This window comes from Phascolarctos cinereus, unplaced genomic scaffold, assembly GCF_003287225.1.
Source record: "Phascolarctos cinereus isolate Bilbo 61053 unplaced genomic scaffold, phaCin_HiC Scaffold_3;HRSCAF=262, whole genome shotgun sequence".
In the NCBI taxonomy this organism is placed as follows: Eukaryota; Metazoa; Chordata; class Mammalia; order Diprotodontia; family Phascolarctidae; genus Phascolarctos; species Phascolarctos cinereus.
This window is the reverse complement of record NW_027555736.1, coordinates 24,659,640-24,731,728: the sequence shown is the minus strand read 5'-3', so window position 1 is coordinate 24,731,728 and position 72,089 is coordinate 24,659,640. Positions and strand designations below refer to the sequence as shown.

General features: G+C 44.8%; 1 long non-coding RNA gene across 3 annotated transcripts; it reads right to left on the bottom strand.

The window, feature by feature from the left end:
• Positions 1 to 36,382: 36,382 nt before the first annotated feature.
• On the bottom strand, positions 36,383 to 52,957 carry LOC110216426 (uncharacterized). Of its 3 annotated transcripts, XR_002326758.2 has the most exons (8): positions 52,553 to 52,957; positions 50,494 to 52,125; positions 46,679 to 46,847; positions 46,417 to 46,524; positions 42,206 to 42,344; positions 41,716 to 41,876; positions 37,665 to 37,741; positions 36,383 to 37,407 (listed from the first exon to the last, which is right to left on the bottom strand). It is a non-coding gene; the product is annotated as an uncharacterized LOC110216426 (long non-coding RNA). The 3 variants fall into 3 exon arrangements; XR_013485153.1 differs by lacking the exon at positions 46,679 to 46,847 and having other exon boundaries at positions 52,553 to 52,956; XR_002326759.2 differs by lacking the exons at positions 46,679 to 46,847; positions 50,494 to 52,125 and having other exon boundaries at positions 52,553 to 52,950.
• Between the last annotated feature and the right edge of the window lie 19,132 nt (positions 52,958 to 72,089).

Genomic DNA, 72,089 nt, shown 5'->3' with positions numbered 1-72,089 from the left:
GTGCCAGGCACTGGGAATACAAACACAAAAATGATAGCCCTTGAGGAGCTTATATTGATGTGTAAGCTTCAAACTATTAAGAGCTCATATATTTTGCGTGACTTCACTGTATAATGGGAATCACATTGTTTGCCTTCTTGATGGGTGATGGTGGGGGAGTCTGGAGGCCAGTAAAAGAATTTGGAATTCAAAATTTTTAAATGAATATTAAAAATTTAAGAAAAAGCTTCAAACTGCACTAAAGCTTTGGAGACACCTTGTATATCTATTTTATTTATCTATATGTATATGTATGGGTTGGGACTGAGCCTATAATTTCATTGATATAAGGAGTTCCCATATGAGGAAGCCCCTTCTATCAATGCAAGATGGCTTCTGCTCTGAAACCTGGAACCTATACTCTTAGTCCCCTGGGGCACTGAGAAGGAAGTGACTTGCTTAGGGTCACATAGCCAGTGTGTGTCAAAGGACTCCAAGCCTCATTGACTCTAAGGGCAGTCTTCTCTCTGCTGTTTTGCTATCTCTCTAGCTTTCTCCTCCTCCTCCTTCTCCCCCTCCCCCTCCCCCTTTTCCTCAAGCTCTTCTTCTCTTTCTCTCTTTCTGATCTTTCAGTCTCTTTCTTTGTCTCTCTCTTCCATCCTCCATCTCAACATAGATCCATGATAGAATAGACTATATTGCATTTTTTACAAGTCAGAAGTTTGTGGTAACCCTATATCGAGCAAGTCTATTGGTGCGATTTTTCCAACAACACGTGTTCACACCGTGTCTCTGTGTCACATTTTGGTAATTCTAGCAGTATCTCAAGCTTTTTCATTATGATTATATCTGTTATGGTGCTCTGTTATTAGTGATCTTTGATGTTACTATTGTAATTGTTTACCGTGTCCATGTAAGATGGCCAATCGATAAATGTTGTGTGTGTTCTGACTGTTCCACCAACTGGCTGAAGCTCCATTTCTTGCCCTCTCCTCTGGCCACCCTATTCCTTGAGACACAACGATATTGAAGCTAGGCCAGTTAATAACTCTATAATAATCTCTAAGTGTTAAGTAAAAGAATAGGTGGACAAACTTCATCATTGTCTTATTTTAAGAAATTGCCACAGCCACCCCAGCCTTCAGCAGCCATCACCCTGATCAGAGGCTAGACCTTCCGCTGTTAAAAAGATTACAACTTGCTGAAGGCTCAGATAATGGTTAGCATCGTTAGCAATACAGTATTTTTAAGTTAAGGCGTGTACATTTTTTTAGACATGATAGTATTGCACCCTTAATAGACACAGCATAGCATAAACGTGACTTTTATATGCACTGGGAGACCAAGACATCTGTGTGACTCTATTTGCAATATTTACTTTATCGTGGTGGCCTGGAGCCAAACCCATGATATGTCCGAGGTACGACTGTGTTGTGTTCTAGCATGTATCGATGTGTTCTCATCCACTCTGGCTTCAGCCGTATGATTCAAAGATGACTGCCTCCATTAAGAAAGAGAGATTTTTAGGAGAACTGGTAGCAAAGGGCTACTCCTCAGAAGTAGTAGCTGCTGTTTGGGGGCAGCTAGGTGGTGACGTGGACAGAGAGCCAGCCCTAGAGTCAGGAGAACCCAAATTCAAATCTGGCTTCAGACACTTCACTAGCTTCATGAGCCCTGGGCAAGTTACTCAAGACTGCCTCAGTTTCCTTCTCTGTAAAATTATCTGGAGAAGGAAATGGCAAACCCTTCCAGTATTTTTGCCAAGAAAACCCCAAATGGGGTCACAGAGAGTCAGATGTGGCTGAAACAACTCAACATCAACAAGAAGAAGAAATGTTAGAAATGGATGTGTTGGAAGGGTAGAAGGTGAAGGGAGGGAAAAACACCAAGTCAAAGAAAACTCATAGTAGACATTTACATGGAATTTTAGGGAGAGAAAGGAGGAGGGAGGGGTGTGAGAATACAGTTTGGGCCGACTCCCAGCCCCACCAAACATCTAAATCATTTCTCAATATTCATAATTCCCTCACAAAGCAATCAGGGTTTCCCAAATGAGGCATTTCTGGTTCTGCTGCTGAGGGTGAACAGTCATAAGGTGTAAGTCTGTGCACAGGCCTCAGCTTCAAGAAAAGTTGTTCGGAGGATAAAAAGTGGACCTCGTGGGCACAGCCGGGCATCTTCCTTCTCATGGGCAAACACAAACTAGATGTCTGAGATGCTTGAAGCCCTTTTCTAAACAACAGGACCACAGTCATCAGGATGAAGAAGCTTAGATTACAATTTGGAAGATGGCTTAGTGATCAACTGCCAGGTTTCTTAACATGAGGTCCATGAACTGGATTTTGATAAATATTTCATTAAAATGAAAATTTCCTTTCTAAGCCTATTTATTTTACGGTGGGCATTTAAAAACCTTATTCTGAGAAAGAATCTATAAGCTCTACCAGACTGGCAAAGTGGCTCAAGATAAAAAAAAAAAAGGCTAAAACCCTGGATCTAATCCAACCTCATCTTTCTGAGCATGAGGAAACTGAGGCTGGGAGAGATTAAAAGGCTTTCCCCAGTCACATAGAGCTGGGATTCCAGACGCTTTTGTATTTTCATCAGACTGCCTCACCCCCAGGAGCCTCATAAGCATTTTCCTAAATGATAGTTTCCCCTTTAGTGGCTGATAAGAGAGATGATTCCCAGATAAGAGAGAGGACCAAGCATGTCACGTGTCAGGATTCCAGAGCCAAGGCCTAGGATTCCCTAAGCTTCCCATCCCCTTCCCCTTCCCTCCCACCCCCTGTGCTGGTGACTCAGATGTCTTGTCTGGCCTCTCCTTTCTCAGTCCGAGGCTGCAGAGGTTTGGTATTGGGAGAGGAGAGGAAGCTTTGCGAGGGCGGAGGAAGCTGTGGTCCCTGAAAGCCTCCTGCTGCTTACGGTGGCTGAGGCCTGGCAGCTGCCACTCTTCGGAGCTGGGGCGATCCCAGGGTGATTTGCAATTCAGAGTCCCAGCCAGTCACTCCGTGACAGGCAGAATTCACACAGGATCCCAATCAAGAGCAGCTGGGACCTGACAAGTGAATTGGCAGCATTGACAGGTGGTGACGGGGACGGCCCCTCACACAGGGAAAGAGGAGCCACGGCCCTGGAGAACAAGGGGCAGCAGTGTAAGTAGGGAAGACTATGTGGGCTGGCAGAACTCCTGGTCTCCCCAGTCTTTGTTGTTCGTGGCATTGCCGGACTAAGTGACCCCACTTCCGAGAGATCAGTTTTGAGAGCTGGAAGGGACCTTAAAGGTCATCTCCTCCAATGCATTCATTTTACAGATGAGGAAACAGAGGTCCAGGGATCTATCTACAGTCACACAGCTGATTAGCAATGGCGTCAGCATTTGAACCCAGGTCCTTAGCCTCCAAATCCAGTATTTTTTCCTCATATCTCATTGCCTCTCCCAATCAAAATCCACTCTCAATTCTATACTAAGGTATTAAAAAAGGAGCACATGATAAAGTAAATGGAGCAGCAGATTTGAAGGGGAGGCCTGAGTCTGAATTATTATTTTTTTTCTAATTTAAAATCTTTTTCTCAGGGAAGCAATAGAGGTTGAGTAATTTGCCCAGGGTCACACAGCTAGTAAATGTCTGAGGGCAGATTTGAACTCAGTCCTCCTGACTCCACGGCCAGCACTCTACCCACTGTACCACCTAGCTGCCACCTGAGTTTGAATTCAAACTCTGTTAGTTACTACCTGTGTGGCCTTGGGCAAGTTTCTTAGACTCTTTGGGCCTCACTTTCCACATCCATATAAAGAAGAGTTTGGAACAGATCATCTCTAATTTACTTTACAATTCCAAATCCTATGGTTACAGGATGGTGAGTCTATAAAGGACTGGCAATCTCAGGGGATTTTAGCAGGAAAAAAGTCTTAGGATTCAGTAGAAGGTCAGCCCTCAGTTAGCCTGGAGGGGGTGCTGGTGGTGGTGGTATTTGCATATCCCTGAAATCACATCTTGTAGGTTGTTACCTATCTTGCCCATGGGTAAGGCCAGTCCTGTCCATAGGAGCTAGACAGTTAACAAAGTAAAACCTTCTCCAAGAATTCCTTCCTGATCTCCTTTAGTGACAAAGTCTTTGCTCTAATATCATCTCCAATTCATCTTGTCTATATGTTTTTCCTTCTGTTAGAATGTAAATTCCTTGAGAACAGGGACTATTTTTGCCTTTTTTTAAAAGAAGTATCTCCAGCACTTAGCACAGTGGCTGGCACATAGCAGCTGCCTAATCAATGCTTGTTGACTTGACTAAAACCACCCAAATAGATTGACATGGCCAGTGGCCAGGAAGAAATGTATCTCTGGGTAAATAGGGTTTTAGGAGAAGAAATAATCCTTCTCCCCTCTCTACTGCACATCTTAAGACTAAAACTGGATTTTCTAACGGTGACATAGCTTAGCCCTGGAAGGCTAGTGGGTACTTTCGTTCACTTACCCACTTATCTATCCATCCATCCAACCAGCTGGCACTTACTGTTTTGTGAGATGAAAAGGAGAGAGTCTACCTGGCCAGATGAAGGAAATGCATGATGGAATGATAGGTCTGTCTCAGTAATGGCACAGAGGCCAACTACAGTAGTTAATAGTGACGTCTATTGGAAATCTTATTCCTCAAAAAATCAGAACTGATGAATTCGTACCTTGTCTACCGATCATTTCTTTTTTAAAGTTATTGACAATTTTTAACTTTATTTCACTTTCATTTCTGAATGTATCCCTCCCCCACTTCCCTCCTCAGAGAACCATCCCTTGAAACTTTCCTGAATTGCATCTCTCAGAATGCAGAGAGAGTAAGGGGAAGGATTGCAACCCTGGGCCTAATTTTATTTTCAGTCATAGAATTCACAGAATTTTAGATTTGGAAGGGACCTAGTGACCATAAAGTTCCAGCAGAACCTGAAATGGAACCCTTGCTCTAACATCCCCCACCTGTGACTGAAGGGCTCCAGTGAGGGAAGCTCACTACTTCCTACCATAGATAACCCACTCCAAGTTGGAACAAATCCTAATTGTTAGAAAGGGCTTCTTTTTTTCTGACACTAAGCCTTTTTTTTCTTTCCAGCTCAAACCCATTTTTCTTGGCTCTGCTCTCTGAGGCCAAAGAGAACAAGTCTAATCTCTTTTCCATGATGGCCCTTCCAGTGCTTGAAGAGAGAGTTCTCCGTCCCCACCGAGTCTTCTTTTCTCCCGGGTGAACATTCTTTGCTTCTTCAACCTACATGCAGATGACATGGTCTCAAAGTTGGACTGTTTCAGCCTGGATGTCTTCAGAGGTATACCACAGGGCTTGGTCCATAAACCTGCAAAATTCAACACTTTTATCTGCATGATGACATAGATGGTCTGCATATGAATTCATAGAGAAGAGCTCACTAAGCTAGAGAAAGCTAGAGAGTATAGTTAATTCATTGGATAGCAGTTCAAATGGTTTGAATGGGCTGGAATGATGGATGGACTCTAACAAGTTTAAATTTAATAGAGTGCATGGTAAGGAGTGGGCAGTGGCCTGTGTGACAAAGACTTCGAGTTTTTAAAGGGTTACACACTCGGTATTTGTTGGTCATGTGATGTGGTAGAGTGGACTTCAGACATCTGAAAGGGGGCTAGGTAAAAAAAAGGGATTAGCTTCTTTAATGTGTTTTCAGAAACCAGAATCAGAAAAAATAGGAAGGAACCATAATGAGGCAGGTATGACTAGGTAGCATGCTGGCAAGAGTGTGCTGGACTTGGGGTGTTTGAATCCTACCTCAACCATTGACTAGCTAGATAACCCTGGACAAGCCGCTCAACCCCTCTCCTGGGGTAATAATAGCACCTGTCTCACAGGGTTGCTGTAAGGATCAAATGGTTTGATATAAGTAAAGCACTTTGCAAGCTTTAAAGTGTTACATATAAATGCTAGCTGCAATTATCATTAAAAGCACTTAACAGTTAACGCCTAACAGTTAGAATGCTCCAAAAAACTGGAACGAGCTGCTTCATAAGGTAATGAGTTCCCTGAGATAGCAGGTATTCAGGCCCAGGTGGGATGATCACTTGTCAGGAATGTGGTACAGCTGAGATGGCAAACACTCTGAGCTAGCACCTGATTCTGCCGCCAGAATCAGAATGAAAAGTATAATTGGGAAATATTTAATCAAATAAATAAAAATACAACAGAACCTTGATATGTAGTGTTCTAAGTAAATATACGGCCTGCAAGGATCTCTTATATATGTTTTGGTAGTTCCCCCTTTTTCTATTGGAGTTTGACCTTCCTGTTGTAGAGATACTCCTGGACTGGGCAAGGGATTGAGTTTGATCTCTCCAAATCTCAAATTCTATCATGCTAGGGTTTGGCAATCTATTTGAAGGGTTAAGGGAGAGCATACAAATATAAAAAATGCCCCCACTGCAGTGACAAACAATCTATCTGGCCTGGTAGTCTATCTCTGACAATGGTACCAGAGGGACCATCTCTTAACATGAAGGAGGGGCAGCTAGGTGGTGCAGTGGATAGAGCACTGGCCCTGAAGTCATGAGGATCTAAGTTCAAATCCAGCCTCAGACCCAACACATGACACTTACTAGCTGTGTGACCCTGGGCAAGTCATTTAACCCCAATTGCCGAGAAAAGGAGAAGAGAGACATCACAGTGCATCAATAACACCTTAATGAGAATTCGTTTAAAATCTTCTTTTTCTGTGTCAAGTCTAGTCTAGACTGAGGTTAGGGTATGTCCGAAGGGTAGAGAAAGGTGAGTTTCAGGGCTGATAACAAACTTCCCCTGCACTGCAGCTTTGGCAAAGCCAGACCCACCCCATTCCTGATTGGCCGAGTCTATGTAGCAGGACTCCGATGGTCTGAGATTGTCAGAGGCTCTGGAGTGACCAGATGTAGCCAGCAGCAGGTCTTCTGCGAGCGAGGACCTCATCCTTTTTTTTTCCACAGAAGAAGAAATCAGAAGGAACATGTTGTGTATACAGTGGAAATGATGCCATACCAACTCCAACAGTGTGGCACAGTGGGAAAAGATCTGGACTTGAAATCCAAGAAGATTAGCTGAGATTCTGATTCTATTCTATTCTGATTCTTATTGCCTCTCTGACCACGGATGGGTCACCGACCCTGTCTGGGCCTCAGTTTCTTCATCTGTCAAGGCAGCGGGTAGGGTAGGATGGTCTCTCACGCTTTGAATCTATCAACCCTGACTGTCTCCTCATCTGAATAATTTTATAAATTCTCTACGGAAAGTACTTAGTTGCTATAGTGATGAGTATGCCATAAATATGAACGGAATAGAACCAAATAAGAGAGCTGCCTCCATTAACAAAGAGACTCATTAAGTGTCTTGATCGTCATGGAAAATGATGGGTCATAATCTTGCATTTTAATCCACAGTAATGCTTGTTAGGATGTTCAGATGCACAATCACCCCCTAGCTAGTTCCCTAGCTGTGCATTGCACCCCATCTCCCATCTCTGTGCCTTTGAACAAGCCTTTTTCCGTACATGCAATGCACTCCTTTTACAGATTTTCCCTTAAAAGGACAGCCCTGCAGCCACCTCCAACCTTTCCTTATCTCTCCAGTAATTTGCATTCCTTTGTATTTGCTTCTCTGGTTGTAAGCCTCCATAGAATGTAAGCTCCTTGAGGGCAAAGACTCTACCATTTTTGCCCTTATCTCTTCATTATCTAGCCCAGGGCCTGTCACATAGTAGGTGCTTAATATTAAGTTTGTCTCACATGAAAAGGTGGCCCTTCTCCTTGCCAGGGCAAACCCCTCTCTATGTACAAGTAACCCCCATTCCATCCTGTCCTCTCCAGCAGATAGACCCTCTGTCATCCCCACTCCCTCATCTTTCTTCAATCTTCAATCTCTCCTTGTCTACTGGCTGCTCCTCTTCTACCTACAAACATACTCATGTCTCCCTCTTAAAACTCTGTCTCGATCCGTGTAGACTCGGGCTATATCTTGTCTCCCTTTTGTGGCTATGCTCCTTGAGCAGGCTTTCTGTAATCAGTATGTCCACTTTTTTCCCCTCACTCATGGAGAAGCTTACCAGCGAAAGGTTTACCAGCAGGTGGTGACTTGGTTTAGGCCTCAGCAATTCATGATGCCATTTGCTAAAGGCATGGAGGGAGCCACAGTCTGTACTGATGACAGCAATACCCTCACCAACAAAACCTGGCATCTGAGAAAGGTCTATACACCAGCTCAACCAAGAGATTGGTGGGATTTTCGTGTTTTTCATCCCATGTTTAGCACATGGTATATATATTCTTTTTCTAGGTCTTTGAGGGAACCTGAATCATTGATGAGAGAGGGCATGGCCTCACAAGTATGGAAAATCAGGAAGATCTGGCTTTGAGCCTTAGCCCTGATGAATGATAATAACCATGAATGCCCGACCTTGGCCAAATCACTTCACCAAGCCGCCAGGACCCACAGGCAGCTCTCTAAGACTCTAAATTACTGATGAGTTGGTGACCTGCATCAGGAGAAGGGCGATTCCACACTAGGGATTCTCTACTCTGATGATGTTACATACGTCTGTGTAGATTACTCCCAGTTGGGAGACCCCTTCCACTGATGTAGGTGTCCCCTCATCGTCCACTCATCTGCAATTGAGTCTTAAAGAACTGCCTTGGGGCCCTGAGTGGCTCAGCAATCTGCCCAGGGTCACAGACGATGCATCAGAATAAGTATAAAATATGTGTGTATAAACACACATATAATAATAACTAACACCTCTATGTCTCTTACTGTGTGCTGGGCATTGTGAGATGCGTGTATATATGTATATGTATACACACACATACATATACACACACACACATATACATCTAGATAGGTAGATACAGAGATAGATGATAGATTAGAAAGACAGACAGACAGATGGACAGATTAATCAAAGGTAATTCACAAGATCTGCCAGGTAAGACACACAGACATACTGTCTAGATCAGTGGTTTTCCACATGGGATATGAGAGGCAATCCATTGGGATATAAGAAGAAAATATCAGAGCTGCAGATAGCAGTAGAGCTCTGTTAGTGCTTATTAACACAGCCTGCCCCTACTGCTCTCCTTCACCCACCACCCTGCCCCCAGCCCGCATGCCCAAGGTGGCTTGCTGTCAGGGTTCCTACCAGGCAGTCAGCTCCCCCCACCAAACACTCGAGTCCCTTCCTGAGTTCTAGGCAGAAAGATGGGCAAATAAGCAAGCAGGTAGTTATCCCCAAGTCTCCCTGACTTCCTCTACCTACTCCCATTGCAACAGTAGTATAATGCAGTCAATCAGTAAGCATTTATGAAGCATCTACTGTATACCAGGCATTGTGCTAATCACTGGGGATACAAAGAAAGGGTCTCAAGGAACTCACTGCACCCACCCCAAGGAAACAAAGAGGTGGGCCAACAAGGAGAGTCCAAGATGAGGAGGTGCAGCAGCAGCACCTGGAATGGGAACAGCGACAGCAACAGCAAGAGAAGAGAGATAGCGACCAGTTGGGAAGGGCTTTAAAAGCTGGTGAGAGATACCTTGCCCTTTCTCTGCAACTGACAATATCAGAGAGTTTCACAGAACTTGAGAGGTTGTGTGACTTGTCCAGGGTCACACAGCCAGTATATTCTTGAGGTTAGACTAGAATCCAGGTTCAAGAGCTGTGAGGACAAAGTAAATTTTCAAATGTAAAGCGCTTTGCAAAAATTAAAGCATTATCTACATGTTAGTTATCCTCATTCTCATCATCCTCATCCTCATTGTTTTTGCATTATCCCCAGTAGAATACAAGGTCTCTGAGGGCAGGGACTGTATCTTGTTTTGCCGAGGGACACAGTGGTGGAATGAAGACAAATTCCTATGTGGGTGACACAGGGTGAGTGCTTAATAAACGTTTATTGGATTGGATTTATTTAGTACGCAGAGCCCTGGATTTGGAGCTTAGAGGTCTGAGTTCAAATCCTGGCTCTGCTGCTTGCTACCTATGTCACCTCTCCCTCTGAGAATGAGATGATTAGGCTAGATGACCTCGGAGGTCATTTCTCCCCAAAGCCCGGGTCCTTAAAGTGACCATTGTCAATTTCAGATCCATACGTAGATAACAAAGGCGTAAGAACTCCCTGAGATAGATGGTCTTTCATGGCCATAGTGGGAACAGCTCTGAGAGGCTTCTGTGGCCCTTGCTCAGCCCCCTCTTTATTTCCTAAAGAATTAAAGCTTTGGAAACAAAGCCATAGCCTGTACATGGGGGAGGGGGAGGGTCCCCCGTGAAACGACAAAGCACTTACTGTTCCTCAAGGCTCAAAGTGGCCGGAAGTTAGGTTTGCACTAAGGCCTTTTGAAATTTCAGTACCGAAAAAAAAATCATCCCTGAATGACAGAGCCATGGTTGAAAAGTCTGAAAAACAAAACCCAACACCCCACCCTGACTGCGATGCGATGGACATGAGAGAGAGAAATTTCTTGACATCTTATGGTTTGAGTTTTTTTCTTAAGCACTAGAGGACAACAGTACCTCCTTGAATTACAGAGTCTCAGTGTTGGAAGGGTCCTCAGAGATCTGAACAAGAATCTCTCCACCTGAAGTTTCCCCCAACAGTGGTAATCACAATGTTGCCAGTAAACCTCCAGGGAGGGGAGGCCACTGAGATGTCCCCAGAGCAGCAGCCCAGTACCACTAGTGGACAGCTCCAGTGGATTGGAGGTTTCTCCTGATGTTGAACTAAATTTGTCTCTCTGTAACTACCATGTGTTGCTTTTAGGTCTGCCCTCTGGGGCCAAGCAGGGGTCAAAACCATCTTCCACATGGCAGATGGGAGGTCTTTAAACACTTGAATACAGCTATCATGTCCACCTCACTCCCCACACCCCAAGTCTTCTCTATTTCAGGCTAAACATCCTTCAACCTCCTCCTATGATCTAGAGGCCCTTCACCATTTCTGGTAGCAGCAATATGTACTGGCAACCACTATGTGGACTAGGCTTCCCTAAAAGATGAGGAGGCTATCTATCCTCCCTTCTTGACCTAGGGAAACTAAGGCTCGAGCCATCGGCAGGGCCTCTTGTAAGGGCATAAAAGAGGCCTACCCATAAGGAGTAAGTGTCCCTCACTTGACCAATACCTATTGCCTTGGAAATCACCACACCCTGCCCTTCTGACCTGTTTCTATATGGAGATAGTTGGGGGTGTATGTCTGAGCCAATGCTGTATCCTTGCCGACTATTCTTTTCACACTGTGACTAAATATACCTCCTGTTCATTGTTAAATGATCCGTGATTACCTCATTTCATCAGCATGGTGCCTAGCACATAGAAGGTGCTTAATAAATGTTAATTGATTGATTCAAATCTTGAGCCTGAACTACTAGGTCAGCCAGTGTAAAGCATGATCTACACTCCGTCCTTTTCATTCTCTTCAGATGGGTCCCATGCTGGTGTGAATAATGAATCCCCTGAAGTGGGTGCATTATCCGAATTCACACTGCAAATTTCTACCAGGTTGGAACCAATATTTTACATAATCATAACTTTGAATAGAGTGAATTCAAATACATGTAGCCACTTTTGGGGATTCATTATTCGTACCAATGAGGGCCTCATTGTATTGATGTAGGGGAAGCTGGTGTTTGTGAAGATAAACATAAGGCTCATGGGAGATGATGTAAGGCCCTTTGCAAACTGTGGAGCCACTAGGTAAGCATCATTAGGACCATCATTATCATCAAGATCTCCATGGTCCCTCAGCTCTAGGGCCAGAAATTCCATCTCATACCATTCCTTTAGAAAAAGGGGGCTAATGAAGCACTCTGTCCTTCCCTGGGAAGTTCCCTATGCTAATGGAATCACAGATCCAGCCCTTTCTAGTTTCCAAGGGGCTTTGCTCACAACAAGCTGGTCCAGTTGAGTATAGAGCACTGGAAAGAGGAGATCAGTTCAAATCTAGGCTCTGCCTCTTCTTACCTGTGTTACCAGAGGCAAGCCACTTCATTTCTTAGGACTTCAGTTTCCTCGTCTATAAAATGAAGGAGTTGGAATTCCAACTCTGATTCCTATGACCATAGGTAAATATTATTGCTCCATTTTATAGATGAGGAAATAGGCTCAGAGAGTAGAAATGACTTGTCTGAGGTCACACAGGTAATATCTAGCAGAAAAGGATTTTAACCCCCTGCTCTCTTGACTCCAAGTTGAGAAACTTTTCATCATGGGATTTCTGAACACGTGGTCCTACACATTGAGTTAGAGCAGCCAGAGCAACCTCTGACTACGTAGGATCAGTGTACAAAAATTTATGTAGGCAGATTGATAAGGTATGAGTTCTTTAAACAAATAGACTACAATGTAATAGTACTGTTCCTTTCAAAACTGTCACCTTGAGAGGTTAGCTTGGTGACTTTAAGCAAGCCTTTCCCTCTCTTGGGGTCTATTTAGAGTAGCAAGGACTTTAGAATCCACTGAGTCCAGTTCCTTCATTTTACAGATGGGGAAACTAAGGGAAGAGTAGCATTGGATTGGTTGTGCAAAAGAGTGGTGAAGTTGGTTTTCTTGCTCTTTGAGGGCAGAGCTGGGAACCATGGGCAAAGGCTGCAGAGAGGCCCATTTGGACTGGATACAACAAAGGTCTTCCTGGCTATTGGAGCTATCTAGGAGTTAAATGAGTGGCCTTGGGAATCAGTGGGTACAAAAGTATACTCATTCAAACAAGGATTTGTTAAGATATATGTATATTAGACATTATGCTAGAGCTGTTCCAAGGAAGGCTGAATGACCACTTGTTGGGTATATTGTAGAGAGGATTCCTGCTCATGTGTGGGTTAGACAAGATGGTCCCCTTAGGGCCCTTTCCAACTCTGAGATTCCATGGTATGTATCAAGGGTTCACAGCTATATAATATTGCACTGATATCCATGAAATATTTAAGTGTCCAGAAGAAGGTCTCTAATTGCATTGGGTTGCATTCTTTGTGGAAGTTTTACGGAAGGATGTGAAACAAGAATTGAAGAAGATGAGGGGCTTTGGAGGGATTGCAATCTGCACCAGTAGAGAGACTGCTCACACTGACGAGGTCGCAGATTCATTGAAAAGCCGAAACAAATAAATTTATACACACACACACACACAGAGCCCTGTGACTCCTCAACAAGAGATTTAAAGAATGAATATTTTATTCAGTAAAGGGTTAAGTAAAAAGGTCATTCTCCTAAAATTTCATTCTGTATACTTGTAGTTGAAGACGAAAAAGAGCTGGTGTTGTAGGGCTCTCATGGAATTAAATTTTTTTAAAAATTTTCTTAATTACTCTGGAAGGAAAGGATATCTTCTCCAGTGAATAACCAGGAATTAACAACCACAGGACTCATCTTTTCCATTGACTGCCTGGGTCTTAAAAAAAAGAGTTGGAGGAGATAAATGTATTATGATGAATGCACTTGGTGAAACTTCATTATTTCCCTGCTCACCACTGGTTTTACCTTCCTGATGTTGGCCTATTTCGCAGTGGGGTGAAAATTGAAAACCATAGTAACAAATTGTCTTTCCTAAAAAATGTCGAGATAACACAAATAAGATGGCAACCAAACCCATGCATTAACTTAGTTGACCTTTCATGAAAAATAAAATATTAAGAAAATATTTTCAGGCATTGGCTTTTTTGTTTTCTCATTTTTTTTTCCACTTCCAGTTAAATATTGCTTTAGTTGAAAAAGAATTAGTTTAATACCTGTTAAATGTGGCAGTAAATTTTTACTACAGATAATTAAGTCATAAAATAGAATGGACTTTAGTTGGATGAAGTACAATATTAGCTTTCATGTTATTAATGAAAAATAGGTGACTAACTGGAGTCTACCGAATATTTACCCTGAGTGAATTACTAAGGCACATTCTCTGGAGATATCAAGTTCATGGAGGGGCCTGGAAAATATGCCCTTTGTTTTTTCTGAAAATGGAAAGTTCAGGTTGAAAATAAAAGATGTTGGTGTTTGTTTAGTGTTTTAAAACTTTAAAAATTTCAAAAAGGTGATGAAAATTATTATTGCTGTCATATCTTACTTTTTTTTTAATCAATGGCCAAAACATTTATAATACAGTGAACTTTCTTGCTAACTTTCTAGGCCTAAGATCTATTGCCCTCACTCTCCTATCTCTGTGATTCATTCATTCATTCATTCATTAAACAAAGATTTTCAAGTCCTCCTCCTCTTTGGAACTTCCCTATTAATGTTGAGGTCATCATCATCTTCATTCACCCAAGTTTTCAAAACTGTGATGTCTTGCTCAAGTCTTCACTATTTCTCACCCTACATCTCTAATCAGTTTCCAGACCTTACTATTATTACTGCCGCAACTTCTCTTGTATACATTCCCCTCTACACTCACCCAGCCATCGTAGTAGTCCAGGCCCCCATTACTTCTTGCCTGAACGAATGAAACAGGCTCCTCCCTCCATTGAGACTTTCCACTTCCAACAGTCTTCCTACCCATGGCAAGTGGAGGATCTCACCTGTCAAAGTTGTAGACAGACCAGAGGCTCCTGCCCAGTGAAACGTCACCATATGCATCCTAAAAGAACCCATCTTCAGGATTTGTGCAGGAGAAGCAAAGGCAAACGCCTCTCTTGTGACAGCACCTTCAACTCCAAATACCTCATTTAACTAAATGAATATGAAAGGGTACAGCTGTGGTTTCTGCAGACAAATGAGCTTCTTTTGCTGCCCTTCTCTCAATTAAAAGTGTAATCAAAATGGCAGGAATATTTGACAGAGCCTTTAAGTAAAGATATTGCAAAACAAACAAACAGAACAACCACAATTCCCAAAATGATTTTCCTAAAGCACAGTCTGACCATATCACTCTGCTTCCCGCCCCCAAACTCCCAATGAACTCCAATGGCTCCCTATTGACCACAGTTTCAAATGTAAAATTCTCTGGCATGTAAAGCACTTCACAACCTGATCCTTTCTACCATTCAGGCTTTCTTAAACATTACTTGCCTCCACATTTTGTAATCCTGCCATGCTGGTCTACTCACTGATCCACACCCACACACACACACACACACCACACACACACACACACACACACACACACACATACACGTCACTTTATTTCTCATTTCTTTAACTTTCAGCTAGCTTTCCCTCATCAATTAATCAATCAATAAACATTTATTAAGCACCTACTATGTGCCAGGCACTGTACTAAGTGCCAGGGATGCAAAAAAAAAGCAAAAGACAATCCTTGCCCCTCAAGGAGCTTACAATCTAATGGAGGAGATGGCATACAAATAAATCTATATAAAACAAGCTACTTACAGGAGATACAGGAAATAATTAAGAGAGGGAAGGCGCTGGAGTTAAGAGAGGTTGGGAAAGGCTTCCTGCAGAAGATGAGATTTTAGGTGGGACATGCAGCAGCCAGGGAAGTCAGAGGGCAGAGGTGAGGAGGGAGAGCATTCCATGCTTGGGGAAGGCCAGAGAAAATGCCTGAAACACACCCCTTCCTCACTTCTGCCTCTTGTAATCCCTGGTTTCTATCAGGACTCAGTTCAGACCTTCTAAATCAAGTCTTTCCTGATCCCCTCCCATTGTTCTCTTCCAACCTCAGCTACTACCGCACTCCTCCTCCTCAATCTCTTGTTCATTTTGTGCCTTGTATGTGTATGTTTATGTGTATATGTGCTGTATTCCCTGTTCAAATGTAAGGTCCTTGAGAACAAAACCTTTCATTTTTGTTTTTGCATCGCCATTGCTAAGCACAATACCTTGAACAGAGTAGGTGCTTAATAAACACTTGGTGATTGATTGATTTACATTCCCCAAACCTAGCACAAAACCTTTCACAGAATGTTCAGTCTCGTCTAACTCTTCATGACTCCGTTTGGGGTTTTCTTGGCAAAGATACTAGAGTGATTTGCCATTTCCTTCTCCAGCTCATTTTACAGGTGAGGAAACTGAGGCAAACAGGGTTAAGTGATTTGCCCAGGGTCACACAGATAGTAAGAGTCTGAAGCCAGATTTGAACTCTTCTTAACTCTAGGTCTGGCACTCTATCCATTGCACCACCTTGGTTTGCCCAAGAGAGAAACTAGGGCTAGCTATAGAAATCCAAGAATTACCTGCATGGAAATGATCATCAAAACCACGGAAGCTGGTGAGGTCACCAACTGAGAGAGTGTAGGCAGAAAAGGGCAGAGCTCGAGGGATGCTGCAGCTAGTGGGTATAACATCCAGCAAAGGAGAAGGAGGTTAGATAGATGGGAGAACCTGTGGTGTCTCTAGAAGTCAAAGGGGAGAGGGCTGTCAACAGAACCAAAACCTGCAATAAAGAGCAGGGCTGAAAAAAGTGCATTCAATCTGTCAATCAAGAGATCATTGATCTTCTGGAGCAATGAGTCTAGAAGCCAGACTCTAAAGGGTTTAGAAGAAAATAGGAGGGGAAGAAGAGAAGACACAAAGTGAAAACCCAAATGAAACAGTGCCTGCCTTCAAGAAGCTTCCATTCTATTGAGGGGAACCAACATGTACGCAGAGACATGAATGAAACATATGAAAAGTGAAAACAATATTTCACATTCCCATGAAATCATGAAAATGTCTCATTACTATTTCAAAGGTCCATGCTTTCTTGGCGTGGGTGCTCCCATCAGTAAATGGTCTTTGAGAATTGTTATGACTGAAAAATAGGCACTCTGTGACCCACCTGGCAATGGGACTCTCTAAACTTAAAACCACACCCATTTGAAAATACTTTAAACAGTATCTCAGAGTTGGAAAAGCCCTCAGAAGTCATCCAGTGCAAACAAGAGTGTCCTTTCCATCATCCCCAGGTGGTTGTCTAGCCTTTGCTTGGAGATGTCCGGGGGAGAGGAAAACCACGACCTCCTAAGGCAGCCCATTTGGGTTGTGGAAAACTCTAAATATCTGCGAGCTTCTTCTTACATCAAGCTGGAATCTCCCTCAGCCATTCCACTGATTCTTCTGCCTTCTGGAACCAAGTCAAACAAAGTCTGATTCTACTTTCCCATGATCACCTTGTAAAGTACAACCATTGTTTTTTCTTTCTCTCCAAGTTAAACATTCCCAGTTCCTTCAACCAATGCATCAACTCTTTTAAGATGGCAGAGAGAGAAAGAGGGAGAGGGAGAGGGAGAGGGATGAGGCCCATGATTTTATTGATGCAGAGAACTCCTGGGTGAAGAAATCCATTTATTAATGAAGGTTTGTACCTTCCCTGAAGTTTATAATCTTTAAGCAGGAGTCCTTAATCTGGGGTCCTCAAACCCCCATTATGTCCATAGACAGATTGCAGGGGGTCCACCAAACTGGTTTTTTAATATTATACGATTTCAATATAAGTGGTTTCCTTTGTGATTCCCTGTACTTTATTTTATGCATTTGAAAAAAAACAACATGGCTTGAGTAAGGCTCCATAAGCTTTTCCGAATTGCCAGTGGGGCCCATGACATTCAAGGCTGAGAATGACTGTCTAGAGAGCTGTGCAGAACACCAAGAGGGAAAGTGGTTTCCTCAGTGTCGTGGAGAAAGATGAATGACTTGCATATGAAATACAAAGTGTTAAAAACCATCAGCCAGGTCTTTCCAAATCGATCACGAAATGAGCAAAGCAACCGACTCCACATGCATGCCCCAAAAGAGGTTTACTTTCTTAGTTAACAAATTTCAAACACCGTAAAATGTAGTAGATATTTTTTAAAAGTATAATTAGTAATAGCAATTTTTCAAAAAAAAGTTAGTGCTGCTTTTTTTTAACCCCATAGTAATTTCCAGATTTACATTCCACCCCCCCCCTTTCCTTTGTATTGAACCTTCCCTTTGAAACAAAGAAAAATGCTTGAGTAAAACAACTTCAATTGTTAGCTGCCGTATTTACCCACCTCTCTAAGAAGAGGAGGGATGTGTGTTTCATCAGCTGTCGTCTGGGACCACTACTAGTCTCGGTCTTTAATCTGAGTTCAGTCGCCTTTACTGCTGTCTCCATTTGCTTTATTATCATCATGACGTATATTGTTCTCTTTGCTTTTTTTTTCTGCTCTGTATCAGTTTAGGTGTTTTCACACGTTTCTCTGAACTCCTCTTCCTCCTGTCCTGTGGTGCAATATTCCATTGCAGTTATATACAACCATTTGTCCAGACATTCCCCAATAAATGGGAAACCATTTGGTTTTCAGGTTGGTTGGGTTTTTTTAGTCTAATTTTTATAAAGGCCTTGTCATAAAAATCACTCTTCCATGATTAGGCCCGTGGTAAGGGATGGGACTCGTTCCATCTGCTCCAAGGGCAGAAGTAGGAGCAGTGGGGAGAAGTCCCAAAGAGGCTGATTGCGGCTCAGAGCCTAACAATTAGGCAGGCAGGAAGCAGCAGTGGAAAGAAGGCTTTGTTTGGGGTTAGGTGTCTTGCGTTTGAATCCCACCTTTGTTACTTATTGTCTGTGTGACCTTGGGCACATTATGTAACTTCTCAAAGCCTTAGCCCGTGGAAGAGTGTCTCATAGGACAATGGGTTCACTGCCATTGGAGGTTAATACATTAGAGCTGAAAGGGGTCCTGGCAATCCACTAAACTAACCCTCTCATTTAACAGATGGGGAAACTGAGGCCCAGGAAGGTTAAGTCCTGCCTGAAGTCGTATCGTTAGTATAAGTGGTACAAGTAGAATTTGAACTCGTATCTTCTGACTCTACCTCCAGCCTTCTTTTCTATTGTACCATAATGCCTTTCTTCAAAGAGAAGCTATTTACCTGTTGATTTCATGCAATGGATTCATGTTCTGTGTAGGACTCTATGACCTCTGGTCCTTGGCTTCCTCATCTGTAAAATAAGTGGGGTCAGACTTCATGTTCTTTAAGGTCATATTGGTCCAAGATTCTCTGATAATTCTTTCTCAAGACCAAATCCTTGTCTTTTTGAAGGCTCAGTTAAGGCAAAGGGAGCCAGCTGAACCCTTCCTTTTCTTTCCTGTGCTTTCTGGAACTAGCCAAAGAGCTCCCCTTAACTTTCAGCTCCTTCCTGCCCCTATAAAGGTTTTCTCCTCTCCTCCCTGTCCAGTGTCAGCCAGCTGTCTCTCTTCTGAGTCTGGGTTGCCCGCCCTGAACTCATTTGTACTCCCCAGGGATTATGATAACAGTGATTACTCAGAACTCCAAAGTATGGGAAAACAAGGCAGAAACAAAGAATCTATGTGTGTCCAGTCCTCAGCCTCAGTTAGACAAGATGGCTCATCAGTAAGGATAATCTTGGACATCTATGTAGCACTTATGTGCCAGAGTGGATAGAGGTCTGGCTTGGGAGCCGGGTGGGTGTGGGCCTAGGTCTTGCCACTGACATAGACCAGCTGTGTGACTGCGGGTAAGCTACCTAACCTCTCAGACAACTCTTTAGAACTGAAAGTTACAGAATAATCGCTGATCTGCACTGGTGGAAGGAGGTTCCATATTGGGAGTTCTCCTAGAAAAGGGAATTACGATAATATTATTTTACATATTATATTATGTCATGCATATCATATCTAATCATATATCATATTGTATCATATCAATATTAATACCAGACAGCTATATGGTACAGTGGCTAGAGAACAGGCCTTGGGATCAGGAAGCCCTGGGATGAAATATTGCCACAGACTTTTTTTTTTTTGCTTTTTGGTGAGACGATCAGGGTTAAGTGACTTACCTAGGGTCACAGAGCTAGTAAGTGTTAAGTGTCTGAGGCTGGATTTGAACTCAGGTCCTCCTGACTCCAAGGCCAGAGCTCTATCCACTGCGCCACCTAGCTGCCCCTTGCTGCAGACATTTACTGGCTTTGGGATCCTGGGCATCAGCCTCAGTTTCTTCATCTACAAAATGAAGATAATAATAGAACCCACCTCATGGTGCTGTTGTGAGGATCAAATGAGTTAATATATGTAAAACACTCTGCCAACCTTAAAGTGATATATAAATGATACACATGGTTATTATTACATGATATGACATTTTAGATTGTCAGGGACCTAATGGTGACAAAATGACCCCAGTGACAAAAATGTTACACTTTCATGAGAGGCCATATTTTATCATATATAGTGTATGGACCTTGAAGTCAGGGTTCAAATGCTAACCCTGATCCTTACCAGTTGGGTAGCCATGAGAAATTCAAGCTACTTGAATTTTCTGAGTATCACTTTCTCCCTTGGTAAAACAGGAATAATAATACCTGTGCTACGTAGCTCATGGTATCATCTGGTAGTCTAACAGGATGATTCACGTGAAAAGCCACCATGGATAGCTAGATGACCTTGGAGTCAGGAAGACCTGGGTTCAAGTTGGTCTATATACATAGGTATGTATGTATGCATGTTTGCATATATGTAAAATTTGTCCAGACCTATGATTTCATTGGTTCTCAGTTAGGAAATTCCTTCTACCCAGTGCTGACTGTCTCCCTCTCTGCAAATCCCTATCTTAGAGTGTTGCCTGGTATATTTAAAGGCTCCCCATTGAAGACCTCCACAGTGTGCTGAAGGCCTCCTTCAGAGTCCATTAAGGCCAGTACAGGCTAAAATTAGTATTAGTATACTGACTAATCACTTATACTAGCATCATAACTATATTGTGTATACTTACCATTTAAATATGTTTTAGTTGGTTCGTATTTACTCCCTCCATACTTTTCCCATTCAAGCCAAATTGGATGACTAATTGTTTGTTCCATGTCACAGCCAGTATTTATCAGAATAGGAAAGGGGTTGGGAGTAGGGAAGTCTCATTCTGATTGGCGTTGGGGATGCTGGTATGAAAAAGGCCCAGGATGTAATGGAATAAACGTTGGATTGGATGTCAGAATCTCAAACTGAATTCTGGTTCAGCGGCTTAGTACTGCTGCGACCTTGGCTGAGTCATGTGCCTTCTCTAGGCCTCTGTTTCCTCATCTGTAAATTTAAGTGGTTGGATTAGATGAACACCAAGATCCCTTTTAATTCTAGAACCAAGATCCTATTATCTCATGACTTCACCATGGCCCTGTAAAATAGAGACTACAGATATTATTGTCCTCACTTTATAGAGGGTGAAACTGAGGTTTGGAATTGTGAAATTACTTTCCTTCAGTCGCACAATTAGTCAATGTTGGAAACATTGTTAAAGGGCCTCCTGATTCCAGTCCTCAGCATCACACTATCCAATGCCATGTAATTCAACAAACATTTATTATTTTTTTTCTTTTTGTAGGCAATGGGGTTAAGTGACTTGCCCAAGATCACATAGCTAATAAGTGTCAAGTGTCTGAGGCAGGATTTGAACTCAGGACCTCCTAACTCCAGGGCTGGTGCTGTATCCACTGTACCACTTAGCTGCCCCAACAAACATTTATTAAGTACTTACTGTTTGTAAGGCCCTTTGGGAGCCCGGAATACCCTTCCTCCTTATTTCTTGCCTCTGAGCTCCCTTCAAAACTTGGCCCACGAGCCGCTTCTGATACAAAGTTCTCTTCCTCTCTCCCTCCAAAGCCCGGCAGTTGTTGATGTTTTTCCTTTGAAATGACTTTGTGTTTCCTTTGCATGTGTTTTGCATTTTTGTATGCGTTTATGCATAGGTGGTATCCGGTCAGTAGACTGTAAGCTACTTGAGGGCAGGGTCTGTCTTGTTTGTGTTTTTGTATGCCAGTGTCTTGGCACATAATAACTACTTAATATAAGCTTGTTGAGTGGGTGGATAGATGGATGGATGGATGGAGGAATACAAAGATGAAAAATTACCTAGTCCTGGCCCACAATGAGATGACATTTACTAGAGGAGATGTGAAATAGACCCAAAGGAGTACAACATGTTGGGAGACAGGAGAGATGAAATAAATTGTTTTAGAAAACTATGATGAGAGAGAAAACACTTTGAGCTTAGAGGAGGAGAGATCAAGGAAAGCTCCAAGGAGTAGGTACCACCTGATCTGGGCTTTAACTGATGAAAAAGATTTGAACAAATGGAGATTCCAGAAAGTATCTTCTAGGTATGAGAGCTGGCCAGTGCAAATGCATAGAAATAAGAGAAGCCAGTATGAGGTCATGGAACAAACAGTTAGTCATCCAATTTGGCTTGAATGTGAGAAGTATGGAGGTAGTAAATACGAACCAATTAAAATATATTTAAATGATAAATACACACAATATAGTCATGTTAGTGTAGTGATTGGGCAGTATTGTAATAATAACTTTAGCATGTACAGGCACTGATGGACTCTGAAGGAGGCCTTCTGCACACTGTAGAGGTCTTCAATGGGGAATTCATGGAAAGATAATACCTGCTATATAGTGGGCACTTACTAAGTACTCCCTGGTTGATTGATTGATGAACATGGCCCAATTTTAATTAAATCATAGCCCTCACTCTCATAGCTCAATGACATCTACTTTCTATTCCTTCACTCATCTATTCAACAAATCTTTATTAAGCACCTACTATGTGTCATTGTCTGTCTTAGGTGAATGATAGTTACTTTGCTAGGTGCTGGGGATACAATGTCAGAAATTAAAGAGTCCCTCTTCCCCAGCAGCTCATATAGTGCCGAGTGGGTAAAACATAAACCCACATAAATACAAAGGATATACAAAGTAAATTTTTAAAAAACAGAAACACTAAGAGATTAACTCCAACAGCAATGACAGCAATAGATGGTGTTTACATAGCACTTGAAGTTTGCAAAGAACTTTACATATGTTATCTTGTTTGAGCCCGCCGGGAGGATGCAACATGTTCACAGGTTAAAAAATGGAAATCATACGCAAAATTCTACAAATATGAACAGAGAATGGAAGGCATAGCTAGGTTGTAAGCTGCACTGGAGGAGGGTATGCCCACACAGACAAGATCATGAATCCATCAACGCAGGATAGAATGATTATGCATATTAACTCCTAATAATCCGCCATTATTTAGGAAACCACTGCTCTATTGAAACAATCAGCATCAAATTCCAGGTAAGATGTCATCATGAAAGGTCCTAGGGAGCCCACCTCTCCCATATACGCTCCAGCAATGACCTAGAAAGGATCTAGATATAACAACGATCAAGACATCCCAACAGAAACAGCAGCAAACGCCTTCATCCAACACAGAGCTACAAAGAAGACAGATGCTGTGGGCTCTGGGAGAGGTATCCCTCCAGGAAAGCCAACAAGAGTTTAGGTGAACAGACCAGGAGTCCACGGTAGTACCCTTACCCAGCACATCCAACCACAGAGATCAGATCTGGGGTGCTCAAATCTATTAGTAATCTGAATGTAGACCCATCAAGGTGAATGGAAGCCAGTGACAGGAGCCTAGGAAATTGAATATGGACCAAACAGGGCCTAACCGCCCCATCCAAGAATATGGGAGGAGATAGATCCTGGCCTTGGCACAAAAATCCAAACGAGAAGGGAATAAGCATTTATGCAGTGCCTACTACGTCCCAGGCACTGTGTTAAACATTTTTTTTAAAAAAAACAAATATTGTCTTATTTAATTCTCACAACCATCCTTTGAAGTGAGCCCTATTGCTATCCCCTTTTTATTGAGGAAACTAAAAGCAAACAGAAGTCAAGTGACTCACCCAGGGTCACACAGCTAGTAATTATCTGCAGCCAGATTCTAACTCAGGTCTTCCTGACTCCAGGCACAGTGCTCTATCCACTGTGCCACTAGCTGTGTGAGGCTAAAGAGATCTCGTTGTTTGTCCTTCCTTTTGAACCAATGACATCACAGGGTAATGTCTAGACTTATGTGAGAATTGGCTTTAAGTGAGGCAGAATTACACAAAGTCATCAGCCTCACTCTTTCTTCTAGAATCATGGAAGTCCAATGATAAGACAAAAGCCAAGATGACCAGCCATGGCCTGGGGATGCAGTGGATGACCTTGGCATCTTTGATGTCTGACCAGCCTCTAAGTGCTCCGCAGAGCTTGCTTCAGCCACTTTCATGTCCATTGGAACAAATTGTTCTCATCTTCCCGATCACCAGAGGAAGTCTTCATATGCTTGGGGTAGACCCCCCCCCCCTCCCAATTCTTAGCTATCTGCTGAGATGGTTTTACTGGAGTGCTGTGTGAGGCTGAAGATACAAATCAACTGAAGAAGATATGTAACACCACAAAAAACATACTTGTATGTTGCTTTCCTGGTTCTGCTTTTTTTTTTTTTAACTATGGATCAATTCATGGAAATCTCATGTTTCTGTATTTCTCATTTTCTTTTCTTCCTTCCTTCCTTCCTTCTTTCCTTCCTTCCTTCTTTCCTTCCTTCCTTCCTTCCTTCCTTCCTTCCTTCCTTCCTTCCTTCCTTCCTTCCTTCCTTCCTTCCTTCCTTCCTTCCTTCTTTCCTTCTTTCCTTCCTTCTTTCCTTCTCTCTCTCTCTCTCTCTCTCTCTCTCTCTCTCTCTCTCTCTCTTTCTTTCTCTCTCTCTCTCTCTTTCTTCTCTTCTTTCTTCTTTCTTTCTTTCTTTCTTTCTTTCTTTCTTTCTCTCTCTCTTCTCTCTTTCTCTCTTTCTTTCTCTTTCTTTCTTTCTTTCTTTTTTCTTTCTTTCTCTCTCTCTCTCTCTTTCTCTCTCTCTCTTTCTTTCTTTCTCTCTCTCTCTCTTTCTTTCTCTCTCTCTTTCTTTCTTTCTTTCTTTCTTTCTTTCTTTCTTTCTTTCTTTCTTTCTTTCTTTCTTTCTTTCTTTCTTTCTTTCTTCTCTTGTAGTCTTAGAAAGCCGTCTAGACACTGGGAGGCTAAGTGACTTTCTCAGGGCCCTGCATTTGTATCAGTTAGAGGTGTTTTTGGAGCCCAAGTCTTCCTACCTCTTTGGCTAGCACTCTACCCACTGCACTGGTCTGCCTTTCTTATCATGAAGAGCAGGCAGAGGACATTTCTTAGGACAAAGTCCTTCCGTTACATTCTTATGGTACAATCTGTTCCCCTCTTCTCCACACAATGTGCTCCCGCCTAGTTCCTAGTTATTTGATGGAGCCTCTTTCTGCCAAGGACCTTGAAACCAATCTTATCAAATGTTGCCTGTTTTTTAAAAAAATGCATATTCTGTGTACGGCAAAAGGGATCATGGTGATAATAATGTGGATGCTACTAGGTCACTTTAAACATTGAGAAGGACAAGAGGGGTCTTATGTTTTGTTTGACCCCTCATTCCTGTTAATGTTTTAGGTCAATGGGCTAAGTAATATGGCCATTTGTAATTAATTTTACTGTTCATTATAGACAATTATTTTCACTATCAGGTAATCTGTACTTTAAGCCTCTAATGTTCCAACTCTTACAAGCTATGGTAAAGCTGAATGCTTTTCATAATCCCTTATTCAGAACTGACATGGTATTTAACAAGGACATCTTGGAGGTGCTTGGGTTCCTGGATTCTTTCTTCAATTCAGGGACTGGTAAGATAAGTTTTCAATGGAAGCGGAGTTTCAGATGTTTTAAACAGAAAAGGTGCGCAGAGGTGGACCTTGCATGAGTGAGAATTTCCCCTGTGACTCTGTAGAAAGTAGAAGCGACTATCAATTTGTCCCTTTGGCCCTGCAAAATTGTAGGCATATACTCTTAGGTGCTATAGGGGGAGACAAAGTCATCAGACAAATAAAAAGACAACATGGATATTGAAGGCAAAGACATTGTCCGAATTGACTCCTTGTTATTGGTTCTATTAAGATCTGTAAGGAAACCAACCCACCAGTATTCATTAATCACTCACTAGGTACCAGGTGCCACACTAGGTATTGAAGCTGCAAGGACAAAAGGGAAAGAGTCCTTGCTCTCCATGAGTTTACAGCTAAACAGAGGGGAAAACATGCATGCCAGTAAGTATATTCAGAAAATATACAAGTGAGAAATTTCCAAGCGAGACTTCAGTAAAAGGTGACACTCTAGAGGGGCTTAGAGGACCAAGAAAAGTGTAGGGGAAGGCCTTCAGATGCAAAATAGACTTTCCCCTCCCTAGGAAGGATTAGACCTTCGAATAGCTTAATTGCATATGAAGAGGCCACCAAGACAGACTTGCTTCCAGGGCACCGAGTGCATGAATATCTTTGTCTTTAGCCTCTAATCTACTGAAGGCCATAGAACTGACTACTGCTCTCTCACCTGCCTGGCAGGTGAAGTGGCTTATTAGGCAAAAGGTCTTTGGAGCCGGCCAGGAGGATAAAACAGGAGGGGCACCTTCTCTCCCGATTCCTGCCTGAAGGTAACAAACAGCCTCAGAGCTGTGGCGATGAGTGAGTCAAAGGGAAGATCCTAAATTAAGATTCTTAACTGATCTAGACTGAGTGTTTGTGGAGCATTACAGAGCACTACAGAGCTATAGAGTGCTACAGAGCACAATACCACGCCTGCTGAAGAACGAGCAGTACTATCTAACCAAGCTAGCGGCTGAATATGAAAATAGAAAGTAGCTGCCAGAGAAAAGGGAGCCCAGAAAGTCCAGCTGAGCAACCCATTCTGCAGATTCTGTACCCCGAGAAAAGCCCCGGGGCGATGCAACCTGCCCGGTCCAGCTTTGCCCCAGGTTCTCAGAGGCAAAATTGTCAAGCTCTGTCTGGCAGCCCCTGGCTAGTTGTGGGGTAGCCTGTCCACTCCAGTCCAGCAATAGGCAATCCCAAGGAGTAGTGAGCCTAGTTGCCGAGGGACCTTGACTCAGCCCAGCAGTAAATGGGGCCATCCAGCCAAGACACTCACTGCCTCCTTCAAAGAACCCTGGAGGTGGCAGCCACCGCCCCTCTATGTTCTCAACCTGCCAAGGCCAATGGTAGGTGGGCGAGTGAGCCGGGGTGGGGGTGGGGGTTACATAAAAAAAAATGAATACAAGGTCATCTGGGGAAAAGTACAACCCTGTCATTCTTTAGGTGAGGGAAACGAGGCGCAGGGCGGGACAACCTCCTATACAAAGTCATGTGTGACTGGGGGGGTGGGGAATGAAAAGATGTGGATTGGGGCGAGCTTTGTAACTCACCATAGCAAAAATGCGGCTCATATTTTATGCATTTTCCATCTGCTCCAGTTGGCTCCTCCCCCTGGAGAGTTGCATGGCCCCAGGGCCAGCCCCGGCCTCCCATTGGTGAATTTCTTCATGGAGTCCCTGTTAGAGGGAGTGCCCAGTTCAGCCCAGCCTCAGCTCACTTTCTGCTCTAGACTCTCTAGCCTTTCCCCATCTACCCAAGCTCTTCAGCTCCCTTTTATGGCTTGTCTACCTCCATTAGAATGGAAGCTCCTTGAGGGCAGGAATTGTCTTTCCTTTTGCTTATATTTATATGCTTAGTGTTTAGCTCAGTGCAGCACTTAATTCTCTCTCTCCTCTGTCTCTCTGTCTCTCTGTCCTCTGTCTCTGTCTCTCTCTGTCTCTGTCTCTGTCTTTCTCTGTCTCTGTCTCTCTCTGTCTCTCTCTGTCTCTCTCTCTGTCTCTCTCTCTCTCTCTCTCTCTCTCTCTCTCTCTCTCTCTCTCTCTCTCTCTCTCTCTCTCCTTCCCCCCCACCCCAATTACAGATCTAGGGTGAGCTAAAGTAACTTCACTTTCTCAAGTAAATGAGATACTTCAGTCAGTGAAATATAGTGGAAAGATCTCTGAGATATGAAGCCAGAAAGACCTGTTCTTCATGACACTCCTGCTAAGTTTTGTGTAAACTTGGTTAAAGTCACTTACTTTCTTTGGGAAGAGCTACAACTATGAAAGGACAATAGGGGTTTTGTCCAAGGCCCCCCTTCCCCCAGCATTTAAAGGATTCTGACAGCCCTTGCAGTACTTCAGGGGCACAGACACAATTGATTTTAGCAAATAATTAGGGAGAGTAATTGGCTAAGATGGAAATCAATGAGAGGAAGGTTTACCTGTAGCTGTTTGTCAGGAGAGTTCCTCCCTGTCTTGACCCTACCATTCTGTCCCCCTCCTCCACCTCCTGGGTACCAAAATTGCTAGTTATGACTCTGTCTCTGGATCTCCCTTTCTCCTAGGGTAAAATGTGGGAGTTGGAATGGGGGAAGCTGAGGTACCCTGGAAAGAAAGAACACTAGCTGTGACATCAGAGTGCCTGGGGATAAAGCCTACCTCTGACATTATCTGTGTGACCTTGGATAAGTCCCTTAACTTTCCCAGGCATCCTTCATTCACCTGGAAAATGAGGGGGTGGGGTTTGACCTCTGAGGTCCCTTGAGCTCTAGATAAGTCAATCAACTAGCATTTAAGTACCTATTACTACTATTTTGTATACTGGGGCTACAAAGACCTAAAGAAATAGTCCTTTCTCTCAAGGAGCTTATGATGCTTGTATTTTAAGTACTTGTCTTTATTTTATATTTAGTCTTTGCCTCCTATATATTTTGTATTTACTGTAGCAGGCAAGTAACTAGGTGATGCAGTGGATAGAGCCCTGGACCTGGAGTCAGAAAGACCTGAGTTCAAATTCTACCTCAGAGGCCTACTGGCTGTGTAACCTTAGGTAAGTCACAATCCCTCTGAGCTTGAGCTTCTCATCTGTAAAATGGGCCTGAATTATAGCACCTACCTCCCAGGGTTGTTGTAAAGTTCCAAAGACAGGATCACTCTACGTAAAGTGCTGTATGAACACTCACTGTTCTTATTATATGTATTTCTTCTGTACATACTTAGATTTGTCTCCCTAGTTAAATGTAAACTCCTTGACAGTAAGGATTGTTTCATTTTTTTAAATGTCCATAGTGCCTAGGACAGCATCTGTCACATTTTGTTATTGCTCATTTGTGTCCGACTCTTCATGACCCCATTTGGGATTTCCTTGGCAGAGATACCAGAGTGGTTTGCCATTTCCTTCTCCAGGTCATTTTACAGATGAGAAAACTGAGGCAAATGGGGTTAAGTGACTTGCCCAGGGTCACCCAGTAAGTGTCTGAGGCCACATTTTTATTCAGGTCTTCCTGACTCTGGGCCTGGTGTTCTATTCACTGCACCACCTAACTGGCCTTCACATAGTCAGTGCTTAATTGATCAAAGAGCCTATGATGCTGAAGGTCTCCTATGGTTCCAACATTCTATAATCATATGGAGCCATGGTATGGGGGACAGCTCCTTCCATAGGAACCTAGAGGAGCAAGGCTTCGCACTCAGATGGCTTTGTCTGCTTCACACCTTAGCCTGTCTGCTGTGTGATCAATAGTAGGCCTGGTGTGTGAACTGCTACAGGATAGCCCAGCACAGGGAGTGGGCTTCTTCCTGATTCCCTCCACTCAGCCCCCACTTCTAGGGTACCCCAGCTCTCTTGCAGAAGAAGTCCTGAAAGGGGATATAAGCTGCCAGGAGAAAGCAAGGTTTTCACCCTCTGTATTAGGTAATACATAGAGTGAGAAATGCTGATTGAAAAAAATTCTCCCTTTCCTCCTAATAAGACAAACTCAGCAGAGAAAACTCTCAGATCCATTTCAGGCTGGAAAATCATTCATGTCCAATAACGCTAATGCGTCACCCTTAGAACTGAGACTGGAGGCCTGTCAGTCTTCCTCTTGGCAGAACATTCAATAATTTACCATCGCTGGGGAAGAGATATTCTCCAAAACAGGATGGTTTCTTGGGTGTTAGATGTCGTGGTTCTACCTAACACCACCTACCTCTCCAGTCATCTTGATCTATATCTTACTGGATCTATATCACTGGACCCAGATAGCTCAGGAAGAGAAAGTGAGGCTGGTGACTTTGCACTGCTCTGTCTCACTGAAGTCTAATTCACTTTCAAGTCACGACAACATCTTCTGGACGTCACAGTCCTCTTCGAGAATGAAAGACAAGCAACAGTCAACAATCTGTGAGTAGTAGTAGCTGCCACACTGGGGAGCCAACTGGCTCGTCCCAGTTGGGCAACACATCTTCCTTCCTTCCTTCCTTCCTTCCTTCCTTCCTTCCTTCCTTCCTTCCTTCCTTCCTTCCTTCCTTCCTTCCTTCCTTCCTTCCTTTCTTCATTCTTTCCTTCCTTTCCCTCCTCTCCCTCTATTCACATAGAGAATCATACTCTGTCCAAAGGAATATAAATTTTGATAGCTGAAACGTAGCAAGATATCTTGGGGCTTGGGGGCTAGGTTTCTTTTTTATGCACCATACTGTAAATTCAAATCACACTGGTTCATTGACTGGACAACAATGGGTCCCAGCCCAAGTCTCACTTGGTCTTCTTTTGGATTCTGATGGCTCGGAGTAAATATAAATAGCAATTGTTTCTGTTTTGGCCAGAAACCCTGAGGGTCTTCCTCTCCCAGATAGATTTTATCTATCTATCTGTCTGTCTGTCTATCTATCTATCTATCTATCTATCTATCTATCTATCTATCTATCGATCTATTTTTGACTAGGTAAAAGAGGCCATTCTTTGCCTCATTTTTACCTAGCCTTAGTCACTGAATGGGCATTGCCTCAGACAGACTGAAACCTGGGAAAGGTCTTAGTTCAGAAAGGCCAAGGTCCCCCACTGCATCTGGGGCCATCTCCAGTCATCCTGATCTATATCTTGCCACTGAACCCAGACAGCTCTGGAGCAGAGAGTGAGGCTGGTGATTACACAGCCCTCCCTCACTTAAATCCAATTCACTTGCATGTCATGGCATCACCTCCCTGATGTCATGGTCCTCTTCCAGAATGAAGGTCAAACAACTTGTATGTATGCTATATACACATATACAAATGCGTATATGTGCACACACATGTATCTATCTCACAAGCCACACTCCTGTACAATAGACTAAAGTCGCATCACTGCTTATTATTTTTAAATATGTAAAATGTTACTGGTTGATGAAGCTTCCAGAAATCCTACTATCCTACCAATGCTCTCTGGAGCATTGCAGAAAAGGCCAACAGTCTGAGGGACCAGAAAGCTGCCCGACACAACAGGACCCGTGCTGAGCATCAAGACATCCCTCTCTGTTCTCCAGGACATGTCCTCTCTGAAAGCAAATGAAAGGTTTTTTGAATCAAGAGAAGCCCAGTGTGAGTAGAGGCAGTGTGGGATTCCAGGGAAAGTCTGGGGGTACTGGAACAAGCTCCTCTTCTGTGAGAATAACACGTTTGGTACCCCTAAATTCAAGCTGGGGTAAACCCTCAGTGCCTGGGGCAGCTCTGAGGCTCCTCAGCAGCCCCACAGAGCTCCCCTGGTGGGTGATGTGTCTGTATCTGGAGTTCCCTATTCAGAAGAAATCACAGGGCCAAACCCCAAAGAAATGCATAAGGCCCCGTGTTAGGAGTTGAACAGTTTTAGCCTCCTAGAAAGTATTAGTTTGTGTGACATCATTAGCCTCCTGGGACCTTTGAAGCCATCCAGACCTAATCTCTCATTTTACAGATTAGGAAACTGAGACTCAGAGAGGTAAAGAGACTCCCCCAAGGTCACATAGATCTCAAATAACAGAAGCCAAATTTAAAACCAGTTTCTCTGACTTCCAAATGCTGTGTTTTCATCATTTAATCTATTATTTTCACTTCTATCTTTGGTAAACATGGTTTTGTTTAGAACATTTCATGAAACTTTAGAAAGACATGTCTTTCAGGATCAGTTCTTATAGCATGAGGCCAGAAAGCACGAGTGACCGGGCGCCTAGCCGCTCTGTTCTCAGGGTGCCACTCATGGGTGGATCTTTCGGCAGCACACCTGTCTCTTCTTTCCCACCCTCAGATGTAAGCTGCCTGCAAAGGATTTCTGACACTCAGCAGCTTCCTTCTCAGAAGGAAAGTGCATTTCTCAAGGGACTATATTAAATTGGATTGATTGTCAGGCAGCATTGAAAAGTTACGAGAAAGGAATGAGGGCTGCCTTCATCTCCCCAACTCTTTGCAGCTTAAGTCCACTTTTCTGCTTCCAAATTAAATCTCAAATAGTTTCGTCTGGTCAGCACAGCTCCCCTCCATGAGGAGCCGGAAATCCTACCAGACCAGCAAGTTGAAGGAACACGGAGCACCTATTGCTTCATGGGAAAAAGGGATATGGCAAGCATAGCCAGGCTTCAATTTCCACTGCCCTCATTAACTAAAGGGGTTGCTGGAAATCTCTTAGCAACTTGCAGTCTTTGCCTGCATTTAAGGCACCTGAATGAGGTGGGAAAACAAGCCCTTCAGTTTGTAATGTAGATAGAGTGTGTGAGGTTTAAATAACAACCTAGAATTAAGAGCTGGGAAGGCCCTCGAAAATCATCTGGCCCAATCCCCTCATTTTACAGATGAGGAAACTGAGACCCACAGACAGGAGTGGCTGCTCAAGGTCATCCAGGCGGTAAATAGAAGACCCCATGTGTGTGCCTGTGCTGAGTCAATCCAGGGCCCTTTCTCTCTGCTGCAAGGTGAGCCTAGCATGCTTAAAGGCTCCTTGCTTCTAGAACAAATCACAGATCCCATTGATTAGCATCAATCCTTCATGATCCGGAGTGAGCTTGTCGTCTTTAAGGTCTGATCTCTCAATTTCTCTTATACGGTCGATGTTTTAGCCAGGTCAGTCTACTTTCTGTGTGCTGTTTATGGCATTCTCTCTCTCGTTTCTGGCCATATCCCCGACCCCTGAAATGCCCGATGTCCTCATCTCTGCCTTCAAGGCTTGGCTCAAGGCTAGCTCATTACCGGACCCCTTCCCCCTCCTCCTTGTTACTTCTCTCCCTGCAACTGAAATCACACTGAGCTTTGTTTATGTCTTGTATTTATTTATCTGTGTACTTGGGATCCCAGAATCATAGCTTTAGACCCGGAAGGGACCAAAGAGGCCATCTAGGCCAACCAGCAGGTTTTATAGATGTGGAAATTAAATGAAGCACCATTCCCAAAGTCACATAGATAGGAACCATCATTTTGTATCTTTGGGATAGAATGGAAGTCTTTGGAAGCCAGAGATTATATTGGTTTTGTCTTTGCATCCTCAGTGCCTAGCATGGTGTCTCACACATAGTAGATGCCTCATAAATGCTAGTTGGAATGAATTGGATAGAATGGCAGCTAACCAGCTTCCCAAGCAATTATTACGTTCCCATTTTTGAAGGCTGCCAAAGCTATCATTCCCTTACCTTGCAAGTGAGAAGAGAGGAATGGAGAAGAGTAAAACTCAATTTAAATCGTAGGTTGCTGGAAGATTTGCTCCCCATTGCAATTATAAGAATACTATTTAATATTTCTGTAAGAGATCTTCACATCTTGTAGGGAAAATAACTCCCTCCACACAAAATGAGAAAAATGCTGCAAATATTTCATTACACTCCATGTTTATTCATTTCTAAGCCCAGCAGGATTGCCTTCTCTGAAATTAATCCTGATTATCACCAAATGTTCTCTCCTTCCGTGATTCCCAACAGTGTCTTACAGGACCTTTGTATCTGGTTTCCTTTGGATACACTAATGATTTGTGAACCTTTATGGTTAATGAGGTATTTACAAAGCCACGGCTGGGGATTGTGTTATTGCAGAACATTTGGCAGTAAATAATCACAATAAAGAGTTATTAGAAAGATGATTAGAAAGACTCAGGACCCCAGAACAAGGTTTCTGGTCCAATGATGGTCTTAACATCCACTGGGCATTAAGGAGTGACCTTGGGCCAGTCAATTCTCCTCTACGGGCCTCAGTTTTCTCAAGCGTTAAAATGAAGGAGCTGGAATAGATACTCTCTAAGATACCTTCTGGCTCTCAGTCCTCAGAGCGTAGTAGAAGCACAAGACAGGAATAAAAATATCCCTCAGTCTACCATGCTGCCCAAAGTCCATCTCCTAGAACTTTCTACTTCTGGCTTCCAGAGGAAGAGGCTGTGTGACAAAAGGGCCGGAGAAAGATGTAGAGTTGAGATGAATAAGGAGGAGAGGGAAAAATTGAAGATGATTTGGAGGGCTTTGGACTTGAAAGAAAGCTGAACTTCAGGAAGAGAAATTTGGCACAATTTGAAGAAAAAGGGAAAGAGGTTGATTTGGGCTGAAAGAGAAACATTTATCAAGGCTTACTATGTACCAATCCCTAGAGCTAGAAATAAGAACTGAAAACCAGTCCCTGGCTCCTAGGAGCAGGGGAAAAGGGGAGGAAGAGGACTAAGGAAAAGGATGGAAGGGGAGAAGGAGGAGGAGATCTCGAGGAAAAGGCAGCTGATGAGGAAATGTAAATAAAATGAATTAGTAAGACAGCTTTAGAATTTAATGGGAAAAGACTGTGGAAGGCAGGTGAGGCTGCCAAGTGATTAAGAGTTAATAAAAGGAATAAAAGGAGTAAATCTACAAAGCAGAAGAAAGAGTGAGGAGGTGAAAAATACAGGTAAGAATGGAAGGCAGGCAGAACTTTCAGACTTGTTTTGAGGGTGATTGCTCTCCACCATGGCCAAGTGACTGGCGCCAAGTGTAGGTGGAAGGTAAAGGTGCTTGGGGGTCACCTCTCTTTACTGTTTTACTGTTTTCAGGGCTAGTGAAATGGTCTGTTAAAAGTCAGACATCTTGAGGCCTGGGAACCAAGGAGAATGGGGATCCAAAGGGTTAGAGAGACGAATGATGTGTTTCAGGAGTTTGGAGAGCTGAAGAATGTCCAACGGAAGAGGAAAGGAAGGAGGAGGGTTCCAAGGACAACTGGAGCTAAGAAAAATATAATTGAGGGTCCTTCTGATGAGGGTGGCGCTGGATGACTTAGGAGAAACAATAGTAATGGCTAATACTCAAATAGTGCTTAGAGATTTGCAAACACATGCACCATCTGACCCTTACAAAAGTCCTGTGAGATAGAGCTAGTAGCACCCTTTTGTACCTGAGGAAACTGAGTCACGGAGAATGGGAGCGACTTGTCCAGCATCACACATCTGGTAAGTACCTGAGCCTCCCAGTTCAGCTCTCTTCTCCATCAGCCGGCCTCAAGAAGCAGTGGGAGATAATCCAGAAGGGGGCAGGGGAAGGAGTGAAGAGTTGGTGGCTGGGGATTAGCCTCCTCTAAGTGGAATGGAAGCTGCTATTTGTTGACCTGGGTGGTAACAGTAGTGGAAAGGTGAGGGATGGGGAACCTGAGGCCCCTGGGCCACATGTGGACTTCTGGGTCCTTAGGTGCAGTCTTTTGACTGAGTGCCATATTCAATGAAATATTAATTGCAGTACTTTTTGCATTTGTGAAGAGCTGCCATTTAAAGGACTTCACAGTCCTGCATCAATGTATCCTTTTAGATCTACTGCACATTCCCTAGCTCCCCTCCCCCTTCACACACTCTAGGTCTAGCCAAATTGTCCTTGGTGTTCCTCACACCTGATGTTCCATCTCCAATCTCTGTGCGTGGAGTGTGCTCCCTCCACCTTCTGCCTCTTGGGATCCCTAGACTCCTTCAAAGCTCAGTTCAAACTCTACCTCCTTTATGAAACCGTGCCCATTTCTCCATCCTGTCCCCCATTGGAGGTAACCCGATGCTGAACTCTAATTTGGCCCTCAGGCCCAACAGGTTTTGTTCATACCACTTGTTTGAGTAAGAAATCAACAATTATAATTCTTTGGGTAAGCTGGTGGATCACTGAGCCTTACCATCTGCCCGTTCACTATTCCCTCCAGCCCACCAGGCCTTACCATCTGCCCTGACTTTGTGTCCTCTAAACCCCAGGGCATTGCCGTATAACCTGTGGTTGCACCCTAAAGATTACTGGCTTTGTCATCCAATCTGCTCCTATAGCCTGAGAATAAACAGGCCTTTCCATTGTTCTGTAGCTGGAACTTCCTATATGTGTTATCTCCCCTAATTAGAATGTGAAATTCTTAAGACTGTCTTGCTTTTTTATTTGTGACTCTAACACAGGGCTGTACGTGTAATAAGCACTAGACAAATGATTTTCCATTCTATTCCCTCACCACTCTGGCCCCTTCCTCCCCAGCCAAAACTGTTGGAGTCCTCCTTCTTCCCATAAAATTGCCTTATACTTAGGGAAGGAAATAGGTATTAGACCTATGATTTGATCAATATAGGGAATTCCCAGATACAAATCTCTCCACCAATCTTATCTGCAACTTCCGCTCTTAGAGAGCTGCCTAGAGCATTGAGAGGTAGAATAATTTGTCCAGAATTATACTGCCATCATATATCGGAGGCAGGACTTGAACCCAGACCCTCCTGGCTCTGAGGCCAGCTCTCTATTCATTTTTATACTATGCTGTCTACCTTATATTGAATTTACTTATATGTGTACATGTCATTTTCTCCCCATAGAATGTCTGTGTGTGTGTGTAAAATAATTTATTCTACCAGTTTTGTTCACTTTACTCTGCATCAGTTCATGTAAGTCTTCCCAGGTTTCTCTGAAACTATCTCCCTCATCATTTCTTACAGCACAATAATATTCCATCACATTTACATAACATAACTTGTTCAACCATTATCCAATTGACAGTGCCCCCCACCTTAGATTCTCATTCTTTGTTGCCTCAAAAAGATCATAAATATTTTCATACATCTTTGCTTTGAGTTTATTTTGCTTAAGAATAATCCTTACCTTCCTCTGATTCCTCTTTCTCCCTTCTCACCTTTTCTTCCTATTTTCCTGTTGAATGAAATGTATTTTTGTGCCCAACTCTGTGCTCTGTGTGTGTGTGTGTGTGTGTGTGTGTGTGTGTGTGTGTGTGTTCTTCCCTCCTTTGACCAGTTCAGGTAAGAGTGAGCTTTGAGTGACCACCGCTCCCTCTAGCACTTCTTTGTATAGATGTATCCTTGTACATCCTGATTACATGAGTTGATTTTCCCGACCCTTCCTTTTTCTCTGCCATCCTATCCTGTGTGTTCCTCTTCTCTTCCCCTTCCATGCTTCACTTGAGATCATCAAGATATAGCAAAGCCACTTCCAAGACTCTCTCCAATTTCAGATGCTGGGTGCCCTCACAGAGACCTGCGCATCATCTCTCCCTGCTAGAATAGAAGTGCTTTATCCTTGTCTAGTCCTTGAGCATTGTTTGTTCATGTGAGGGCATCTTTTATACCAGTTCTTTCTCTCACACACATGTGTGTGGTGCATGCACACACACACACACACACACACACACACACAAATACATGCTGTCACTGGGCAGACTCTCAGTATGATCCCATAACAAGCCTCTTTTCTTTATGACCCAGGTTCAGAGTATAATTAAACTCATCAGTCATTGTCCTGTGTGATGGTCTAGGTCCTCTGGGTCTATGGTTTAGTTTTTCTTGGGATCACAACTTTCATCATCGCAGTCAACATGCTCCCTTCCCCATTTTTAAAAATAAATTCCTCAAGCAAGTTGCCAAGGAAGCAAGGAAGCTGTTAACTTGCTTATGGGAAGCAAGCAAAAAAGTCAGCGCTTGAACCCAGATCCTCTGATGACACATCCATTGCTCTTCCATCTAGTCGAGGCTGCCATTTTGGAGTGGAACAGGGAATAACAAGCCAGGCTGGCAAAGGAATCCAAGATCAGGCAATCAGGAAGCATTGATTCCTTGAGAGCAGCTGTTGACAAAGCAAATTAGGGAATCAGCTCAGTGGGAATAGAATTAAACACAGAAGACAAAAGGCAGTGAGGCCAAGAGGGCCTAGGGACAGGCACAGTAGGGAAGTGTTACATCCAGGAAGCTGGCACATTTGCAGCTGCTCTTTAGGCCTGGGACAAAGCAGCAACAAAGCCCCCTCTGTCCCAAGACCCCACAGTAAGGCCAGAAGTTCAAGAGGCCTTGAAATGGGGTAGGGGCTGTGGTGGCACTACTCACTCCAAAAGTTCTTCAGCAGGCTGGAGTTGTAAATATTGGGCTCTTTACAGTAACTGTTCTCTTCACTTGCTTATTCTCTGTTTTAAAAAATAATTTTTCCGTTAATAAAAAATCTTTCCCTCCTACCTCCCCCACTCCTCAATGAAAATAAAGAAGAACAACAAAAAAACCCAAACCCAACTCTTGTAACAAACGTGCCTAGCCAAGCCAAATACATTCTTGCATCGGACATGCCCAGAACTTGGTGTCTCCTTCTATGCCCTGAATCCATCACCTCTCTTTCAGGAGGTGGATTAACATGCTTCACCATTGGTCCTCTGGATCTCGGTGGTTGGTCACTCCATTGTTCTGATTCCCTCCCCATCAGTCCATGTCCATCATTTCTAAGGCTTGGCACTCAGCAAAATTGTGAACAAGGCAAACTCTGTTCATAGGATCATGGTTTTAAGGATAACTGCTCTCTTCAATGTTACCAATGATCTCAGTTGCCAGATTTAATGGCCCTTTCTCCATACTCATCCTTCTTGACTTCTCTTCAGCTTTTTTTTTTTAGGCAATTGAGGTTAAGTGACTTGCCCAGGGTCACACAGCTAGTAAGTGTCAAGTGTTTGGTCTGAGGCCAAATTTGAACTCAGGCCCTCCTGACTTCAGGGCCAGTGCTCTATCTACTACGCCACCTAGCTGCCCCTTCTCTTTAGCTTTTCACACTGTCCTTCACCCTCTTCTCACTGATACCTCTCTCTAGGATTTTGTGAAAATACTTGGTTCTCTTTCGTGGGTGTCCTCAAAGGCTCTGCCCTGGGTCCTCTCCTCCATCTATGGTGTTTTACTAGGTGATCTTCTTAGCTTTCATGAATTCAATGATCATCTCTATGCTGGTAATTCCCAGACCTTTTTATCTGGCTCTAATCACTCTGCTGATCTCCAGTCTCATATCTTCAACTGCCTACTGGGCATCTCAATCTGGATGCCTCATGGACTCTTCCATCTCGATGTGTCCAAAAGTGTAATTGTTATATTTTGCCCCCAAACCTTCCCCTCTGTGATCCAGTGACAATGGCCTCCTTGCTGTATTTTGCCCAAAACACTCCATCTCCTGACTGAGCATTTTCACTGGCCATCCTGTAGGCCTATAATTATTTCCCTCCTAATCTTCGCCTCTTGGCCTCCACGGCTTCCTTCAAGTCCCAGCCACAATCCCACCTTCTACAGACAGACTTTCCCACTCTCCCTCACTGCCAGTACCTTCCCTCTGTGGATGACCTCCAATTTGTCCTGCAAACATTGTCATTGCCCCAAGTTGGCTGCACATTGTCTCCCCTATTGAATCGTGATCTTGGGAGCAGAGACGTGCTTTGGTCTCCTTTCCGTCTCTAGTCCTTAGCACAATACTAGGCATGCAGCAGCTGTCTAATAAATACTTGTTGGCTGACATTGATTAGGAGGCACCACAAAGTTCAACAGGAGAAAGGTTAAAACTGAAAGGCCGAGGCCCTGAGCAGGAGAATCAAGGAAAGAGGGGCTCAGGGCAAAGAAAACGTCTACGGCTCAGCCCCTGCTGGGGCCAGTTGCCAGAACCTCAGCTGTGCTGGCCTTTAGGCTGATGGGAAATCATGATGAGGAGAAGGGGTGGTCCTCCAGAGATACCACCCCTGAGCTAGCCAAGCCCCAGCTCTGCCAAGCTCTCCTTCTCCTTCACATGTTGGGATTCCTGGGTCCTTTGTCTTCTCCACGACAGGGCGACTCATTCCTCCACAGTGGCCAATCCTACCCCTTTATAGAGCTGGAAAACCAACCCCTGGTCCTCCTGGACGTCCTGTCACAGGCTGGGGATTGAGCCAAGGGCCAGTAACTGAGTGAGGCCCTGTCTTTGACTTGATAAATGAGGAGCCATTTATGATAGAAATGTCTGAAGGGGGTGATTTCTTTTCTTTTTTTTTTTTTTACAAGTGTGGCCTATAGGGCATTTACAGAGCACAGAGGGACCAAGAAAGTTGGGAGAGAAAAGAAGGACTGTGCAAGACGGTCTCACTCTCCTGCAGCATTCCACCACCACATAGGGCTCCCTCTGATGTTCACATAGGCAATTTCCCCTTGTAACTTCCCTTGGTAAATGCTTCGTCTTACTTACCCTCTCTGAGAGAGAACCAGGAGGCAGTAGACTAGAAATGGTGCTGGGTCTGAATCCAGCCTCAGCTGATTTGTACTACCCAGGTAACCTTGGGCAAGTTCTACAGAAGACGAAACAGATCCTCAGTTTCCCCATCTGTAAAATGAGGGGCTGGGGGCAGGCTAGATCATCTCAAAGGCCCTCTCCAGCTCTAAATCCAATTATGTTTTGATGGCTCTTAATTTCTAGTTCCGGCAAAGCTCAGCACAGGAAGAAGAATGCCGGGGGCAGGGAGATAGAGACAACTAGACAGCCGTACCATGATGGAGAAATTCTCCTCTGCAGACATCATATGGAGCTTCTGTGAGAATGGAATTTGGGGGGACTGAATCAGCTGGATGTTCCTAGAACCTCCTTCTTTGCTTTGTAACAATAATAATGAAGTCACAGTGTTGACATAGTGCTTTAAAGGTTATAAACTGCTTCACATACATTACGGCATTTGTTACTCCCAACAGGCCTGTGTAGTTGGGGGCTATTGTTATCTTCCCCATTTTACAAATGGGGAAACTGAGGCCCAGGGAGTTTAGATAACTTGTCTAAAATAATGCAGCTGATAAGGGCCTGAGGGGCGAGTTCAATCCCAGCTCCTCCTGAAGCTGTCCAATGCCCTATCCATCCTAACACAGGACTTCTTTGTGAAGACTTAAGAGTGGGGAAGGACAAGGAGACACATGTGGCTTTGGGTGACCTGTCCATCTCTCATTGTAGATGGGCACACTGTGGCCATGAAGGGTGAATAAATCCTTTTAACTTTGTCTGACGCTTCCCAGGAGTCAGAAAGAAGGATCTGGCTCCTTTAAGAAGTCAGCTGGTAGAATGAATAAGTGTTTTTTTCATTAAGATTAATGTATGTGGGTGCATATATGGCATAGTATGTTGGTGTGTATGTGTGGCTTTGTATATGAGTGTGTGTATATGTGTGTGACTGAGTGTGTGTGACTATGCATAGGTGTATGTGTGTAACTGTGTGTGAGTATGTATGTAAGAGTGTGTATATGTGTATCAGTGACTCGTGTGTGTGTGTGTGTGTGTGTGTGTGTGTGTGTGTGTGTGCATGTGTGTATGAGCTTGCAAGTGTAATGTTGAATGCAGGAAAGCAAGAGACAGAATGGTGGACTTAGGGAATAGACACAATCTGGTTGCAGCACAGTGTCTGGGGGCTTTTTCTTGTCTCAAGCCTCAAATGGCTTCTTTTCCTTTCTACCCAATGGTCCTAGGTCTACCCTCTGAGGCCAAACAGAACCAAGGCTGTTTCTTGTGAGAAATGTCTCTTGTGGGAGATGGGTCTTCTTATCCTTGAAGATGATGCAGTTAGGTGGCTTGGCGGATAGAGCACTGGGCCTACAGTCAGGAAGACCTGAGTCCCAGTCCGGCCTCAAACACTCACCAGCTGTGTGACTCTGGGCAAGTCACTTAACTTTTGTTTGCCTTAACCCACAGGAGAAGGAAATGGCAAACCACTCCTGTATCTTACCAAGAAAACCCCATGGACAATATTGACATGCTGCGGGTGCATGGAGCTACAAAGAATTGGATGGGACTGGGTGATTGACCAAGGACAACAACAAGTACTGGAAGATGGCTATCATGTACCCCCAAGTCCTCCATTCCCCAGGCTGAACACCCCAAGCCCCAGCTCTGCTGCTAGCAGCGTGGCCAGTCACTCAGGCTCCACATCCACGATGAAGAGGTTGGAATGGAGGAACCCCAAGCTCCCTTCTTGGCCTCAGTTTCTGGTTCGATGTTACTGTTGGCACCTGAGAAGAGAACGCTGAAGGAGAAGGACCAGGAAGCGGTGACAATTCTAGCCCTCTGCATCAAGAATCTGGACATCAGAACACATTCTGTAGAGCGGCCTATCAAATCACAGCTTCTTACCTCATCATGACAGAATCGCCAAATGTTTGAGCTGGGCAGGCCCTTGAAGAACACAGCGATCCAGTGGGAAGCTATTCTAGATCATAGAATGTCAGAGCTGGGAGTGACCTGATGGGTCCCTGGGCAGAATTCCCTCATTTTCCTGATGAGAAAACCGAGTCCTAGAGAAAAGACAGCTAGAATTTGAACTCAGGTCTTCTGACTTCCAAGTTCAGGAGCGTTCTCCACCTTCTAATAGACTTGGATATTAGGAAAAGACCTTGGAACTTCGGCCAGATTTTCTCTTTCTACATCAGTTAACTACCACATTTTAAACTCAACAGTCTTGTCCCCTAATCCCAAGCAAAATTGCATTGGAGGGAGATGGGGGAAGCAGCTTCATTTCTGTTTATGTCTGTATTTGCAACTATTTGAACTCAGATATGGAGGGTAATGTCAGAACATTATGCTGAAATGTGCCAAGAAGTTATCTTTCTTTCCAATCACTCACCTGAGCCTTCATATCCGGACCAAATTTTTTTCCATGGTCTTCGAAGTGGAAGCTCATCCCCAGGGTGGATAATATTCATGCTAATTTACTGAACCTCAATGTACATTATTATTATTCGAGGGCATAGAAACAATTCACTCTGTGAATGAAGAAGAATTATTCCAAATGATTATGGAGGAGTTTAATCAAGAGCACCACGTCCACTTTCTTTGTCCATTAATGTGAATATCTACGGCATTTTGCAAGCAAGATAATCAAAGAGGCAAATGCTAATGGGCGAGGCAATCAGATCCTAATGAAGGATGGTGAAAAATCCCCCTTTTTAAAAATAGTCTGCCATTTTCATAATCACTAGAGTGGTCAGTTAATCCCCAGATTCTTCATATTTCACAACATATGTTTACAAATCTTTTTTTCTTCATTTGAATAGAGTTGGATTTTTCTAAGAGAATATTTTTTTTTTTTTGGCAGAGAGAAGAAGTGGAGAGGCTGAGTTTGTGACTTCATTAATGTAGAGAGTTTTCAGTGTGGAAACTTCCTCCGGGGATGTACAACAGTCACTCAGGTAACGTAATGCCTGAGATAAGCCTAGGATCTGGGTGGGAAAAAGTTACATTTCTATTTTCATTAACATCTCACAAAAATTTAGCAGTTCCTTTAGAAACATTATTCTGAGAAGTGGTTCATAACCTTTACCAGATTGCAAAAAGGGTCTCTGACACACAAAAATTAAGAACCCCTGTTCTAGACAAAGACATTATGAATGATGGTTTTTGTGCCTAAGGCAAAATTAGTTGGATAGGGGGCACAGTAATGAGGCAGAAGATAGGAGTGACAGTTATGGTCATTCTGAGAGAAAGGGTAGCCCATGCCTCCCAAATCTATGACCTTCCATGGAAGTTGGAGGGGAGAAAAGGCAGTCCTTGAAAGAGGGGTATTAGTGACAGGACCCTAGGGATGGTGGCTTATGGTTGGATATACCATGTGATATAAGAATAGGGAAGACAGATGAAATGTGGCAATGGCTGTCAGGGAGGAAGGATGACCTGCTGGGTGTTAGTGCCCTGGTTACCCTGCACTAGTTACATCGCCTAGAAGGGATCACCTCCAAAGTCCTTTCTAGCTCTAAGCCTTATTCTCTACAATCTCTGTGTCCCATTTCTCCAACTGGACCATGAGCTGTTAAGAGCAGGGTTCACAGGGCTAAGGGCTGGAAAGGACCTCTGAGCCCATCAAATCCTTTCCTATCAATCATTCCACAGAAGAAAGTGAGGCCTAGAGAGACTAACTGACTTGTCTAAGGTCCCATCAGAGGCAGAATCCAAACTCCAGAGCCAGGGCTATAAAATCCAGAAATGGTGGATAGCACAGAGTTTATGGTAGAATTATAACATGAAACTACAGGAAGGCTCCGGGACCTCCTCAGCTAGAAGAGCTCCTTCCATCAGGCAGATCTCAACTTCTGACTTTGTAGATCAGTCTTAGAGAGTTGTTCTAAGAGGCTAAAGGACTAGTCCTAAATTAGAATGAAATGACTGAAGTAATAAATGTCAGAGGTGGGATTTGAACCCAGGTCTACTGTCTCCAAAGCCAGCCATCCGTCAGCAAATTGGTCAATGTGCCAGGCATGGTGCCAAGTGCTGGGGAATCAAAAGGTGGAACCAGGTTGGGAAGGGCCTTCAAAGACAGACCTAAAGGTAGTAGGGAGCCATTGGAGTCCTTTGAGGAGGACAGCAACATGGTCAGAGCCATACTTTAGGGAAATCCCTTTGGTGGTTGAGTGGAAGATGGATTGGAGAGGCACGGATTGATTAAGAGGCTGCTGCTATAGTCCAGGCAGGGCTGTTGGCTGCACTGGTGAAGGAAAGGGAATGTATGTAGGAGAGAAGCTGTGAAAATGTATCTGACAACCCCCTCCCTGCTAGGCCTCACTGCCTTTCAGGGCACCATTACTGTTAATTATGGTACTGCTGCTGCTGTAAGGAAGTGGGTAGTACAGTGGGTTCAAGGTCCAACCTTTCCACTTCCTTAGGGTATGACCTGGAACAAGACACTATACCTCTCAGGGTCTCAGTTTTCTCATCTGTAAAGGTGAGGATGAGGACACAATCATCTTGAAGGTGCCTTCCACATCGAAATGATGGGGATTGGATGAAAATGCTTGAAAAAAGTTATCTGAAAACATTCAAACATTACTCCTACAATCTTCATTCATCTGAATTTCCTTAATCTATCTTTTTTTTTTTTCTGCAGACAGTGGAAAGATAAATATCCACCCAGTTTTATCCAGTTGTTGGCAATTCTGAATAGGACAAAGATCTGGGAGGAATCATCCAATCTAGGGTTTCTTAGCCATGTTTGTGTCCTGGACCCCTCTGGAAGTTGGGGGGAGCCTATGGGTACCTTCTCAGAATCCTGTTTTTAGATGCAAAAAAATTATATAGACTTACAGAGGAAAAGACTTAGATTGAAAAAAGGATAATTATCAAGATAATTTTTAAAAGCAAGTTCACGGACCCCAGGTTAAGAGACTTGGATCTAGTCCCAGCCCTTCATTTCTAGGTAGGGAAGCTGAGGCCCAGAGAGAGGAAGGTCCTTGCTCAAGGTCACCCAGCCATCAGTGGCTAGCTGGAAGTGGAGTCAAGGTCCTTGAAACCACAACCAACATTCTTTCCACTATATCATGTTGGCTCATGAGGGACGAGGAAAGATAAAGCATTTCTGGGAAAATGGGATGAAATTAGGCAGAGAAAAAAAAAGGGGAGAAAATACCAGAACGATATTCCACTGGTGTCATCCATGAATCAGAGAGCTTACGTGAAGAATAGGGGTCAAAAGTCCTGTTCTAATCCCAATTATTTTAAGCTGCTTTTTTCCCCTCTCTGCTATTTGATTGGCTCAATGGTAATTTTTTCATTTATCTAAAAGGAGGGAAGAATAATTCCCCACCTGACACAGGATTCAGATGAGGAGTTAATTTAAAAAAAAATATTTTAGGCAACCACCACGTGCAAGGCACTGAATTCTTCTTCCAGGTACAAAATGAGAAAATGACTTGGTCTTGTCCTCAGGGAGATTATAATCTAACGAGGGAAGGGACAGCTGTCAAGTGCACAAATAGTCATGATGTCTAGGAACAGGAGCTGGAGACAAAGCTGAAATTCAGAAAAAGCCTCTATGATCACTGGCAGCAGAGAAAGGGGTGGGGATGGGGGAATCAGGGAAGGCTTCATGGAGGTGACACCTGAGGTGAGCCTTGGTGGATGGAGAAGAATTTCAGAAGGCAGAGACAAGGAAGTGATACATGCTGGGAATGAGGAAATGGCATTTGTCAATGTCCAGAGGGAAGAGACCCCAGGAGAAGAAGGGCAGGGGCTAGTGTTCAAATCTGCTTGAAATATAGGATTATGCAATCACAGATTTAGAACTGGAAGGATCCTTGGACGTCATCTCCATCACCTTCGTTCTATGGACTACGAAACTGAAGTCCAGAGAAATTAAGTGATTTGCCCAAGGTCACATGGTTGTAAGTGCCAGAATTGGAATTTGAACCCAGGTGACCACAAATCCTGGTGTGTGTGAAGAGTAGTCCTGTGAAATGAACGAGAAAACCTTCATTAAGCATTTACTATGTAATCACCACGCTAAGTGCTGGGAATGCAAATTCAGAAGTAAAGAGAAGTCCAGCTCCTGAAGAGATTGTATTGTAGATCTAGAAAGTTACAGGGATGATGAGTGAGGTCTCCTGGAGAAGACTGACCCAACCTATGCAGGCACTACAAAACTGATCGGAGCATGATTCATGAGTCTAGAACTGGGCAGGGTGTTTGAGTAAGTCAATCAACAAACATTTATGAAGGACCTACTATGTGCCGGGTATTGTGCTAAGCTCTGGGTTTGAGGAGAGAAAGAAAGAATACCTTCACTAAGCAGCTGTTGAGAAGGGTGTTTGTGTGTGCGTGTCTGCCTGTGTCTGTGTGTCTGTATGACATATAAGGCTGGAAAAGTACTTTTGAGACTTCTCGTGGTGAGAATAACACATGAAAACCTTTTTCAGGGAAGGTTTGCCCAGAAGAAGTCAGTATGGGAAAGGTGGGTGGAAGCTGGGTAAATGTGAGATGCTAATCATAATCTTCATTCAGAGCCTGAATTAGGACTCATTAGAAGGAGTCACTTTCTAAGAAAAGTGACCAAAGTCCATAGCGCCTCACCTGGAAGTGGCCAGGGTCCATGGCACCCCCGAGGAATGCTGAGGGTAACATCATTCTTGGGAGCCCTCTTCTGGAAGACTATGGCTTGAAATGAACCTCAGCAGTAGCCTGGAAGGAGAAAAGTCGGACTGAGCAAGGGGAGGATGCCAATTCAAGACCACTTAAGTGCTCACTAGGTGTCGTGTTAGAACTAGGGATGCACAGACAAAAATGAGACGCTCACTACCATTACACATCTTCTATTCCACAAAAGGGCAGGTACCTTGCAGCCTGAGATCTGTGTGTATATGTTGGTAGTGGGTCTTCACTTAGTTTTCACTCCAGTGCTCTGAAACATACTGAAACATGGGCCTTAGATCGCTGTTGGCACCATCTTGGCTCCGCTCCCTCTTCCCTATCAAGGCTTCTTAGAGGTCACCTAGTACAATGCCCTCATTTTATATGTAAGGAAAAAGAGAGGTGAAGTGATTTGCCAGAGATCACACAGGTGGTAAGCTAAGATTTGAACTCAAGTCTTCTGATTCCTAGTCCAGTGATTTGAACCTTGCTGCCTCCTGGTCCTGAAAACACCTGCCTTCCCCCTCCCCATCTTCACCCCCCAAATGCGTCAGCCCCATCGGACAGGTACTAGAATCAGCTCTTCAAACCAATGCTGAACGAAGCAGACCAAGGACTGAAGAACTTGGCCAGGCCAAAGTCCCCATTGGAGCACAGGCCATTGTTTCTTCCGCTGGCTCCCTGAGTCCCTCAAAGAACAATTTCCTGGGAGCTCTTCATTGGCCACCAGGACAGACTGCTGTGGACTTGGAGAGAGCTCTTTGAGGAATTTGCATACCTCATTAATGTGTAAGAATTCTCATTCCAGAGCCTTCACTGTCCCCTCAGTCTCCCGGCTCTCCAATTTTTGAGCCCTTTCATCTTGGAGATTATTCAAATTTCCAGCAATGTAGAAACCAAACTATATCTTAATAGGCTAATTGGTGCTGTGCTCCTGAGCAGAAACTGTGGTTGGGCGGTAAGTACTTCCCAATTGCAAATGATCTGAAAAGCGCACTGAACAAATGGCAGCCTTGATGGGAGGTGGCAGCTTCATGTTCCCAAAGGACAGAACTCCCCCAAGATGCTCCAAGGGCAGCTACAGGGCCTTCACAAGGACATCAACCCCTTCCACTTGCTTAAAGGGAAAGCGGTGAGAGGTGAGCTGACAAGGGAGAGAAAACCCCACACAGAGGGAGCTCGCTCGGCTCTCTGCCATCTCTGGCAAAGGAATTCTGCAGGGTGTCACACTTTGTGAACTTTAACTCGCTGGCTCTCTGGCCCTGCAGATCTTACTTAGAATTTGGTCAGAGACCAAGCAAAAAGAGACAGAAAACTTAGAGCCAGTCCCATTTTCCTCAGCCATGCCCTGTGTCTGGGTGGAGACTGAGCTAATAGGCTTAACTTGGGAGGGGGCTGGGGGGTTCAGTGGATTGAATCCTGGCTCAGGCTCTTACTGGCTGTTATTTCAGCTACCTTATTTATTAGCTGATGTTGTGGCTGTCTGAGCCAAAGCAAAGCATTTCACTTTTTGGTGCCTCTGTTTCCTCATCTGTAAAATGAAGGAGTTAAAGGTCCCTTCCATGTCTAAATCTCTGATCCTATGAAATGAGGGTGACTTCTTACCATACTGAGCAGTCGGTATTCCCCTTTTTATGCTACTCCCAACAAAATGGCTTTAGATTTTTTATCTATTTAGCTATGTAAATGGAGAAACATGACTCCCCCTCCCACCTAGAATGTAAGCATTCTGAAGGCAGGAACTGTTCTTTTATCTTTGTATCTCTAACATAGTGCTTAACACATAGCAGAAACTTAAGAAATGCTGTCACACTGGATTGAAATGTTAGATTTAATTTTGCCCAGTCCTATATGGTTGTTTACAGATGTCTTAAAGCAACTTCACTTCACCCAGTGTGGTAGTCCAAAAGCCTTCTCTAGTGTTTGAGCCTGGCCTCCCCTTAGGCCGGTTACTTCTGGTGCTGTTACACTCCCTCCCCAGGACCCGCCTGCCCTTTACTGGAATCTTCCATGCTGGTAATCTCCACGCCCTGTACTAATCAACTAAGGACCTCACCAGCCATTCCCTGGCATTTCCCTGCCCAAAACATCAGAGTCCAGGCATCAATCAGATTAGCCTGAGCAAGAACCCACCACTTCGCATAGAACAATGGAGCAATGGCGGTGAAGTACCCAGAAATACCCGTGTCAGCCAGGAGGTATGGCGAGAGCTTGGTAAAGACTGGGTGTACCAGGTCAGGTGGGAGGGACATCCTTGCCTGACCAACTTTCTTTTGCTGTGGCTTGAGGATCATCGTGCCAGAGGCCCAGTGACCCCCTTCCGTCCAAGACTCAGTGTTATCCTTCTCCTTATGGAGACTAAGACCCTTAATCTAAGAAAAGAATGTGATCTCCTTTTCCTTGAGGCCCTCTTCCCTTTCCCCTGTCCCTCCATGCCTTTGCCCCTCAGGCGAGGCCATCAGCAATGTCTCTTGTTGTGGGACTCAGTGGCCAGTCCAACTCCGACGATTAAACCTCATGTAGGTCCTGAGAAAAAGGCAGCGGAAGAGGATGTCCACCAGCCTTGAGGGAGCGCCTTCTCTGAAGGGGGTACGGTGTTGACTGCCTTGGGGGATAGGAGAGAGCAGAACCACCCAGGTACGTGAATCAAGGCACAGTGGGAAAAGAACTACCTTTAGAACCTGGATTCAGATCCCTGTCCTGCCACTCAGTGCCTGTGGGTTCTTGGGCAAATGACCCCCCTGCTGTGGGCTTCAGTTTCCTCATCTTGTAAAGTGAAGGGGTTGGATTAGATGAGATAAGGTCCCTTCCAGATCTCAATCCTCATGGATTCTCATAGCAATAATGGGATTATCCGTGGATAGAAAAAGTACAAAGTACTCGAAGAAATCCCAAAGAGGAGATATTGTTTCTACTTGGGAAGGGATCAGTAAAGGCTCTGAGTGCTACAGCAGAGTGCTGGCCCTGAGTTCAAATCCTGCCCCAGACACTTATTCGCTGGGTTGTCCTGGGTAAATCACTTGATCTCAGCCTCAGTTTCCTCCTCTTGAAAGACGGGTTTCAATACAATGGTCCTTTGGAAATCTCAATCTGTGGTCCTACAAGGTATCAGTGGAACTGGATCCCAAAGGCTGCAGGCTTCCAAAAGAGGAGAATGGGGGCAGTGGCAGTTTATTCCAGGGATAGGAATTGCTGTGGGCAAATGCACGGAGGGAGGAAAGAGCAGTGCAAGTTTGAGAAGTGGGGCATTGTCTAGTTTCTCAGGGGTGGGGAAAGCTAAATTGGAGCCTGATTGTAGAGGGCCTTGAATGCCAGACTAAGAAGTTTGGACTTTACCCAACAGCTAAAAGAAAGCAGTAAACAGTGTTTGAGCAGGGGAGTCACGTGATCCAGGCTAAGTGCGACAAGGGTCTGATCCCCACGTGGGCTATTTGCCTTTGTCCAGATGCTAGACTGCCATCTTGCCTGAGCTATTGGACGAGAGAACCTGGATAATCAGAGTGTAGATTTGGAGATGGAAACTTAGGGACCATCTACCCCAAGTCCTCACTTTACAGATGAGGAGACTGAAGCCCACAGAGTCCTAGTGACCTGCACAAGGTCCCGCAGCTAATTAGTGGCAGACCTGGGAAATGAATAGAGGGCCTTTGACTCCATCTCCCTTTGGAGGGAGAGCTCAAAGCTCTGAGGGATGGGTTAGTAGAATCATTCAGTTCAATAAATGCTTATTAAAAGCCCACAACACGGCCGGGCCTGCTGATGTGCTCTTGTGAGCCCTCCTTTTGGGGAGGCTGTGGCTGGGGGAGCCGGACCACCTAAGGAGAGTCAAACCAGCCCAGGTGGGACACGGCACAAGTCAGAGCCCCCACACATAGATGGAGCCTCCTATGAGCGGCCGCTGCCCCCAGCCCGGGAGAAACAGGGAGACCCAGACTTAAAACAAAGCAGTTTTTAAAAAAGGAACCTACTATGTGCCGGGGACCATTCTGGAGATACAAATATTAAAGAAACAGTCCTTACCTTCAGGAAGTTTATATTCTACAGAGGGGTGGTGGGGAGGAGTCCTCTGGAGTCAGAGGAGTTGGGTTCCAATCCTTCCCCTAAGACCAACTGGGTGACTTGTAGACAGGTGCCTTACCCTGCCTGGGCCTCAGGTTCCCCATTTATAGAATAAGGGCATTGGACTAGACAGTCTTCCAGGTCCCTGTTAACCCTAGATCTCTGGTCCTCTGAAAGACAGGGGTGCATGGAGAGCCCAAATCTGCTCTTTGCTTCATGCCTCAGCCCAGAGACTCTGTCAAGGTGCGCGGGTGTCTGTGGAGTGGGGCCCAGCTGTTTGCTGCATGACGCTCAGTGTTGACTCCATTACTCACTCTGAGTCAGCCCGCACTCCCTGAGTGGCCGCTGTGTGCAGGAACAAGACAAGGGGCCGCCGGCCTGTGTCGCTGGCTCCTGGGCTTGCCCTCTTCATCTGTTCCGACTTCCTATGTCGATGTCATATTCTTGGTAGCCGCTGACAATACAGCGGCTCACAAAGGAGGCCGGAATGAGCTCAGGGGATTGCATGAGCGAGCGCTGAGAGAGCGGTGGCCTGAATAAGGGCAGGCATTGTGTAGGGCCATTCATCTGTTCCTGTACATGAGATGAGGCAATAGAACGCTGGCCTTGGATTCACCCAGAGCCCAGAGAAAGAAGCAGCTCGAGTCATCCTGAAACCCTGGGTCCTTGTTTGGGTCTCAGGCAAAGGGAATCAGATTCTTTGAGGCACAAAGGATGGCGGGCATAGATTTCTGTAGGCTTGGGTTCACATCAAGATTCACTGAGTTGCTGTAGAGCACCTATGACAGTGCCTGGCACATAGGAAATTAATAAAGTTTCTTTCTTTGTTTCCTCCTAGCTCTAAAGCAATGATTCTCTGGCCTTCCTGGGCCTCAGTTTCCTCATCTGTAAACTGAAGGAGTTGCACTGGATGGCCCCTCTGAGGTTCCTTCTAAAGCTAGGAGCCTTGCCCAATGCTGACATCACACAGATGAGACAACAGGCTTGTGTTGATTTCAGCAGCATGTCCCATCTGGAGCCCGGCCAGCACCTTGACGCCTACTTGCTAATTTGGATCTTGGACCAAACAGCATCTGCTCACCTACGGCCACCGAGGAGCTGGTCCTTTGACAAAGGGCTGTCCCCTTCTGGAGGAGGGGTGAGTGGAGGGGGGAAAGAGAACAGCCGGGCATTATTCCTGCAGAGCCCCGACTTTGGTCTCATTGCCCACAAAGTCTCTTGTCACCTTATCTGGAGCTGGGCATCTCCGGGGCAGGTGCCCCACCCTCTGTGTCAGGCTCAGAGATGAGCTACAAGTATTGCCCCGTTTTGGCAGACGTCACCCAGGCGTGTTTATGTTGGAGCCCGTTGGAAATGACATGTCCCCCTCGGGAGTCTGCACCTGTGTTTCGTGCCTTGCCCTCGCTCCTGAACGGGGAGGGTCTCTAGCTGCAGCCTGCCATTGAAAACAAGCCCTGTCTACTCTTGGCAGAAGTGCCAGTCAGTGGGGCCTTCAGATTTCTCTTTGTCCAGCTGGAATTATCCGAGTTATCGTGGGACTGATCACAAGATTCTGATCTTGGTGGTGTGTGCAGTGAAGAAGGCATTGTGGCCCTGTGGTAAGAGCAATGGATGAGATAGAGTCTCAACCTGGGTCTGTGTACCATCCTGGCTGCTACCTGTCTGAACTATAGGACAAGCCCTCTCTAGACCTTGATTTTGTCCTCTGTAAAATGGGGGGAGGGTAGGCAGGAATAATTATTCTGAAGAATCCGCTTCAGCTCTGACATTGTATACAGTAATTTTCAAAATGGTGGTGGTGGGAGGCTGTCAATTGGACCAAAATAAAAACTGAGGACAGTGACATTTTTATAGCCACAGAATCCCCAAAAGCCAAAATTGGAAGGGGCCTCAGGGGCCATCTAGCCCAACCCAGAAGGGATGAAAGATCCCAGCATCCTTGGTAAGTGGTCATCCAAGACCTCCAGGGAGGGAGAATTCCCCTTCTTCCCCCAACACCCACGACACAGGGGCATCCTACCTTAGTCTGAAGACCTGTGGTGAATGGCAGAATCTTATCACTGGAAGGGGCCTCGAAGTCTTCTAGTCTACCTGGTTCCTGTGCAAAGTTTGTCCTTGTGCTGAGAAACGCAGGAGTAAGAAGTGGCTGCTGACCCACCAATGACCATCTCTAGTGTCTTGCATCCAGAGAAAAACATTCATGAACTGAAGACCCACATTAGCAGCCAGCTGAGAAAAGCCAATGGGAAGATGGGAAAGCTATCGAGAAGACTTCTCAGAAACCAGAGACACCTATGTTAAGAAGGCTCTGAACGGTCTGAAATAGAAGCCTTGGGACCAGAGACTGAAGGGCCAAAAGAGAAACAGAAAGTGAATGAAAAACTTCCTCTCCCCTCCTACTTGATCTTGTAAAAATAGAATGGGACTTCCTTTATTCTGAGGACCTCAGGTGGGGCTGAGAGAAGAGTCAAGGTGAGCCGGGTCACAACTTGACCCACCTGGGCCACAGGCCCACATTCTCTCCTACTTTTTACCCAAACCCAAGGAAAGGCATTACAGTGGAACACAGAATGATCTACTGTACAGGGCATGAGAGTGGGAGATGGGAAGTTGTCTTTCAACTGGATCACCTTTTGGCAAAGTTACCTGGCGGACTGGCGTTTCCCTGTCATGAGGACTGGAAGATGACCCAAAAGTGCTGTCAGAGACTGGCTGCTATTGTAGCATTCATCCATCCATCCATCCATCTATTCACCCATCTATTCATTCATCTATCTGCCCATCTATTCTTCCATTTATCCATCTACCTATTCATCCATCCATCCATCCATCTATCCGTCCATCTATCCATCCATCCATCCATCCCAAGAGATCACATATTTAGAATCAAGTAGAATGTAAATTCCTTGGGAGAGGGGTTGGTTTTGCCTCTATATTCCCGGCACCTAGAACAATGTCTGCCCTGTTTTTTTAACCAGATTTCATTGGTATAGGGAGCTCCTTGTAGGTAAACTCCCTCTACCTGTTCAGAGCAGTCCCTGTTCTGGCATTATATCTTAGAATGTTACCTAGAGTTCCGAGAGGTCAAAGGATTTGTCCAGGTCACACCGAAAATATGTGCTTAAGACTTAAACCCACATTTTCCTGATTCTGAGGTCAGCTCTCGACCACTATTTCGTGATGTATCTCAATGGAGTCTGACACATGATAAATGCTTAATAAATGCTATCCCATTGATTGACTGATCTGTTATCTCTTACCCTGGTTATAAGACTATCCCACCTCTTTTTATAGTAATATCCATGAGGCAAAGGGGAAAGCTTACTAAGTATGGAATCAGAGACCCTGGATTCAAATCCTGGTTCTGTTACCATCTGTGTGACCTTGGTGAAGTCACTCCCCTTCCCTGGGTCTCTAGAATAAAAGGGTTGACCTAGATGACCATCAAGGTCCTCCCCAGCCATAATCTAGGATCCTATGTCCTTTTTGACACCTGTCAGGTCACTTCTCACACTGGGGGTACTCTGCAACTGACATATCTACCTTAGTCTTTCATCAGGGACATCTGCCATTTCTGACTCAATCAATGAGCAAACATTTATTTAGCACCTAGTATATGCCTAGCTCTATTAAGCACTGCAAATACAAAGAATGAAAGGTCCTGTCCTCAAAGAGCTGACATTCTAACGATTATTCTGAGACCAAGTTGTCCATTCATATGCTTCTCTGGGACATTTTGTTTCTTCTGTGAGGGTTCTCAGTGAGGGGCTCTCTCCATCTAGGCAGACTGGTGCCTACTCTAATACTCAGAGTCTTGGGCCGTGGCAGTGACCTTCCCAGGGTCACATAGCCAGGAGCTGTCAGAGGCTTGCTGGATTATTGCTGGACACCAAGGCTAGTTCTTTCTCCACTACACCACGGTTCCTTTGGCTTGTGATTAACCATCACATAAAATCACAGGGAGAACACTGATGTTAAAAAGCTGGGTTTTGTGGTGGCAAAGAGCTTGGGGGTGGAGGAGGGAATGGCATAATTTCCCTAAATATGAATCAGCCTATTTTCTCTATCCAGTTCTGGAGCCAGCTCACTGACCATCTCTGGAGCCCGTCAAAAACACATACATCGGCACTTGGTGTAGATGAAGAGTGACCATAGAGAGCCAGTCCCAAAGCTAGGAAGATCTGGGTTCCAATCCTGCCTCTGACACAGCTTAACTGTGGAGCTCTGAGCATGTTAATTCAGCGCTTGAGGCTCTGGGTGACTGTAAGTCACGGAGAAGGTCCTGACTCACCACCACACATGTGTACATACATGCACACATACAACACATACATACACACATGCACATGTAAACATGGATATTAATCTGTCTGCATAGGAATGGCCAGACCCATGGCTTTGCTGTTATGAGGTCCTCCTGCATGAGGAGACCCCTCCACAGTGCAGGTCAGCACCTTCTCTGTAACTTTTAGCCATGGCGGGTTGAGTGACTTGCCCAGGGTCACATAGCTAGTAAGTCTCAGAGAAGAGAGATGTGTTTTCCCTCCTGTAATTCTCTGTCTTTCTATATTAGTCTCCTTCAGGGCAGCTAAGTGGCACAATATATGGAATCAGGAAGACTCCTCTCCCTGAGTTCAAATCTGGCCTCAGACATTCACTAGCGGTGTGACCCTAGGCAAGTCACTTAACCCTGTTTGCCTCAGTTTCCTCATCTGTAAAAATGAGCTGGAGAAGGAAATGGCAAACCACTTCAGTATCTTTGGAAAGAAAACCCCAAATGGGGTCACAAAAAGTCAGACATGGCTGAAACAATGGAGTTACACAGCAACTCTGGGTTCAAATCCTAGGTCTCCCACTTATCAATGTGACCATGAGCAAATCCCTTAATCTCTCTGGATTTAAGTTTCCTCATTCATAAAATATGGAAGCTGGCTTCCAAGACTTCTAAGGTCCCTTCGTTTCTACGAGCCTATGACCTCATCCTGGCAGAATTGTAGGGTATAGAGAGACTGAGAAGAATCACAGCTCAGAAAAAGCTAAGTGCTAAAGTGGCTAGAGCCACCCAGAATCAGGAAGACTTGAATTAAATATGGTTTCAGACCATGAGCAAGACACTTCACTGCTGCTTGCCTCAGTTTCCTCATATGTAAAATGGGGAAGCTTATAGCATCTACCTCCCGAGGTTGTTATGGGGATCAAATAAGATAACACTCATAAACAGCACGCAGTGCCCAGCATATGGTAGGTGCTCTATGAAGGTTAGCTTTCATAATTATTCAACTAATTTACATTTAATTAAACCTTAATGTTAACTTAATAATAATTTAATTGATTGGATGATGATTATTACTGCACAACATCCACAGAAAGTGGTCATTCAGCCTCCAATTGAAGACCCGGAGTGCAGGGGAACTCGGTGCTTCCCTTGGCCTTCTGTTTCACTTTGGGATCCACAATCATAGTTAAGAAACTGTTCCTTGTACTGCCTTTGAGTCGGCCCCTCCCCACCTTCTCCCAGCCTTCCTGGTTCTGCCTCTAGGACTAAGAAGGACAAACCCAATGCATCTTCTATGTGACCATCCCTCAGACTCTCCATTTGTACCCACGCCTCCTCTACAGGACCATTCTTAGCTCTCGGTGCCACATTTTAGGGCAAATATTGATGAGCTGAAGGGTGCCCAGAGGAGAGAAGCAGGGATGATGTAAGACCTTGAGTCAATATGGAAATTTTCCACCTTCTCACCTTGGAAGGGGGCAGAAGAGGGAAGAGAGGGGGAGGAGAAAGAGGGGAGGGGGAGAGGTAGAATGAGGAAGAGAGAGGGGAGGAGGGGGAGGAGAGAAAGGGTGGGGGAGAGACAGAGATACAGACAGAGACAGAGAGACAGAGACAGAGAGGCAGAAAGACAGAGACGGGTAGGGGGAGAGGAGAGATGGAAGAGAGAGAGAGAGAGAGAGAAGGGAGAGAGAGAGAATGAGACAGAGGCAGAGACAGAGAGCAATAGATATTCTGTAGCCTCCTCCTCTGACTGGAGAGTCCCTGGCCCAGACTCCTATTTCATGAGGTGTCCATACTCTCCTCTTCATTTTCTGGAATTTTTCACCTTCCCAGAAGTCTTTCCCTCTTTCTTGCCACCCTCTTTCTTGTCTCCCCCTTTCCAGCTCCCTCACCACATTAAATTGTTAGTTCTTCAAGGGCAGGGGTTGCTTTTTTGGATTGCATTTGTATTTCCAATACTTAGTGAAGTGCTTGGCACATAGTAAGTGCTCAGTAAGTAAGCTATCTCTCATCTATCTCTTATCAATCTACCCATCTCTTTCTTATCCATCCATCCATCCATCCATCCATCCATCCATCCATCCATCCATCCATCCATCCATCCATCTGTCCTTCCACCCATCCACCCACCCACCCATCCATCCATCCGTCCTTCCATCTGTCCATCTATCTATCTATCTATCTATCTATCTATCTATCTATCTATCTATGTCTGTCCGTCTGTCCGTCCGTCCTTCCGTCCGTCCGTCCGTCCATCCATCCATCTGTCCATCTGTCCATCCATCCATCCATCCATCCATCCTTCCATCTGTCCATCTGTCGCCTATCTATCTATCTATCTATCTATCTATCTATCTATCTATCCATCCATCCATCCATCCATCCATCCATCCATCCATCCATCCATCCATCTATCCATCTATCCATCCATCCATCCATCTATCTATCTATCTATCTATCTATCTATCTATCTATCTATCTATCTATCTGTCTGTCTGTCTGTCTGTCTGTCACTTTAACTGATCTGGGCCTCAGTTTCTTGTCTGAGCTCTCCATGGTTATCACTAGGAGCTGCCTGAGCCCTCCAGAGCTGGGGCAGACACTCACCACCAGCACCACCCTTGGGCCTTTGGGGCTTCCACCTACCCACATTGTAATCAGAGATTGGGGATTTCCATGGGCTCCAGCCTCCTCTTCCCCTCTGGGTTTTGGGCTCCTCTTTGTGTTTAACCCCCTCACTCATTCCTCAGGCTGATAGCTGTCACCCAGCTTCTCCCAGAATGGAAGCCATGATAACCCAGAGCCAAGAGTAATATTGTTTCTAGCAGGAAAAGCCTTATCTCAACAAACATAAACACGGAAGAACAAACAGCAGTTTCTCCATCAGGCCAGGGTGCTGCACCCACAGATGGGACTTCTCCCTCAGGTGCTAGGTGCTATTTCTTCGTGCTCCATTACCCCACCGAGCTGTTGGACTGCTCCCTGACTGTTGACTTCCTTCTGTGACCTTTAGACTAAAGCCATTAAAATACCTACTTTGGGCCACATAAATGGTTTCCAGTGTTGTTCATTATATGCAGCGCTGTCCTTCATGCATGTGAAACGAGAGATTAAGAGGCCTTTCTGACATCAGGTACCAGGTCACATTTTCCTAGGACCCCTCCATAGATCAGTGAGTGACCTGAAAAGGGCAGGAGGGACCCTGACATCTCTCCAGGTGTGGAGATGTTTAGAGATACCTGGTCCTCGTCACAGCACACATTTCAGTTCTGGGCTTCTTCCTGACTTACTGAATGGTGAAAAGGCCACGCAAAGAGAGGCCTGACAATATTCTAAAGTTCAGAATTTAGCTGGGTTTGTTATGGATCCATTGAGTGTCAGACCCAGAAGGGATCTTCCACCCACAATGGCTTACCCCAGTTTAAAAGGGCTCATTCAGCCCAAGCTTGTCATTTTACAGGTGAGGAAGTTGAGGTTCAGAGTGTATGATATGGTTTGAATCTAGAAACTGGGCTTATACATTTTCTGTACTTTCTGCAATAAGAATGAGGAGACTGCCACCTTTGCTCAAGATAATTTTGTAGAATTAAGTACCAAAAGAGTCACAGAATCTCGGAGTATTTGAACTGAAAGGGACCTCAGAGGCCATCCAGTGCAAGCCATCCTTTTATAGAGGAGCAAACTAACGGCCAGAGAAGGGAAGGACCTAGCCAAAGTCACAGTGTGCTCCCATTGCTGTTTGAGAACAGGTCTTCTGAATCCAAACCTGGCACGCTTGGCACTCATTTGCAAATCAATCTTCAGCAGCCCAGCCTATCCCTTTCATTGGCTGCCAGTGGGTCTTCCATGAAAGGCCTCCTTAAGCCCTTTACCAGGGTCATAATCCCACACTCCTAAGGAAGGGAAGGAGCTGAAAACATCCTCTTCATCCATCCAGCTGTCGAGGATGTGTGATTTCCTGCTGGAGCAATGTGGAGGATCCAATCCATTTATTTCTTAGGAGCTGAGTCTTAGCTGACTCAGCTAAGGTAGAACCATGGTCACTCAGCTCATATCGCAGGGGATAGCAGTGCAAAGAGAGCCGGATTTGTAGTTAAAGGATCTGGGTGTGAACCTTGGCTATGCCATTTATTACCTGTGAGACCCTGGGTAAGTCAACCTCTCCTGGAGCCAGTTTCCTTATCTGTAAAATGAGGGAGTTTGAATTAGCTGATCTTCAAGGTCTCTGTCAGTTCTAGAGATGCAGTAATTATTCGACCATGAACTTCTTGAGGGCAAGGACTTTCGCCTTGTTGTATGCCCAGTACTTGGGGTCTATGGGGTATTCAGAGAGGACTTGCACCTCTGGTGTGAGCTCTCTTCAGGGCTGCTCATCCACCTTTGGGGTCCACCTGGCTCTCAACTCTCACCTGTGGCTCCAAAAACCTGTAGCACACAGCGGCCACACCTTGGTAAGCTGTCTTGGCAGACTGGCTAAACTAGGTCGAGGGTAACCAATGGGGCTCAACCCTGTTGGTGAGTTAGGGGACTGTCTACCTCAAGCATGTGAAGACTTCCCTTCCTGGACTGGGCAGATAAGAACAATTTGTTCCAATGGCCAACGAAGGTGCCTGAAGCGGGCACTGCGGAGCACTTAGAGTTTGGGCAGACATTGAAGATGCCACGGTCATCCACTGCATCCTGCACCATCACCAGGCATGCTGACTTTTGTCTTGTCACTGGATTTCAATGACTCTGGAAGAGAGAGTGAGGCTGACAACTGTGCAACTCTGCCTCACTTAAATCCAATTTATGCACGAGTCAAGAGATCACTCCGTGATGTCACTGGTCTTCCTTGAAAACGAAGGTTGAGCACCATCTCCAGAGCTTAGCACAGCACCTGGTACCTAGTAGGCACTTAATAAATGTTATTAACTGACTGGCTGAGGAACATCCTAAGACATGATTTGAACCCAGACCTCTCTGACTCCAAGTCCAGTACTCTATCCGTGACATGTTTTGTTTCTAACACGGCAGGTTAACAACAAACAAACAAAAAAAAGAAAGTAGGTCATGATTTCATCATGTACTATAGTCTGCTCTCAGAATTTGGGATCTAGGTTTCACAGGATTCATAGAACTTATGAATATCAAGTCTAACTTATCCATTTTAAAGATTATAAACTAGGCCCAGAGAGATGAAATACTTCACCTGAAGTCACACAAGTTAGTGGCAGGGCAGGAAAGAGAACACACATTCCCTGGCTCTTAATTCCAACTCTTATGTGCTAATATATGATTTTAGATTTATTCTTATTTCTTCACTTTGATAAAATCATTTTAATGGTAGAAAAATAGAGTGATTCACCACCACATTATATACAACACAGTGAAACATAATTGTAATTTATTAAACACCAGCTGTATGCACATCACTGGGGTCAGGGCTGGGGAGATAGAAAGTTTAGCTAGGACAGAATTCCTATCACTTTGGAGCTTATAATGTAGTAGGGGAATAAAGCACCAGTTGGAATGTATGATATCACCCAATGAGTGAATTAAGGAAATCCAGAACAGCATCATGTGAAGGCTGAAGAACGAGGTCATTAGCAGTCATGGAGGTCATAGAGGACTTCTAAGAGGAGGGAAGCTGAGCTTGACAGGATGAGTAAAACTTTGAATGGTGAAAAAAAAAAGGAGGGAGGACAAAGCCTAGGGTAAAGCCTGAGCAAAGGCTTGGAGGCAGAAAATAACAATCCAACAAATCTGATGTTTATTGGACAGAGTTGTTCACTTTGACAGAGGAATAAAGTACATGGAAGAGAGTAGGATGAGAGAAGACTGGAAAGTAGGGTGACTCCAAGTGATGGAGGGCCTTGAACGTCAGAAGGGGAAATTGAACACAAGTCAGCAGGCAATAGGGAGCCACTAATGGTCTTTGAGCAGAGGAGTAGCCACTAGAAGCTCAAAGGCATAAGGAAATATTGGCAGATGGAAACAGACACTTAAAAATGTTTTCTGATGATAATTTGATGATGGACCAAGAAAACTAAAAGTAACTAACATAGCTTGGGCCATTGTCCGACCATCCATCAGAGGCAGAAGCAGGGACATAACCAGGATTTGATGCTGAAATGTGGCCACTGGAGCCCAGTGCTTCTCCTCTCCAGGGCACATTTGTTTCTTCTTTCCAGAAACACTCATTACCTGCTTGTCACTGTGCCAGGTACACACTAGGAGTGTGAGAGTGGGACCTGGTCATGAGCACTGGGAGATCTAGAAATCAGAGAACACTTGGGCTGTGCTCCAGATGGAGGTGAAGGTAAATGCTAGCCCCTTTTCAAATAGGATGACCCTGCAAATGTTGGACTAAAGAGAGATTTTGAGAGTGAAATGCAAGAACCCAGAAGAGGGATAGTGAAGGAGCTGCTGGGGTCCTTCCTTTTCCTAGGTCTCCCTCATGATTTACAGTCTTGTTGCTGCATCCAAAGTGCTTTAGTTCATTGAGGGGCTAAGAATAGCAATTTTCCCTCTAATCCTATGGAAGAAAGGGCAATGTGTTTTTGGTGTTTCATTCATTCATCTGCCGCACTTTCACATCAACCCTCAGTTGACCCATCCATTTCCACTGGCTTTTGTCCTCTATTTCTCCTCTGCTGGCTAAACTCCTTGGGAAAGCCAGCCACAATCAGTACCTTGACTTCTTTTCTTCTCACACTTTCCTCTCAACCTCCTCATTCATGTGACAAACATCTGCTAAGCTCCCACTTTATAGTAAAGTCAGTTAATGTGCTTTATGGTGATGCAGAGTCAAAAATCAAAATAAAATAAGAAAAAACCCAATTTCTGACCTTGTGACATTTATATTTCTTTTGGAAGAAAGGGAGATCTGGTAAAAGTGGCTGCAGGCTGGTAAACTGTTAGTGCTTATTTTCAAGGCTGTCTTACGCAGTGGTATGGCCAGAGAAAGAAGAGAAACCCAACAATCAAAAGTTGGAGTCTCAGTTATTGTGCCATTCACATGAGCTTGGACTAGTTCCTTCCCTTTCTGGGCCTCTGTTTTCTTCTTTGTAAAATGAACAGGTGAGATTAAATTATCTCTGAAGTCCTTCTAACTATCCCTCTGAACCTCTTAGCCCAATGGCTCTCCACCTTGAGAAGGGCAGCCTGCTATCTTAGATGTCACTGTGTGGCATCCAAGGCAGGCAATAGTAATATTGTATCTGCTCCCTTGTAATAGAGAGGAGAAGATCCTGGGGTCTTGCAGTCTGGGCTTGTAGAGGTTGAGATTTGGTGGGTCCCCTGAGCCAGAAAGTCTTCAAGATCAGTTCTGGCTCTAGAACCAGTCTGTTGTCTGAGGACTAGCCCAGCCAAGCACAGATGCTCCTCACAAATACACTGTCCACCAGGCGATGAATTCTTGGGATTCACTGACCCAGAACTTCACCTGATCGTGTTCACCCTTTTCTCTTTCTCTCATTCCTTTCTTATTCCCCTTCTCTCTTCCGCATTATCTTCCTCTGTCTAATCCTTTGCTTCCCTTAAGCTATCGATGATCTTCCCTGCCATGCCCCAGCCTTGGCTTATTCCCACTGTGCCCCACCCTCCCTCCAGGGATGAGAGAATCACAACACCAAGTCCACTACAAATTTATGTTACACAGTTGTGACTGAGCACTCACACTGACAAGGCAGTCCTGCTGGATTCACCATCCCACACAGCACTGCAGCTTTTCCAAACCTCCTCCAATCAAAGCCCTTATCAAACATCCCTCATCCCCTCCACTTCACACCCTTTCAGCGGAGAACCTCATATTTCATTGGGGAAAAAAAATGGAAGCTATTCACTTAGAGTTCCCTGTTTTCCCCTCCTCCTCATCTCCTCTCACCCAGATGCCTTCTGCCATGATTTCTTCCTTCACCCCTGTCTCATATCATGAGGTACCCTTTTCCTTGCCAAGTTAAGCCCCTCCACCTGGGCAAGTGAGCCCATTCCCTCTTGTTTCCTCCAGCATATTACCCCCTCTATTGGGGTGCATGGAGTGAGTGTTCATGGAGGACCTCTGGTGTGAGGGCTTGCCAGCCCCTTTCAGGGCTACTTATCCACCTTTGGTGCCCACCTGGCACCTAACTCTCACCTGTGGCTCCAAAAAATGTGCAGTGGCCACACCCTGGTAAACCATCTTGGCAGATGGGCTAAACCAGGTTGAAGGTAACCAACCCATCAGTGAGTTAGGGGGATGTCTATCCCAAGCATGTGAAGACTTTCTCTGGTGGACGAGAACAATTTGTTCCAACGGCCATGAAGGTGGCTGAAGAAGGTGCTGCAGAGTGCTTAGAGCTTGGGCAGACGTTGAAGATGTCAAATTCATCCACTGCGTCCTGGGCCATTGCCAGTCATCTTGACTTTTGTCCAGTCACTGCACTTCAATGACTCTGGAAGTGAGACTGAGGCTGATGACTGTGCACCTCTGCCTCGCTTAAATCTAATTTACTCATGAGTCAAGACATCACTGTGTGATGTCATTGGTTCTATTCGAAAAAGAAGCAGAGGCAGCTTGGTGGTGCAGTGGATATAGCACTAGTCCCGGAGTCAGGAGGACCTGAGTTGAAATCTGGTCTCAGACACTTACCAGCTGTGGGACCCTCAGTAAATCACTTAATCCCAATTCCCTCCCCCAAAAGAAAATGAAGGGCAAACAACACCTCTTCTATCATCCCCACTCTCTCCCTAATCTTCAATCTTTCCCTATCTACTGCCTACAAAAATGCCCATATCTCCCCCATCCTTAAAAAACACCCTCACTCGATCCATCGATTCCTACTGACTACTGTCCTATATTTCTCCTCCATTGGCTAACCTCTTTGGGAAAGCAATCTATAATCAGTGCCTCTATTTTCCTCTCACTCTTCTCTTCTCTCTCTATAGTCTGGCTTCTGATCTCATCATTCAATTCGAATCTTTCTCCACAGTTACTAGTGATCTCTTAATTACCAAATCCAATGGGCCATTCTCAGTCCTCATTCTCCTTGGCCTCTCTATAGCCTTTGGCATTGTTGGTCACCCTCTTCTCCTTGACAGTCTCTTCTTTCTAGGGTTTCATGACACTAGCCTCATCCTTTTCCTACCTGACAGTCCCTCATTTTTATTGTTGTTGAATCTTCATCTAGGTTGCACTCACCAACCATAGGTGCCCCCAAGGCTCTGTCCCTGGTCCTCTTCTCTTCTCCCTTTATATTATTTCATTGGTAATTTCATTATCTTCCATGGATTCAGTTATCATCTCAATGATGATGATTCTCAAATCTTCCTATCCAGCTCTAACTTTTCTGCTCACCTTTATCTTTTATCTCCAACTGCCCACTGGACATCACGGACTGTCTATTTCATAGGCATCTTAAACTTAACTTGTCCAAAACTGAACTCATTGTCCTTTCCCTCTTCTGAATTTTCCTATTATTGTCTATGGCCCCACCATGCCCCTATGGAGCATGTAGTCTAGAACTCAGGTTATTTGGGAAGAAAAGATGAAGATGAACAGCTATAACAGAAATCATAGATGTAGAGTTGGAAATCACTTTAGAAATCATTTGGTCCACCCCCTTCATTTTGCAAAAGAGAAAATTGAGGCACAGATAGGGAAAGTGATTTGTCCAAGATTACACAGCTAGTAAGTAAATTGAGACTCCAAGCCAGTGAGGACACTGCTCTTTCCTCCACCACACAAAGGGTGGCTCAGCCTTGTAAGCAGCGCAGTGGATAAGGCCCCACAGCTATTATAAATAGGAGCAATAATTGTGGTGAAGGGGCCTGTCATCGCCCCTCTCTGCAGACCACCAACCAACACCACCAACTGCTGACCAACTGCCATTGACGGGCAGGTAAGGGTAAGAGTCCAGGGAACGTCAGTACCGCCGGACCACCAGCCCTTGATTTCAGAAGGGCTGCCTTGTGGACGTCAATCTGCCAATTGTCTCTGAAGGTGCTGAGCTCCCTTCCTCTCCTCTCCCCAAACCCAGTAACAGCAGCAACCGAGGACTTAAAACAAAGAATACTTGCCTTCAAAGTCCTTGATACCATCACTTGGTTCAACCTTAAAAAATAATGTGGTTTTATGAGTAGAAATGGTGTCAAGCTTCGAAGAAGAACCATTCCCATCTACTTTGCCCACGAACCCTAAGGACCATGGGACCTTTCCATCTGACTTGCAGCTGAAACCTCCCATATGTGTTATCTTTCCACATCGGAATGCAAGCTCCAGGCTCTTCCCACAGGGCTTAGCCTGATGTAAATGCTTAATAAATGCTCATTCATTCATTAAGCACAAGTATTTACCAGCCTATAGTACCCGCCTTTATTGTGTGATGTGCCCACCAGCCTCTCACAACTGAGACTTGAACTCAGATCTTCTGACTCCACACCCAGGGCTTTTCTTAAGAACCCTATTGCTCTGTTTCTGTAATGAGAAGATACACGCTAGATTTTTCCCAAATGTCAAAATGGAGAGATACCAAGAGTTAGGGGGAATCTTGGTTCTTCCACTACCTACCCAGTGGGCACTTCTCTAGTCCTCCTTTGTTTTCTGGTCTGAGCTTCCTGTTAATGCCTCCCCTTCCCTGCCCCAGTCATCTGGCCCCTTCCTACCTTTCCAGGCCTCTGACATTTTCCCTTCCTCCACATCCACCGTGATCCAGCCATCTAAGCCTGATACTGCTCCTCACATGTATTACTTCATGTTCCCTATGCCACCACCTTCCACTCTTCCAATGCTAGGCTTCCTTTAAGATTCAGCTCAAGCACAGCCTCTTCCAGGAGGCCTTTCCTCTGTCTCCCACCCTAGCCATGCTCTCAAAAGTGACCTTCCTTTACTCTGGCTTTGTCTTCTTGGATGCTCTGATTTATATGCCTTTTTTCATAGAATCTCCAGTGGACCTAGTGAGCCCTTAATAATGTCTTATTAACTGGTTGATTAGCTATCTTTTTATAAATGTATATGATGTAAATAGAATATCAATTCCTTTCACTTCTGTTTTTGTATCCCCAGTGCCTAACACAGTGTCTGGCATACAGTAGGTACTTAATAAATACTCATTGATCGATTATGTATTTATATCTGTATTCAGGGTCTACTTGGATAGAATGGTAGTTCCTTGAGTCCAGGGAAAGTCTCATATTGTCTTTTTATCTTTAGTGCCTAGCAGAGTGCCCAGCACACAGTAGGTGATGAATAAATATTGGTTGATTGCTTGCATACTTACATGTGTATTCAGGATTTAGTCTAATTGAATGTAAATTCCTTGAGTCCAGGATGGTCTCATTTTATCTTTTTATTCCCAGTGCCTAGCAGAGTGCCCCGCACACAGTAGGTGTTTAATAAATGCCGGTTGATTGACTTGTAGCAGTTGGAGTAGACGGTATCTAAGGTCCTCCCCAGCTCTAAATTCTGCAATTTTATGAAGCTAGGGAAAGGGAGCACAATAAATAATCTTTCTTTTCTTTCCTTCATTTCCTTTCTTTCTTTCTTCCTCCCTCCCTCCTTTCCTCTCTTTCTTTCCTGACTGCCAAGAGAAAAGGAGAATGGGGGCAGGGGGGAAGGCAGAGACAATGAGGAATCAGGCCTGCCTTCCTGACTCCTGTATTATTGTGCCAACACATAGCAACAGCACGCTCCTCCTGGTGCCTCACAATACCCACCTTTCATACTGCAAACAGCGGCAGCTGGGGCACCCCTGAGAACAACGTGGCCTTCTGTAGACAGGGGGCCTCTCTCTGCGTGGCCCTGATCACTCCCAAGATACCATCTCCCCTAATCCCCAGAACATCCCTGGGAGGGAGGGAGGAGGCCTATATTGTTCTCCTCTCTGTTTTACATATAGTAAAAACAAGGCATTGAGAGGTAAAGGTCTTGGCCTTGGCCATGCATGAGTCAGAGATGGAGCTCGGAGGAAAAACAGCCTCTTCCCTGGGAGTCAGAGAGGATCAGGGGATTCAGAGCTGGAGGTGGCTGGGGGATGGGGGAGGTGGGGAGGGTTGGTTTAGAACATGGAATGTCAGGGCTGGGAGGGACCTGAGAACTCAGAATGAGACAATGTAGAGTATAGAATTGGTAGACCAGGAAAGGTCTTTGGAACATAGAATATATTTGAAAGGAGCTTTAGAACTCAGAACATAGAATGTCTGTTGGTTTGACTTGACTCGATGTCATGGAACTTCAAGTCCAGTAGAGATGATGTATCTCTTTCATATCTTCTCATTTCCCTTTCAAAGGTCCCCTGTGCCCTCAGTGCTGGCTTCTGACTACCCAAGGGGTTGCCCTCCTTTCTGCCCCTTTTCCTCCCCACCTCCATCATGATCATGCTTATAATCAGCACACGTGAAGAGCTCTTGTTAGATTCAGGCAATGTCGGTAGATGCTGAGGGATTGAGATTTCCCTGATTTTCCCTAGATTAAAATGTGGGGGTGTAGAAAAGGGAGATCCTTGGAACCCCATGATTTAGAGCTAGGAAAGATCTTAGAGGTCATTTCTTCCAAACCTCATGTTTTGTAAATGAAGATGCTGGAGGCGGAAGAGGTCAGAGTCACACTGGGAGCAAATATTAACGCCAAGATTCAAACCCAAGTCCCTCACCTCCCAATCTCTGTTCCATCACATGATACTATCTTGCTGCCTTCTTTGGAAAGATAACTATCTAACCCTCATCCCAGGTGACTTACCTAGAAAGGATGTCATTAACCCATTCACCCATTAAGGGTTAATATGGTTAATATGTGAACTTCTTGGAAAGATTTGCATTTTAACTGGGTTCAATGCCTTAGCAGGAATGAAGCTTCCATGGTGAAAAGTTGGCAGGTCAAAGGGAGAAATAACAACTCCAATTTTCTAAGTTTTAATTTTTACAAAGCTTTTTTCTTCTTAACTACCCAGTGAGGTAGCTCATGCTGGTTTTGTTAGCATTGTTTTACAGAAAAGGAAACTGAGGTTCAGAGTGTCGAATTGAGCCAAGATCTGAAGCCAAGTCTCCTGAATCCACATCTAATGCTTCCCCACCCCCCCACCAGAGTCCCTATCACCTCCCAGGTCTCTCAAGCCTTAAGGATCAGGCAGCTACCTATTCTGTCTACTCTTTGAGTTCCTTTGGTAACGTTGGACATTCATTTCCTTTCCCTTTAGGCCTGGCTGATACCATTTGTCCTCTCCCCAGCTGCTGGAAACAGCTCTGGATGGGAAATCACAGGACCTGAGTTTGAGTCTCAACTGGGACACTGTCCACACTCTTCGAGTGTTCTTGGGCACATCATAACCTCTCTGGGCCTTGGTTCCTTATCTATAATATGACAGACTAGATGGTCCGTAAGATCCCTTTCAGCTTTACACACTGATCTTAGGTCCCCTCACCAGTAATGAGCCGGCAGGGCAGAAGGCTGTCACTCATTCAATCGGCAAGTGTGATGTAATGGAAAAAAACCCCCACTGAATTTGAAGTAAAAAGTCTGGGTTCAAGCACTTCCTGTGCCACTTATAAACTCATGTGACTTCCTCTTTCTGGGTCTAAGTTGACTCATCGGTGAAGTGAGGAGTTTTATTTCTTCGAACGCCCCTTGAACCTTTAATGTTCTGTAACTTCCCCTTTGCCCCCAAAGCTCCCTTTCCCCCCATATGTCACTGCTGATCACATTTTCAGCCTAAGCCCTGCTCTGGAGTAAATAAGAGCTCAGGCCTGCTCAGCACCCTATTGCCCCTTGGTCTGGGAAGGAGCAGTCCCATAGCCTCAGGGTGAGTCAGAACTGGCATCTGAGCCACTTCTGTTTGTCACCTTTTCTGTTCGCCCAGTAAACATCTCTGGGGAGGAAGTCAGATGTGCCCAGTTTTCTTGGGCTTCTGAGAAAGATGCATATCCTGTCTTCTTTCTCTCTATCATCTGTCTCTCCTTCTCTCCCCCACTCCTTCCCCTTCCTCCCCTCTCCTCTTCTTCTCTTTTCTCTCCCTCCTCCTCCCCTCTCCCATCTCTTCTCTGCTCTGCTCTGCTCTTCTCTCTCTCTCTGTCTCTCTCTCTCTGTCTCTCTCTCTCTCTCTCTGTCTCTCTGTCTCTCTCTCTCTCTCTGTCTCACTCTCTCTCTCTCTTTCTCTCCCTCCCCCCCAGAGGGTTTCACAAGAACAAATAGCTCAGTGGAAGCTCATTTCTACACTCACCTCGTGGCTCTGCCAAATTGACGTCCTCGCAAACAGTTGGGCAATAGGGCGTCTGCTGGCAAGGCTTCCAAACCAGCTCCGAGGCTTCCAGGGCCTTGTTTGTCAGAACTCGGAGCCCTGGCAGGTGGTTTCCTTCCATGCTGATACAGCCAAAGGTTACACACACTCAGGTATTTGAAGTCTTTTCTTTGGAAGGAGGGCAGTTCTTTCGAACCATTCCCAGCTCCCTCCCAAGCCCAATTCAGGCTCTGCCTTCTCTGCACGGCCCTTTCTGCCCCCTGCCCCTGCCTGGCTAGGCCTCCTTCCCTCCTGAAATGACTGCTCCTACTTTGCATTCAATCATCTGCGTCCATGTGGTAGCCCCTCAGGATAATCTGAAACTCTTTCAGGGACTGGTCCATTCTGACCTTTGTAACTCCAGTGCCTGGAACAGGGCACTTTAAGAAAAATTTGTTGAATTGAAATTAAAATTTTGATTATTCCACAGGGTTATAGACTTTAGAGCTGAGAGGAAACACAGAGATCATCTAACCCCACTCTATTTTACAGGTGAGGAAACTGAGGCCCAGAGAGGTGAGGATATTGACCAAAGTCACATAAACTATAGAGCTGGGGTTTGAACCCAGATGTTTCTGATTCCAGAACCAGTGCCCTTTCCACTATATCCCTCTGATATATTGATTGAAAGCTGCACTGATGGCTTTGGTTTATACGACATAGTAATTTCCAGATAAACTTTGCCCGGTGAAGGGCCCTGTGTAACAGGAAAAATAAACAAACAAACAAAATCCAAAACCCTGTCAAAGCCAAAGGACCTCGACAGCGCCGCCATCTGAAGGCATTGGGGCATTTTTAACAGGGATCATAGGTTTAGAGATGACGTGACCTGTGGGATCATTTAGTCCAAACTCTTCCTTTTACAGAAGAACTTTGCGCTCAGAAATGTTGCGACTTGTCCTAGGATACGCGTAAATCAGGGGCAATGCTGGAATTTGAACCTGAGTCTTTGACTATAAAGTCAACACTATCCCCACTCCAATGCCTACAGCCCTCATCTCCCTTACCAAGAGGAGGGGGATGAGAGCAGGCTTTACCATCACTCAGCAGTCATGGACTGCATGTTTGCCTTGGATCAGGAGGGCCCAAGGGCTCTCTCTGTGTCTCATTGTTTCTCCTCTCACCAGAAAGCCATTTGGCAGGTAGAAGTCCCCTGAAACAGCTGGTTCTGGTACACCAGTGGTTGGTGGATGCCTCAGGTCTAGCTATGCATCTAATTAAAAAGGCTCCTCTTCCACATGTGACTAGCAGACTGACACCCATTAAGGAACATTTACACCCGCTACAAATCTAAGCGGGCCTTGCATTAGCCAAACAACTCTGCACGTACTCATAGTTACATTTGCTGCCACAAAAGGTGCTAGAAGAATATTGCATAAAGGCAATATGGTGGAGTAGATTGATAGTTGACCTTGAAGGCGGGAGGGCCTGGGTTCCAGTCCTATTTCTGACACGTTATGACCCCGGGCAAGTCATTTAATCCCTCGGTGCTCTAGGTGACTCTCAGACTGTAAACTGCAGAGAAAGTGCCAGAGTACATTGGCAGAGGGAGCTTCCTAAAACAATAAATCACAGGAGTGGTCCCTGTCCCTAGCTATGGTACCTTTCTTTTCAAGAATGGTCAGGCCAATTCACAGCTCCACCAACAATGTGTCAGAGTCTCTACTTTCTGAAGTCCCTCCAATATTATTCCTCTCTTTCATCATTTGCCAATTTAGTGAGTAGTTGGTGAAATCTAAGTGTTGTTTAAATTTGCATTTGTTATTAGAGATTTAGAACATTTTTTCCATATGGTTGTTGTTGGTAGATTTTGACTCTTTTGAAAGCTACTTGTTCATAGGTGTTGAATGATTATCCAGTGGAGGAATGGCTTTTGTATTGTGTTACTTCCCTAAAAGAAGAACCAGGGCATTGAGCCCCTTCTCCTTTCAGTGAGCTTTAGAACTGACCCGCTCTCTAGTGGCAAGCTAAATTATGAGGAGAAAGCTTCATTGAAGTTTGCTGGTGGCCACCTTACTGTCCCATAACGGGAGTGGGTCCTGGATTCCCAATTCCCACTGGAACCACACTGGACTGAACCAATTCCAACCAAGTCCCCACAGCAAGGGACTCACTTTTGGCCCTAGAATGTTGGAGTCTTGGACAGAGGTATGGACCCCAGAGGCCAGCCCGCCAACCCCTTTTTGGGCAGGACTCCCCTCTGAGACATTTCTGACAAGGGATCATCCCGGCTCTGACTGGAGACCTCCAAGGATGGGGAGCTCATTATCACCCTTCGCAATCCGTTCTGCTTTTGAACAGTCCTGACAGTCCCAGAACGTTTCCCATGTCAAGGTGGAATCTGCCTCTCTGTAGCTTCCATGGTCTGCATCCAGTTCTTCCTTCTGCAATCAAGCAAAACCAATGGAATCCCCCTTTACGTGACCCTCTGAGGAGCGAGTCAAGTGCCCCTGGGTCTTCTTTTCTCTGCCTAACCACAGACAGCACTGGGAGCCTGGGCTTCCTTTCAGGCACCAAGAACCCACTAGCCATCCCTGGCTTCCAGGAATGGCTTCTTTCCAGACTATCTGCTCCATCTTACTCGAACCAGGAGCTCTTTGCTTGCATCACTTTTCAGCAGTGAGTGTTTCAGAGAGAAAAAATCACTAGAGTGAAGGGAATTTCTAGCTTTTGCCCAATTGAGTAAAAAAAAAATGTATATGTGGGAGGGTGGGAAAGGGAGGCTTGGGCAGCCCTGTTGGCTAGTGGTTGTCTGGCCATTTGCCCAAGACTGATAGCAGTTGCTCCAAGTGGGCACTTGGCCCAGCTGAAAATATGGGGGTGGGATTGGGGGTGATGATGCATGTGAGGATTATCCAGTCCCTTTCTTCTATTGTTCCTTCTGACTCCGAATTGTCTTTTAGACATTTCACTGCTCCTTAGAGCCTTTCAAGAGAGAGAGGAGTGGGAAAGGGGGAAGGGAAAGGGGGAAGGGAAGGGAAGGGAAGGGAAAGGGAAGGAGAGGGATAGGAACCTGAGCAGTTATCTAGTCCTACTTCCTGATCAGATGAAGA